At 43.3% G+C, this 72089-nt stretch overlaps 1 protein-coding gene across 1 annotated transcript; it reads left to right on the top strand.

Moving 5' to 3' along the window:
- The first annotated feature begins 18631 nt into the window (after window positions 1–18631).
- LOC148474993 (adenylate cyclase type 8-like) lies at window positions 18632–55897 on the top strand. The gene is made up of 9 exons (XM_088457894.1): window positions 18632–18715; window positions 24918–25007; window positions 26605–26777; window positions 34976–35057; window positions 42901–43059; window positions 48967–49113; window positions 51681–51773; window positions 53458–53572; window positions 55348–55897. The coding sequence occupies exons 1-9, from the start codon at window positions 18632–18634 to the stop codon at window positions 55833–55835; spliced, it is 1431 nt and encodes a 476-aa protein (XP_088314020.1). The 3' UTR covers window positions 55836–55897.
- Window positions 55898–72089: the final 16192 nt, after the last annotated feature.

Genomic DNA, 72089 nt, shown 5'->3' with positions numbered 1-72089 from the left:
AAGAAGAATATTTTTATTGTTTGTGTAGCACACTTTGAGGGTGTCACCACCCTTTAACAGACAGACGCACGCTTGTCGCTGCTGCTTTGAGGATGCAAGTGCGGCTACATCGCACACAAGTCACAAACACATTAAAAAAATAGTTTTTTATTTTTTGGAGCACTTCGTGAGTTACACCACCCTTTAACAGACAGACGCACGCTTGTCGCTGCTGCTTTAAGGATGCAGGTGCGGCTACAGCCCACACAATTCACAAAGACAGAAAAAAGAAGAAGAATATTTTTATTGTTTGTGTAGCACACTTTGAGGGTGTCACCACCCTTTAACAGACAGACGCACGCTTGTCGCTGCTGCTTTGAGGATGCAAGTGTGGCTACATCGCACACAAGTCACAAACACATTAAAAAAAAATTTTTGATTTTTTTGGAGCACTTTGAGAGTTACAACACCCTTTAACAGACAGACGCACGCTTCTCGCTGCTGCTTTGAGGATGCAGGTGCGGCTACAGCCCACACAATTCACAAAGACAGAAAAAAAAAGAACAATATTTTAATTGTTTGTGTAGCACACTTTGAGGGTGTCACCACCCTTTAACAGACAGACGCACGCTTGTCGCTGCTGCTTTAAGGATGCAGGTGCGGCTACAGCCCACACATTTCACAAAGACAGAAAAAAAAAGAACAATATTTTAATTGTTTGTGTAGCACACTTTGAGGGTGTCACCACCCTTTAACAGACAGACGCACGCTTGTCGCTGCTGCTTTGAGGATGCAGGTGGAATCTAGACGGGATTTGGAACCGAGGACACACTACCTCCATCAATTGTCTAAATCCCACTGCACTAATGTCGGATACCGGACGCACGTCTAACACCAACATAGCAGTCAAGGCCTCAATTATACGTTTTGCTTCAGGATGACTGCTGTCGTACTTCATCCTCATCGCTAGGGACTGTTGGAGGGTCAATTGTTTAGTAAAAGTAGTGATGTTCCTACTTCCTCTCTGGGATGATGAACAACTCCCAGCAGCAGCAACAGCACTAGTAGGAAGTGGTTCTTGATCTTTCCCTATTTTATTTTTATCAGAGAAAGTTTGGTCCTCCATTTATGTTATATTGATATATATACGTGCGGCTAAAGCGCACACAAACACAGAAAATATTTTTTTATTTTTGCTGGAGAGTAGTGCACTTTGTGGGTTACACCACCCTTTAAGAAATGAGCCAGCCGGCTCTTTACTTATGGGACATAGGCGCACGCTTGGCGCTGCTCCTTTGTTGATGCACGTGCAGCCACAGTGCACACAAGTCACAAACACAGAAAATATATATTTTTTTGGTTTGGAGTGTACTTTGGGGGTTACAGAACCCTTTAACGGTCAAGCCAGCCGGCCCTTTACTTATGACACAGGCGCACGCTTGGCACTACTTTGTTGATGCACGTGCGGCTACTGCGCACACAATTCACAAACACAGAAAATAATTTTTTTTTTGGTTTGGACTGGAGTGTACTTTCGGAGGTTACAGCACCCTTTAACGGTCAAGCCAGCCAGCCCTTTACTTATGACACAGGCGCACACTTGGCACTACTTTGTTGATGCACGTGCGGCTACTGCGCACACAATTCACAAACACAGAAAATAATTTTTTTTCAGTTTGGACTGGAGTGTACTTTGGGGGTTACAGCACCCTTTAACGGTCAAGCCAGCCGGCCCTTTACTTATGACACAGGCGCACGCTTGGCACTACTTTGTTGATGCACGTGCGGCTACTGCGCACACAATTCACAAACACAGAAAATAATTTTTTTTTTGGTGTGGACTGGAGTGTACTTTCGGGGGTTACAGCACCCTTTAACGGTCAAGCCAGCCGGCCCTTTACTTATGACACAGGCGCACGCTTGGCACTACTTTGTTGATGCACGTGCGGCTACTGCGCACACAATTCACAAACACAGAAAATAATTTTTTTTTTGGTTTGGACTGGAGTGTACTTTGGGGGTTACAGCACCCTTTAACGGTCAAGCCAGCTGGCCCTTTACTTATGACACAGGCGCACGCTTGGCACTACTTTGTTGATGCACATGCGGCTACTGCGCACACAATTCACAAACACAGAAAATAATTTATTTTTTGGTGTGGACTGGAGTGTACTTTCGGGGGTTACAGCACCCTTTAACGGTCAAGCCAGCCGGCCCTTTACTTATGACACAGGCGCACGCTTGGCACTACTTTGTTGATGCACGTGCGGCTACTGCGCACACAATTCACAAACACAGAAAATAATTTTTTTTTTGGTTTGGACTGGAGTGTACTTTGGGGGTTACAGCACCCTTTAACGGTCAAGCCAGCTGGCCCTTTACTTATGACACAGGCGCACGCTTGGCACTACTTTGTTGATGCACATGCGGCTACTGCGCACACAATTCACAAACACAGAAAATAATTTATTTTTTGGTTTGGACTGGAGTGTACTTTGGGGGTTACAGCACCCTTTAACGGTCAAGCCAGCCGGCCCTTTACTTATGACACAGGCGCACGCTTGGCACTACTTTGTTGATGCACCTGCGGCTACTGCGCACACAATTCACAAACACAGAAAATAATTTTTTTTTTGGTTTGGACTGGAGTGTACTTTCGGGGGTTACAGCACCCTTAACGGTCAAGCCAGCCGGCCCTTTACTTATGACACAGGCGCACGCTTGGCACTACTTTGTTGATGCACGTGCGGCTACTGCGCACACAATTCACAAACACAGAAAATAATTTTTTTTTTGGTTTGGACTGGAGTGTACTTTCGGGGGTTACAGCACCCTTAACGGTCAAGCCAGCCGGCCCTTTACTTATGACACAGGCGCACGCTTGGCACTACTTTGTTGATGCACGTGCGGCTACTGCGCACACAATTCACAAACACAGAAAATAATTTTTTTTTGGTTTGGACTGGAGTGTACTTTCGGGGGTTACAGCACCCTTTAACGGTCAAGCCAGCCGGCCCTTTACTTATGACACAGGCGCACGCTTGGCACTACTTTGTTGATGCACGTGCGGCTACTGCGCACACAATTCACAAACACAGAAAATAATTTTTTTTTTGGTTTGGACTGGAGTGTACTTTCGGGGGTTACAGCACCCTTAACGGTCAAGCCAGCCGGCCCTTTACTTATGACACAGGCGCACGCTTGGCACTACTTTGTTGATGCACGTGCGGCTACTGCGCACACAATTCACAAACACAGAAAATAATTTTTTTTTTGGTTTGGACTAGAGTGTACTTTCGGGGGTTACAGCACCCTTAACGGTCAAGCCAGCCGGCCCTTTACTTATGACACAGGCGCACGCTTGGCACTACTTTGTTGATGCGCGTGCGGCTACTGCGCACACAATTCACAAACACAGAAAATAATTTTTTTTTGGTTTGGACTGGAGTGTACTTTCGGGGGTTACAGCACCCTTTAACGGTCAAGCCAGCCGGCCCTTTACTTATGACACAGGCGCACGCTTGGCACTACTTTGTTGATGCACGTGCGGCTACTGCGCACACAATTCACAAACACAGAAAATAATTTTTTTTTTGGTTTGGACTGGAGTGTACTTTCGGGGGTTACAGCACCCTTAACGGTCAAGCCAGCCGGCCCTTTACTTATGACACAGGCGCACGCTTGGCACTACTTTGTTGATGCACGTGCGGCTACTGCGCACACAATTCACAAACACAGAAAATAATTTTTTTTTTGGTTTGGACTGGAGTGTACTTTCGGGGGTTACAGCACCCTTAACGGTCAAGCCAGCCGGCCCTTTACTTATGACACAGGCGCACGCTTGGCACTACTTTGTTGATGCACGTGCGGCTACTGCGCACACAATTCACAAACACAGAAAATAATTTTTTTTTTGGTTTGGACTGGAGTGTACTTTCGGGGGTTACAGCACCCTTAACGGTCAAGCCAGCTGGCCCTTTACTTATGACACAGGCGCACGCTTGGCACTACTTTGTTGATGCACGTGCGGCTACTGCGCACACAATTCACAAACACAGAAAATAATTTTTTTTTGGTTTGGACTGGAGTGTACTTTCGGAGGTTACAGCACCCTTTAACGGTCAAGCCAGCCGGCCCTTTACTTATGACACAGGCGCACGCTTGGCACTACTTTGTTGATGCACGTGCGGCTACTGCGCACACAATTCACAAACACAGAAAATAATTTTTTTTTGGTTTGGACTGGAGTGTACTTTCGGGGGTTACAGCACCCTTTAACGGTCAAGCCAGCCGGCCCTTTACTTATGACACAGGCGCACGCTTGGCACTACTTTGTTGATGCACGTGCGGCTACTGCGCACACAATTCACAAACACAGAAAATAATTTTTTTTTGGTTTGGACTGGAGTGTACTTTCGGGGGTTACAGCACCCTTTAACGGTCAAGCCAGCCGGCCCTTTACTTATGACACAGGCGCACGCTTGGCACTACTTTGTTGATGCACGTGCGGCTACTGCGCACACAATTCACAAACACAGAAAATAATTTTTTTTTAGGTTTGGACTGGAGTGTACTTTCGGGGGTTACAGCACCCTTAACGGTCAAGCCAGCCGGCCCTTTACTTATGACACAGGCGCACGCTTGGCACTACTTTGTGATGCACGTGCGGCTACTGCGCACACAATTCACAAACACAGAAAATAATTTTTTTTTTGGTTTGGACTGGAGTGTACTTTCGGGGGTTACAGCACCCTTAACGGTCAAGCCAGCCGGCCCTTTACTTATGACACAGGCGCACGCTTGGCACTACTTTGTTGATGCACGTGCGGCTACTGCGCACACAATTCACAAACACAGAAAATAATTTTTTTTTGGTTTGGACTGGAGTGTACTTTCGGAGGTTACAGCACCCTTTAACGGTCAAGCCAGCCGGCCCTTTACTTATGACACAGGCGCACGCTTGGCACTACTTTGTTGATGCACGTGCGGCTACTGCGCACACAATTCACAAACACAGAAAATAATTTTTTTTTGGTTTGGACTGGAGTGTACTTTCGGGGGTTACAGCACCCTTTAACGGTCAAGCCAGCCGGCCCTTTACTTATGACACAGGCGCACGCTTGGCACTACTTTGTTGATGCACGTGCGGCTACTGCGCACACAATTCACAAACACAGAAAATAATTTTTTTTTGGTTTGGACTGGAGTGTACTTTCGGGGGTTACAGCACCCTTTAACGGTCAAGCCAGCCGGCCCTTTACTTATGACACAGGCGCACGCTTGGCACTACTTTGTTGATGCACGTGCGGCTACTGCGCACACAATTCACAAACACAGAAAATAATTTTTTTTAGGTTTGGACTGGAGTGTACTTTCGGGGTTACAGCACCCTTAACGGTCAAGCCAGCCGGCCCTTTACTTATGACACAGGCGCACGCTTGGCACTACTTTGTTGATGCACGTGCGGCTACTGCGCACACAATTCACAAACACAGAAAATAATTTTTTTTTTGGTTTGGACTGGAGTGTACTTTCGGGGGTTACAGCACCCTTTAACGGTCAAGCCAGCCGGCCCTTTACTTATGACACAGGCGCACGCTTGGCACTACTTTGTTGATGCACGTGCGGCTACTGCGCACACAATTCACAAACACAGAAAATAATTTTTTTTTGGTTTGGACTGGAGTGTACTTTCGGGGGTTACAGCACCCTTTAACGGTCAAGCCAGCCGGCCCTTTACTTATGACACAGGCGCACGCTTGGCACTACTTTGTTGATGCACGTGCGGCTACTGCGCACACAATTCACAAACACAGAAAATAATTTTTTTTTGGTTTGGACTGGAGTGTACTTTCGGGGGTTACAGCACCCTTTAACGGTCAAGCCAGCCGGCCCTTTACTTATGACACAGGCGCACGCTTGGCACTACTTTGTTGATGCACGTGCGGCTACTGCGCACACAATTCACAAACACAGAAAATAATTTTTTTTTGGTTTGGACTGGAGTGTACTTTCGGGGGTTACAGCACCCTTTAACGGTCAAGCCAGCCGGCCCTTTACTTATGACACAGGCGCACTCTTGGCACTACTTTGTTGATGCACGTGCGGCTACTGCGCACACAATTCACAAACACAGAAAATAATTTTTTTTTAGGTTTGGACTGGAGTGTACTTTCGGGGGTTACAGCACCCTTAACGGTCAAGCCAGCCGGCCCTTTACTTATGACACAGGCGCACGCTTGGCACTACTTTGTTGATGCACGTGCGGCTACTGCGCACACAATTCACAAACACAGAAAATAATTTTTTTTTGGTTTGGACTGGAGTGTACTTTCGGAGGTTACAGCACCCTTTAACGGTCAAGCCAGCCGGCCCTTTACTTATGACACAGGCGCACGCTTGGCACTACTTTGTTGATGCACGTGCGGCTACTGCGCACACAATTCACAAACACAGAAAATAATTTTTTTTTAGGTTTGGACTGGAGTGTACTTTCGGGGGTTACAGCACCCTTAACGGTCAAGCCAGCCGGCCCTTTACTTATGACACAGGCGCACGCTTGGCACTACTTTGTTGATGCACGTGCGGCTACTGCGCACACAATTCACAAACACAGAAAATAATTTTTTTTTTGGTTTGGACTGGAGTGTACTTTCGGGGGTTACAGCACCCTTAACGGTCAAGCCAGCCGGCCCTTTACTTATGACACAGGCGCACGCTTGGCACTACTTTGTTGATGCACGTGCGGCTACTGCGCACACAATTCACAAACACAGAAAATAATTTTTTTTTAGGTTTGGACTGGAGTGTACTTTCAGGGGTTACAGCACCCTTAACGGTCAAGCCAGCCGGCCCTTTACTTATGACACAGGCGCACGCTTGGCACTACTTTGTTGATGCACGTGCTGCTACTGCGCACACAATTCACAAACACAGAAAATAATTTTTTTTGGGTTTGGACTGGAGTGTACTTTCGGGGGTTACAGCACCCTTTAACGGTCAAGCCAGCTGGCCCTTTACTTATGACACAGGCGCACGCTTGGCACTACTTTGTTGATGCACATGCGGCTACTGCGCACACAATTCACAAACACAGAAAATAATTTTTTTTTAGGTTTGGACTGGAGTGTACTTTCGGGGGTTACAGCACCCTTAACGGTCAAGCCAGCCGGCCCTTTACTTATGACACAGGCGCACGCTTGGCACTACTTTGTTGATGCACGTGCGGCTACTGCGCACACAATTCACAAACACAGAAAATAATTTTTTTTTTGGTTTGGACTGGAGTGTACTTTCGGTGGTTACAGCACCCTTAACGGTCAAGCCAGCCGGCCCTTTACTTATGACACAGGCGCACGCTTGGCACTACTTTGTTGATGCACGTGCGGCTACTGCGCACACAATTCACAAACACAGAAAATAATTTTTTTTTGGGTTTGGACTGGAGTGTACTTTCGGGGGTTACAGCACCCTTAACGGTCAAGCCAGCCGGCCCTTTACTTATGACACAGGCGCACGTTTGGCACTACTTTGTTGATGCACGTGCGGCTACTGCGCACACAATTCACAAACAAAGAAAATAATTTTTTTTTTGGTTTGGACTGGAGTGTACTTTCGGGGGTTACAGCACCCTTAACGGTCAAGCCAGCCGGCCCTTTACTTATGACACAGGCGCACGTTTGGCACTACTTTGTTGATGCACGTGCGGCTACTGCGCACACAATTCACAAACACAGAAAATAATTTTTTTTTTGGTTTGGACTGGAGTGTACTTTCGGGGGTTACAGCACCCTTAACGATCAAGCCAGCCGGCCCTTTACTTATGACACAGGCGCACGCTTGGCACTACTTTGTTGATGCACGTGCGGCTACTGCGCACACAATTCACAAACACAGAAAATAAATTTTTTTTGGTTTGGACTGGAGTGTACTTTCGGGGGTTACAGCACCCTTTAACGGTCAAGCCAGCCGGCCCTTTACTTATGACACAGGCGCACGCTTGGCACTACTTTGTTGATGCACGTGCGGCTACTGCGCACACAATTCACAAACACAGAAAATATATTATTTTTTTAGCACTTGGGGGGAGCACCCCTGATGGACAGAGCACCCCCTGGACAACACTACAGCACCCCTTTAGGACTGGGACACTGCACAGGACTTTGGAGTGGACACAGCCCCTATGGAGAACTGACTGCACAACACAGTCCAGCCAGCCCCTATGGACTTTGAAGTAGTGGACACAGCCCCTATTAACAACAGCAGCACAGCACAACACAGCCAGCCCCTATGGACTTTGAAGTAGTGGACAACAGCAGCACTACACTACACTACACTACACAGCACTAACTCCCACCCTCCCTCTTCACTGTCCACAGCCGAGTGAGAAAATGGCGCCGACGCGGGTACCTTATATAGGATCCAAAACCCGCGAGACTCGGAAGGCGGGATGATGACGTTTTGCCTCGATGTCAGATCCGAGTCAGGCGGGAAAAGTCGAGCCTGACTCGGATCGGACTCGGATCGGGGGGGCTCGGGGGGGTTCGGATTTCAGAAATCCGAACCCGCTCACCCCTAACTAATATGTAATAATATGTGATCCAACAAGTCAGTTTCTTTGTAGTTTCCTCTCCTGTGGTCTTTGCAAGTAGAAGTTTTAGAAAATGAAAACAGACTAGCATACTTTTATATGGCATTTTACTTTGTACAGTTTACAAAGCTGAGCTCTATAGACTAGGATTTTTTTTTAAGTACAGATATCTGAGAAGTGTGACTCCAGTCAGGTCACTGATCCTTCATGATTGCTCACAAACAGTTTCTTGTTCAGAGCTTATCTGTCAATGATCATGGTCCAGGGCAGGGGCGTAGTGGGATGGAAAACCAGCCCGGGACATTTCTGTAAGCAGCCCTGCTGTGAAAACGATCACAAGGGCTATTTTATGCACACCTGTGAAACGGCGTTCAAACGGTCTGACACTATTGCATTTTTTGGGGCTGCTCTGCACCTCGGACGTGAACCCCTTAATGTTAGGGACGCCGGTATAGAGGAGCCTTGACGCTGGCCCGGCGCTTAATCATATATTTGCAAATGTATGCAACCAATACCTCCTGAATTTCTATTATCATGTAGGATTCAAGTATTTTTGCTAATATTGCTGCAGTGTGCTGGAGGGAATCTTCTTTTTACTATTGCATTTTTCTCTGACCACCCCATTATCTCCCCAAAATGCTGGCCTGTCACTCACTTGGATGGATGTATCCTCTATGCAAACACAATGACATTGCAATTGCTGTGCATTCGCAGTGTGTTTGTGTATGCGCAATAGTAAACAAATGCTCGTTCTGCCTAAATATTGGCATTGCGTCCTCTGCTGAATCAGGCCCACTGACCAGGGGCATTTTATAAGAGGAGGAGGGCCCGTGTGCACCCTCCGTTTGTATCCCTCCTCTCTGTCTGCAGCTCAGCGGCACGGAGCGCTGTAGATTCTGGCTTCATGCCAGAATCTACAGCGCATGCGTGGGTCTCTGGGAAAATAGTGCCCGCACCTACCTTCCCGGGGACATGTTTTCTGCACATGCGCAGATCACTGGGAAAATGGCCACGGCATTTTCACAGTGAGTGTTTGCTGCTCTACAGCGCCGGTCCAGAGCAGCGCTTCGGGAATCGACGGAGAGGTAAGTATAATTACCTGTGGGTGCAGGGTGTGCGGTACATTTGAATGTAAAGTCAGACATATCAAGTCATGGTATGGAAACTTTTACATACTGTATACATGTTTAGGTATGCAGTCAGGAAGTCGGCGGACCTAATCCCGATAGCCGGCTTCCCGACTGCTTAATCCCGGTGAGGGTTAAATGACAGGCGTCTAAATCTAGACGCCTGTCATTTTACCGACGCCGGGAGACCGGACAGCCGCGGGGGGGGGGGATTTAGGGTTGGGTTTAGGGTTCCCGGGGGGGACTTAGGGTTAGGCAGCCCCCCCGGGAGGTTATGGTTAGGCTAAGGGAAGGGAGAGTTATGGTTAGGCACCCCCACGGGGACTTAGGTTTAGGCGGCGGGGTAGGGGGGGTTAGGTTTAGGCACTGGGGGGAAGGTTAGGGTTAGGCACCCCTAAGGGAGGGTTAGGGAGGAGGCACAGCCGCAGGCAATGAGAGGAGGCACAGCCGCAAGCAATGAGAGGAGGCACAGCTGCAGGCAATGAGAGGAGGCACAGCCGCAGGCAATCAGAGGAGGCAAAGCCGCAGGCAATGAGAGGAGGCACAGCCGCAGGCAATGAGCCAGCCGAGGAGCAGGAAGAGGAGGGCTGATGCAGCCCACTCTGAGCCCGGTGACAGGTTGGCTGCTCCCTGGGGAGGGACCAGCCAGTGTGAAGCAATCAATGTAGACAGGCCAGCGGCAGCCCCAGACCCCGTGTCCCGATATTTGTTATCCCCAGCCGGCCCCTCACTGCCATGGCTGCACTAGGTCATTTGTTTTATGTGCGGCCGCAGCTGTCAGCACCTTCAGTCAACGCGGCTTCTATCGCTGTGGCCACAATGATAAGAATTGGCCAGGCAAAGGGGGGAGTGGGAGCACGGCCACTGAGGCAACTATATATATTAGCTTAAATAGATGTTTTGCTTGATTTTCCAAATAGGTATCCTCCAAAATCTGTTCTGGTGAGAGTAGTGGTGATATATGAGTATTACTAACTGATCAAGGTGTATATGTGTATCATACAATCCATTTTTATTTTATTTGAAATGTCTCTTATTGTGACTTATTGCAGCAATATGTGATGATTGTTCTGGACATCGTCTTTATCAAGAAGCCCCAGCTGTATAGTTATAGCGCAAAGAGATAACAGTATGGATATAGCTTTTGCTATCTCTGTACTGCAGGGTTCTGACTGGGCTGTGCCACCGCCATTCTTGCTAACTCACCCTCATCAACTCTCCCTCATCAACTCTCCCTCATCAACTCACCCTCATCAACTCACCCTCATCAACTCACTCTCATCAACTCACCCTCATCAACTCACCCTCATCAACTCACTCTCATCAACTCTCCCTCATCAACTCACCCTCATCAACTCACTCTCATCAACTCACCCTCATCAACTCACTCTCATCAACTCACCCTCATCAACTCACTCTCATCAACTCACTCTCATCAACTCTCCCTCATCAACTCACCCTCATCAACTCACTCTCATCAACTCACTCTCATCAACTCTCCCTCATCAGCTCACCCTCATCAACTCACTCTCATCAACTCACCCTCATCAACTCACTCTCATCAACTCACCCTCATCAACTCACCCTCATCAACTCACTCTCATCAACTCACCCTCATCAGCTCACTCTCATCAACTCACCCTCATCAACTCACTCTCATCAACTCACTCTCATCAACTCTCCCTCATCAACTCACCCTCATCAACTCACCCTCATCAACTCACCCTCATCAACTCACTCTCATCAACTCTCCCTCATCAACTCACCCTCATCAACTCACCCTCATCAACTCACCCTCATCAACTCACTCTCATCAACTCACTCTCATCAACTCACCCTCATCAACTCACCCTCATCAACTCACCCTCATCAACTCACTCTCATCAACTCACCCTCATCAACTCACCCTCATCAACTCACTCTCATCAACTCACCCTCATCAACTCACTCTCATCATTTGAGAATATTTCAGTTGCAATAATGTCCCTTTATGTTTATATCACATTTAATGACTAGATTTGTTGAGTAACATTATAATAATAGTGTGGTCAACATTCAGCCAAAACCTTGACCCCCCCTTCTCTGCCAGCAGCCAAAGTATCCTCAATATAATCTGATGCGAGTCAAAGAAATCTATTTATAAATGCAGAATATGCAGTCTTTTTGGATCTGGTTTAGTATATCACGTTTTTCTTTTACAGCAAACTAACTCCATGCTTTACAAGTCTGCATAAATGACATTGAAAAAAGTTAAAAGAAAAAAAACGAAAAACAATAAAAAAAAAACAAGATTTATTGCCAGCGCCATTTTCCACCAAATGAAACAGGCAATTTTCTTTAAATAAGATCTGGGATTTTTTATTTTTTTTTATCACAAAGAAGCCAAATTATGTTGGCTCTTTCCACTCAGAAAACAAATTTGCAGCAGAGAATTAAATCTGGGCAGCTGCTATAAATATGAGAGCGGCTTGTCTGCAGCAGTATAAGGGGTCTATTTACTAAGCAGTGTTAGAAGACGGGGTGAAAAGTGATAAGGTGCCAGCCAATCAGCTCTTAACTGTCATTTTTCAAACACAGCCTGTGAGATGGCAGTTGGGAGCCGATTGGCTGCCACCTTATCACTTTCTTATCATTTTTCACTCTGGGGGTCTAGTTACTAAGCAGTGTTAGGAGACAGAGTGAAAAGTGATAAGGTGCCAGCCAATCAGCTCCCAACTGTCATTTTTCAAACACAGCCTGTGAGATGGCAGTTGGGAGCTGATTGGCTGGTACCTGATCACTTTTCACTCTGTTTCCTAACACTGCTTAGACCCCTCAGTGAGATAGAGGCATTTTATAAGCGAACATAGCACCTGACTCAAAGTTGAACGCTAATCTATGATCGGTGGTCTGCACATTGGTCACAGCCACATTGCACATGCGCTGCAAATTAATTGCGATTGTGCTCGCTGTAAGGATTCACTCGCAATTGATTGACAGGACGAGGCTGTTTTGTGGGTGGTTACAGGAAGTTCCGGGCAAAATGCCGGCGTGTCGTGGTCTTTTCCTGAGCGTGTACTAGCCAGCATCTGAGATTGCGCACACAGAGAACAAAGCTCCAGCGTCCCAGTTACCGCGGCCATTCGAAGTGACCATAGACTCACTTCGATGAGTCGATGTTTTCAGGATCTCCGTCCAATGCTGCGTTTGTGTACGCAGTTACGGGCAGCTGCGAGGGCTCCGGTGAGGGTCTCAATACAAAGTCCGCCGGATGATGCATTAACATATTTTAGCAATTGCTAAGCGGCAAAAATGCGCAAATGCGTTTGCATCAGCGCACAACTCTGTAGCAGGCCCTTACAGTAGATCCTCTGGAAGTTATCGCGAAGTTGATAAGTTGATAGGACATGGATAAACTGGGATATGATACAAGGGATGTACATATTTGTTTTTTTTTGGGGGGGGGAGGTTTGTATGCATGGAAAATTTGGCCTGCTTTTGCATGTACTGTAGCACTGAAGCTGTGGACAGCTTTACCGTCACACATTGAGGTCCTAAATGAGGCCCTACGTCTGGCCTAGGACTTCCCGAAAATATATTCTCATGGCTATGACATCATTTTTATTTTTTAAAGTGTAATCTTTTTTATTTTATTTTTTTGCTGTAGGTATTTGCCGTTCTATAATGGTGGTCTATTCACTTTCACTCTATTCTCTTTTAGAAAAGTTTAGATTTGTCTTAGAACTCTTATTGTAACTAATATTATGGATTTAGCACCATAATTTCATAAGTACCTGACAGCCGATTTATAAATAGTGTCACATTTATCTCTGCAGTTCTTGTACAGTATATTGCATGCAAGGACTGTGGTATTCTTTCTTAGCTTGCAGCGAGCAATGCTTAATCGTGATGTTTACAGTTTACACGCATGAGCTCACATCACACAAGAGGAGTCTTGACAAGGGGGGGGGGTTTGATTCCAGTTTTAAATCGTTTACGTTATGGACATTACCGTATGTTTTGTTGCGTTATTGTGCTAAAGGTCAAAAGACCGAAATGTTGGGTTACACAAAAGAAAATATTTTTACAGCACAGATATATAATTTGTTTAGTATATTAGCTTAACGATTTACTTGACCTCTAAACATACCATCATAGAGTATGATATGTCGACTAGTGATGAAATATCGACATGCAATAATGTTGACATATAATCCCTGGTGGGCAGTCAGGAGAGTATTTCTGCACTAAGCCTAAGCCTAACACCCTCTCTGGTGCCTAACCATAACCCCCCCTTTCCCCCCGAAGCCTAACCCTAACCTCCCACGGCAGCCTAACGCTAACTTTCCAGACTGCAACCTAACCCTAGTGTGGACATTCTACCTGTTGACATGTTGACTGCCACCATAACTGTCAACATTATTATTGTCGACCTTTTGACTAGATCCAGGAGTAATACTGTAATGCACGATTCCGTAATAGCCAGCACTTGAATCTGCGTGTAAGATTTATTTTGTCTGCGATGTTCTGGAGCGTCCAATGGCCATTTTAGCGACATTCCAATTTTCAACGTTTAACGATGTGCCTATTTCACAGGAAATAAAGGTTTTTATTCCTAGTGTCCATGAGGGAATTTGCTTCTTTTTTTTTTCATCTCGTGACCACGAGATCTTTCTGTAGAAGAGCAGGATAATGATGTTTTTGTTTTATGGTCACCGGTAGAAAAATCATCTCCTCTTCCATGATACTGTCCCTGGTTATTTCTACACAGTTAGTGCTGCTCAGGTATTTACTCTGCTCCCGAAATGTTACTAGCTAATCCCAGAATACATGCACCCGAAATATACTGTATGTACTTTATGCCAGGTCAGGATGCAGGTACACAGCACATATGGAGCGTAGTTTCTTACATACAGGGTAATGTAGCCATAGGCAGGGCTGTACACAGACTATGCATGCACTTAGCGAAGCACAATTTGGGGGTAGCATGGAAATGGGTTTATATGATCATTTGTTAATTTTGCGTGTCATGTTAGTTAACAGTTACTCATTGTTCCAAGTACAAATAATTGAGCAGAGGGATTTGGATAGTTGGGAAAAACCCATACTCACCTACTTTTGAAAAAGCATGTCAAGGGGGAGCGTTAACTCCCCCCTCCGGCGCTACCCACTAGAGACAGCAGCGCATCAGCCTAGTGCTGATGCGCTGTGTCTCTGTCCCGGCCGGCTCCACTGAGCATGCGCGGGATCTCGCAAGTATCGTGAGATCCGCGCGTGGAGCCCTGGAGCCGGCAGCCGCAGCAGCAGGGACAGCGCTGTCCCTGCTGTGGAGATAGGGCAGCGCCAGGTTGTAGCTGTCGATAACGACAGCTACAGCCGGATGAACAGTTATGCGTTATGACCGTTCGTACATAGCCCAGGCTGTTGGCGCTGCTATCTTGTAGATAGCAGCGCCGATAATGACAGGGGCGCATAGCGCCTCTGTCAATTACTGCCCAGACCCCCGATCATACATCGAGGAGAAGCGGTATCAGCGCACATAACGTGCGCTGATACCGTTTCTGGGCTTCATACATCTCCCCCATTGTGCCTTATTATTACTAATTCAGGGCATTGATACTAATGATCCCATTTGAATGTATATATCTCTTATTTTATATATATATATATAATATATATATATGTATATAACAGCTTCATAATGGGGGTAAGGTGCAATCAGGGAGATTGCTGGACTCTTCAGGGAGTCAGGGAGATTGCTACTATTTCTGGGAGTCTCCCTGACAATCAGGGTGAGTTGGCAAGTATGGCAAAACTGTGTGGGGTGCCAAGTGCTAAATTAGGACATATTCCCCTGCAGCAACCAAGACAGCTCCAACTGTAAATACCAAATGTATGTGTGCACAAAACTAGTAGGGCCTGGCCTAAGGGGGGTGACAGAGTTATTCTCCTGGCCAGGCACAGATTACAAAGTTTTGTAGAGGCCTTTACGCAGTGCCTGGGTGTCACAGAAACATATGGTGTAGAGGGCCAGTAATGTGGGTTCTGTGAGACTTTTAGGATGATGAAGAGTCTAACAGGTATTCTCTCTATTACATCTAGTGCTACAGTGTTTGTTTGCTCAAAACAAGTGGTAATATCATGTCTAGCATGGTAAAAAGAAAGAACGATTAAGGTTGACAGCTATTAAAATGACATATTATTACATTATTACATTTCCCAATAATGTTGAAACTGTTAACTAACTTTGGCCCTCATTCAGAGCCGTTCGCTATTTGCGGTCGTTCGTTTAAAAACAAGGGGTGGCTATTCAAATGATCCGTACGCACATTGCAGTCTGTTCACACCTCTAAGTCTGAACGAGCGAGCAAAACATACGCTCGTTTATTTGTTAAAAACGCCCCCTGGCCGCTCGCACCATACGTCATGTCCGCTATTTATTAGATTAATCGAGTACATCGACCAGCGTATGAACTGCTCGCTATTCTTGTGGTTGGTGTTTGCTACCACAAATTTGCGAGCAGTTCTGGCTATAAAATAACCCAGTGACGTGGTCAATGACGCTGCTGTTTTAAATATACACACCCATAAAACGCCCGTTTTGACCTTTAAGCACGCCTGCGTTCGGATATCCACTCCCCATTTTCTAGCACCTTCCCCTGTTACCACCCACATACGCCTCATTCTGTCACTCAAAATAGCAGGCACTCGCTATATAGCGTACAAACGATTTTCGGCCGCACTGACTGGTTCGCGCATGCGTACTAAAAACCGTACGCATGCGCAGATGTGCAAACATCGCTCGGAACGAGCGTACTGCCGCTAACGAGCGGCTCTGAATGAGGGCCTTTGTTTTTTATTAGTTACTTACTGTAACTACTTTTGTGCCCTAAACTTGCGGTTGCCTCATCATACTGTAGTTCCATCCTTACCCTGGAGGGTCACTGGATGAAGCCACGCTTGACGCAGTCAGTAGGCGGAACTCGGGTTTTTGTGCCAGTTGCTATTTGATACAAAAACAGACTTTCCCTCTTATAAAATCACAGAATTGTATTCAATATTATGTATACCATTACTGGTTTGGTTTCATTCAATCATTTTTTGTCGAGTTTTACTAGATCATTTTTGTCAGCTAAAGTTTCATTGCGAGTAGAGATAAGCGAATCGGCGGCAATTGCAGTCTGCTAATTGATTCATCACTGGCTATATGCAAGTTAATGAATTTGGCTGGCAATTCGTTTAACACTGTAAATCGGATTTAACCCATGTGATCTGGCAAACAATTAGCATTGTCTCGATCAGCAGGTTGTTTGATCAAATAGTGAATCTGATTTTTTTTTTTTAATCTAAGGCCATGGCAACAAAACATGTTCTTACAGTATGAAGAGTTACCTGACCAACTGTTATTCTAGCAAGTATTACTGAGACATTGGTCCTCGGCTATAAAATATTAATTACCTGCTCTTTAGTAACCAGTTTTACTGTTTTGCAGCCTTTTCTCCCCCATCCAGTACTTTATTACTACAATACTCTGCTACATAGCGGTATCACACTGTAAATTTAATATGCTTCCAACTTGACAGATATTAGAGGGAAATATTAGGTTATGTACCAAGTGCTTTTCAAAATGTGATTTTACTTTAGTTCTTTCCAAGAAAATAAATCCATATATATTGCTTTTTGATAAGGTTATACACTTCTCTGCACAGTGGTTTAATCACAGGAGTTACTGTGCAGACACAAGCAGCAAATCTATCACTTTCTGACACTATGGTGTCTGTGAGAGCTGTTTGTGATCGGGATGGAGTCCTGTCAATATGTTGTTTTTTTTTTAATGAACACTTGAAAAGTAATTTACGAAGCTACAGAAATGTCATTATGCCAGAGGCTTATTATTGTGCTATCGTGTCTGTTGTATGGATAAGCTCTGTGCTTGGTGCGTCAAGTTGGCAAGAACGGTGCAGCTGGGAAGATAGATAGGCAGCTGGACCTTCTCTGATAGGAGTTGTGCCTGGGATGTGCCCGCTAATATGCAAAATTTGGGTTTTGCGTGTTGATTGCATATTTAGATGAGCTTCCGGGGGCGGAAAGTGAGCATTTAGCTGGGGCGTATATCTGGAGCTTTATACTGAGTCACACGCAGCTCTGCCAAAATTCAGTGCGCCAGCCATGAACGGAAATTAATGCGATTAACCGCATGGAGTTCTGTGAATGCACTGTACCCAGCAGCTAGATCAGCTGTGATCACTATTATCAGCACTAACACCTATTCCATACTGAGCACAAGAGAAGCAACTGAAATAGACATCCGCTCAGCATACGCAAGACTCAGAATATGGCGTAAGTCTGGCTACATAAGTACCACCAGCAAATGGTTCTCTAACGTGCATAAGTCCAGTTGCCACCCACTGATTATTATTATCATTTATTTATATGGCTCCACAAGTGTTCCGCAGCGCCTTACACACTACATAAACAAATAGGTGACCAGTGACTTACAGTACAGTACAATACAGTGCAGGACAAGGACATGGATACTATACATTGCTACATTAGCAACCATAACACCCACAAAGGCAGCACAGCATAAGCAACCAAGTGTTAGGTGCCCTAGCGGGGAGTAAGAATTAGATGAAAGTAAAGGAGGGAGAAGACAAGAGGGCAGAGGGCCCTGCTCGTAAGAGCTTACATTCTAAAAGGGAGGGGCAGACAAACAGGTGAGACACAGATAGGGTAGACGGGGAGGAAGGAACATGTAGCAGCAAGTTGGGATGAGAGCTGGAAGGCTTTAATGAAGTAGTGGGTCTTGAGAGCCCGTTTTAATGATTGTAGAGAGGTGGAGAGTCTGATGGGGAGAGGGAGAGAGTTCCAAAGGTGGGGAGCAGTGCGGGCAAAATCTTGGAGGCGGGAGTTGGAGGAAGTAACCTACTCTGTTTGTCCATGAGCGAGCCTGGGAATGGGACCTAGGCCACTCATTTCATCCATATACTTGTTATCTGAAACGCCATACAAGAGAACTTTACAAGGTCGTAAATTTATGGTACAGTATATAGGAGCAGATATATTAAGCTTTTGAAAGTGATCTTGGAGAGTGATAAACTACCAGCCTCTCAGCTTTCTAACTGCCATGTTGCAGGCTGTGTTTGAAAAATGACAGGAGTAGATTGGTTGGTTAATTTATCACTCTCCAATTTATCACTTTCTAGAGTTTAAAACATCTGCCCCCATGGTCCAGAGTGCCAGTATATAATATACCCTGGGGTCCTCTCTCTCTCTCTTCTGCTGTAGACGATGTGGCCAACCAGGCACCTTCTTTCTTACTTGGTGGTTATGTCTCAAAATCATTCCACTTTAGTCTGTGGTTGTATCTCTTACTACCATTACTGGACACTCGCTTCCTCTCCACCCAGCATATGTATATTACTCTGCCTCCCAATCCCCTACTTCTCCAAACACGCTGCTAAATTGATTATCTACATTGCCTGTGCAGCAATATATCAAATTGCGCGAAATTGGAAAAATCCTGACTCCCCTAATACACAAGAGGTGTCTTGAATGGAATATATCACTGGGCTCTTTAACAACACTGTTGCTATGTACCATGCAGTCTGGGCGCCTTGGTTCTCTCACTTTACCGTACCATTACCAGGTACCCACATACTCTGCTCCAGCCTGGCTCGCCCCTCCCCCCCCATCATCCCTCTTTTCCTCCTCCCATACACCTCTCTTTACCCCCCCTATCTACAATATTTATCTGTTCTCATCACCTCACGCCAACCCCTCTCCCTCTAGTTCCTTAATTTCCGCTCTACGTACTTAAAGTTGATTGGTGCTCTGTTGTCTTCGCTCAAGCTTGCCAACAACAATATTTACTATTACTGGACATGTATATCCTTAATCTTTGTCCAGTCTTATATATAATATGCTGCTGATTTTCAAACTAAAGAGATCTAAAAAAAAGTTCCAGTAGCCAATTACAATTTGAGATGTTGACATTGCATTTAGTGTTATTAATTAGCGTCAATATGCTTACAGAGAGGAAATGTGTGGTAATTCCTGAAGCACACTAACTGTGTGGTTCAAAAGGCTTTCGTGCACCTAGATCTTGCACACCGCAAATATAATATGGTGCAAACAAACTCACTGCTCTCGGCAGATGCTACTGCCCGCTAGGTGGGTTCTTAGAAGGAAGGTGGAAACGTTCACTTACTGCACAATTTAGAATCATTTATGGCTTAAATTAATCATGAAAATGAGGGGACATTGGCATCCTAAATTGGTGCTTCCTTGCTGACATAATAAACCTCATTAAAAGTTAATAATGAGACTTGACTGCCAGCTATTAAGATTGAATTTATTGTACCAAGTCACCTCCTGTCCTCCCAAAACGCACCGCGGTCATTCCTATAATCTTACTACCAGAATGAAATCTCGTTTTGGCACTACTCGGCAAAACGAGGCACACCAGTGTATTCTTCCCAAATTTCAGTTGTCACAATACAGGACAGTGTTGCACACCCTGTTTGCAGTGCCATGCCCGCAAGATGGGGGCATGGTCATGTCTTGTTGGGTGCATGCCACGTTCCTCCCTCTTCAGAAGCTCTGAGTTGTCCCCAGCTCCCTCACCTAAAAACACAATCTCAATCCATCCACTGGACGACAGCTGTTGCAGGTGGTGCGATGGCTATTGAACCATAGTTGAGCAGAGTATGAAGACAGGACATGTGCATGATAAGAACACCAGAGTGGGGGTCTATACAAATCACAATGCTACCCCTAAATTACTGTATGCTGTCCAGCCATTTGGTTGCACCTGATTTTCTAACCTAATCAATATTAACATACCAGACCAAGGGGAGTTTTAGGGTTAGGGTGAAGATTAGGGTTCGAAAACAAGAAAACATTTTTTGAACATTTTTGTGTCAACCATGTTTGTGTTGAGCTTTTTACCATGTTCACCTTTGGTACCTGTCGACCTACATCCATATCGCTCTTTTGTGTCGACCTTTTGTGTCAACCTTTTTGTCCCTGTTGACCTTTGAACTGTCAACCAATTGATGTCGACCTATACAGTGTTGACTTTTTAAGTGACGATCTATTATACCCAACCCGTTGTGATGGTGATATTGGTGACAATGAACAATTTGGAACTAAAGTTGCACCATATGACAATTTTACAGTCAGCGTCCGTTAATGAAAAAAATTTCAAAGCAGTCTCAGCTAGAACCAGAAACTGTCACTGAAGATAATTTTAGCCACCCAAAAAGTACAGCAGGATGCATCATAGAGCACTCTCCCTAAACATGCTCTTTGGCAAATATAGATATGATGCCTTTCCAGTTGGTTGAATATACATCATTTCATTAAATGTGACTTGTAGAGAACCAAGGTGGCAAATACTTAATCACTGGCATCTTCCAGGAAGAGCTATACTAGACCCACTTTATATACTGATATTTTCACCAACATAGAGTGGTTGTTCTCTAAATCTGTTTATGTCCTGGCCTCCATTAATCACAAAATGGGGCACTGGTTGTCCTCCAGTCAGATAAGGCCTAAAAGGAAAAGATCACAGATTCCCATTATGCTGTGGATTTCCTGACTTCTTGTTGCTCCCATGCCACAATGTCATGTGCTTTGTAATCAAGGTGCAGCTACACAAATTAAAGGCTCTTGGTAGTGCCAAAGCTGATGTTTTTAGCTGTACATCGGTTGTTTTGTGGTTTTTTGTAAAAGATAACATACCATGTTTTAAGAAAAACTTTACCATGCAGGATGAATTATGGCACTAACCAATAACTATTGATCATGAAGGCAAAAGCACAGCAATAAAAAATATGTACTGTATAAAGCGCTATGACAACTATATTTCATTTATATAGCGTACTTAGTGAGCAAAATAAAACCCGCTGGCACAGTAAATTCCTGCCTTGGTGATAATGCAATTATATTTTTGGAATCAGCAATAAAATAACTTTTTACGATGGAGAGCAGCTTAAGAGAAAAGACTACAGTACACATGGTGACCTATTTATTAATGGGAGCTAACCTTTATCTCATAAAAATTGTGTTTTTGCCAGAATTAGGGCTACTCAAAACGTCCAAGTGTAGCCATTTACACTTGCCGGTGAAGATGATTGGCCTTGGTATTCTAAACTAATAGGAAGGACAACTAATGTCTCTAGCCTGAGAAGTTCTCAAAATCTAATGTTGGTATCTAGGGACAGGGGTACGCCACAGGGGGGTGTAAAATCCACTGAGGGTGCATTTTTCACAACCCCTGAGGTTCCCTATGTCTAGTGCCGGTCCACCTCCAGTAAACCTGTTAGAGGCGCGTGAGACACCCAATCCCTATGCGAAACAGAGTGCACGAACATGCAGTACCTCCCCAACTCCCCATTGGTCAGAGCAATGCAGTTACAATCATAACAGCAGGTCCGAGCCCTCAAAAAGAAGCTTTTCAGCAAAATTCGGGGAGGTTGGAAGGTCTGGTGTAGGTATCTATCTGAGCCACCAGCAAACCTCAACTGGGATGTGACATTTATTAGGCTTTATTCACATGTTAGTTGTTGACAAAGAGGGAAGGGCGGTACTGATTATCCATGATCAGGCTTGTTGGAGGGGCCCGGCGGGGGCCTCGGTCAGTTGCTGAGAGGGACATAGCTGTGCGTGGGGCCGCGCATAGTATTTTTTTACATTTTATTTTGAGGGGGCACGGCTATGCCACCCAGGTTTGGTAATGTCCAACTCCTTCCCCAGTACCTGGACCCTTGTAAGCTCTCGACAGCCCTGGCTGTTCATGTGCTTCTGTACTGATAAATGGCGTTAAATTGCATCGTTAGTGCAGGTCGCATAGAGAGATAGATAGATAGATATGAGATAGATAGATAGATATGAGTAAGATAGATAGATATGAGATAGATAGATAGATAGATAGATATGAGATAGATAGATAGATAGATAGATAGATAGATAGATAGATATGAGATAGATAGATAGATAGATAGATACGAAATAGATAGATAGATATGAGATATATAGATAGATATGAGATAGATAGATATGAGATAGATAGATATTAGCTAGATAGATATATAGATATATAGATATGAGATAGATAGATAGATAGATATTAGATAGATAGATAGATAGATAGATAGATATGAGATAGATAGATATAAGATAGATAGATATGAGATAGATAGATATGAGATAGATAGATAGATAGATAGATATGAGATAGATAGATATAAGATAGATAGATATTAGATAGATAGATAGATATTAGCTAGATAGATAGATAGATAGATAGATATGAGATAGATAGATAGATAGATAGATATATATGAGATAGATAGATAGATATGAGATAGATGGAGAGATAGATAATGAGATAGATAGATAGATAGATAGATATGAGATAGATAGATAGATATGAGATAGATAGATAGATATGAGATAGATAGATATTAGCTAGATAGATATATAGATATGAGATAGATAGGTAGATATGAGATAGATATTAGATAGATAGATAGATAGATATAAGATAGATAGATATGAGATAGATAGATAGATAGATAGATATGAGATAGATAGATAGATAGATAGATATGAGATAGATAGATATGAGATAGATAGATAGATATGAGATAGATGGAGAGATAGATAGATATGAGATAGATAGATAGATAGATAGATAGATAGATAGATATGAGATAGATAGATAGATATAAGATAGATAGATATTAGATAGATAGATATTAGCTAGATAGATAGATAGATATATATGAGATAGATAGATAGATATGAGATAGATGGAGAGATAGATAATGAGATAGATAGATAGATAGATATGAGATAGATAGATAGATATGAGATAGATAGATAGATATGAGTAAGATAGATAGATATGAGATAGATAGATAGATATGAGATAGATAGATAGATAGATATGAGATAGATAGATAGATAGATACGAAATAGATAGATAGATATGAGATATATAGATAGATATGAGATAGATAGATAGATAGATATGAGATAGATAGATATTAGCTAGATATATAGATATATAGATATGAGATAGATAGATAGATATGAGATAGATATTAGATAGATAGATAGATATGAGATATAAGATAGATAGATATGAGATAGATAGATATGAGATAGATAGATAGATAGATATGAGATAGATAGATATAAGATAGATAGATATTAGATAGATAGATAGATAGATAGATATTAGCTAGATAGATAGATAGATATGAGATAGATAGATAGATATATATGAGATAGATAGATAGATATGAGATAGATAATGAGATAGATAGATAGATATGAGATAGATAGATAGATATGAGATAGATAGATAGATATGAGATAGATAGATATTAGATAGATAGATAGATATTAGCTAGATAGATATATAGATATGAGATAGATAGATAGATATGAGATAGATATTAGATAGATAGATAGATAGATATGAGATAGATAGATAGATAGATATGAGATAGATGGAGAGATAGATAATGAGATAGATAGATAGATAGATAGATATGAGATAGATATGAGATAGATATGAGATAGATGGAGAGATAGATAGATAGATATGAGATAGATAGATAGATAGATAGATATTAGATAGATAGATAGATATGAGATAGATAGATAGATAGATATATATGAGATAGATAGATAGATAGATAGATAGATATGAGATAGATGGAGAGATAGATAATGAGATAGATAGATAGATAGATATGAGATAGATAGATAGATATGAGATAGATATGAGATAGATAGATAGATATGAGATAGATAGATATTAGATAGATAGATATTAGCTAGATAGATATATAGATATGAGATAGATAGATAGATATGAGATAGATATTAGATAGATAGATAGATAGATAGATATGAGATAGATAGATATAAGATAGATAGATATGAGATAGATAGATAGATATGAGATAGATAGATAGATAGATAGATAGATAGATAGATAGATAGATAGATAGATATGAGATAGATAGATATTAGATAGATATGCGATAGATAGATAGATAGATATGAGATAGATATGAGATAGATGGAGAGATAGATAGATAGATAGATAGATAGATAGATAGATAGATAGATAGATAGATAGATAGATAGATAGATAGATAGAGTAGATGTGTTTATACTGTGTAACTCATGTATGCTTTTCTTTGTTATTTATCTCTTTTCAGCTTTGGTGTGATTTCGACAAATCAATTACCTCAAAAAATCAGACTTTCAATTCCTCAGCGTCCGTCACAGACATTTGCTTTTATCCTGAGGTAATAACATATCTTGTGCTGGACTTGCTGTTAATGGAGGCTTATTACCACACTTACAGTGCTCTATACAGAAACAAAATAAATCTTGTGATAAATATTTCAAACAAAAATGAGTCAGATAACAATTGCGCCAGCGACAGATAAGTGCTATTCTATTTTTTTCTTTTTCCTTTCGCAATATTGCTGGCCCGCCATCGGTATCCCTTGATCCTCGTAGGCTTTCAGCACCAGGGTAATCTTCCATAGAAATGGATGTGAAGGTGTCACAATGTATCGAGTGAGGTTCCAGAAATAATTCTGACTTCAGTCAGAGACAAAGAGGCGGCACAAGGGAGACACAAATTATCCGCATACTCTGCACAGAGAGCGAATGTTTGCTCTAATAACATGTTATTGTCACCGAGTCTATCAGTGCATGAGGGAGAATGAGCAGCAATGTGGAAAATAAGCTTATTTAAATCCACTTGAACCTTGCAACATAGCCAAGTACATTTATCGTGGCTTGTTTATCCTGCTGCCTTATTCTTGGAGAAGTACATCATTATATGCACAGACATTTATTTTTTCTAAAAAAAGTGGGAAACGGATATAACATAGAGGTCATATATACATGTGTTCAGCCATTTGTTTGCCCCTGATTTTCTAACCTAATCAATATTAACATGCCAGACCAAGGGGAGTTTTAGGGTTAGGGTGAAGTTTAGGGTTAGAAAAACAAAAATAAGTGTTGCCCATTTTTGTGTTGACCTTTTTACCCTGTTCACCTTTTGTACCTGTCGAGCTACATCCATGTTGACCTTTTGTACTTGTCAACCTTTTTGTCCCTGTTGACCTTTTAACTGTCAACCAACTGATGTCGACCTATACGGTGTCCACTTTTTAAGTGTCGATCTATAATACCCAACCCGTTGTGATGGTGATATTGGTGACAATGAACAATTTGGAACTTAAGTTGCGCCATATGACAATTTTACAGTCAGCGTCCGTTAATGAAAAAATTCCAAAGCAGTCTCAGCTAGAACCTCATTGAAGATACTTTTAGCCACCCAAAAAGTACAGCAGGATGCATCATAGAGCACTCTCCCTAAACATGCTCTTTGACAACTATAGATATGATGCCTTTCCAGTTGGTTGAATATACATCATTTCATTAAATGTGACTTGTAGAGAACCAAAGTGGCAAATGCTTAATCACTGGCATCTTCCAGGAAGAGCTATACTAGACCCACTTTATACTGTATACTGATATTTTCACCAACATAGGTCCATATTGAATTAGCGGCGAAAATGGATGCGATTTTCGCAAAAAATTGTCGAAAACGGCAAACAAGCGAACATGGAGAAAAAAAACTGGAGAAAAGTTTTCACCAGACCAGGAGAAAAAAAAAAGCAAAATGTGGGGGATTTCTTTCAGAACCCTTTGATAAATTATCTCCCCAAAAAATTGTAAATTGTGTACTTTGGCGAGAGACGACCGCATAAATTTCACTGTTTATGTACATTATTCAAACATTTAACAGTCATGTAACAATACTGCTTTACCTGTCCACTGTGTAAGAGACCTAACCACTGTGTTTTAACATTTTCTTTTGCTTAGTACTTTGTTTTCACCGGTGTCCTCGCGATGGTGACCTGCGCCGTGTTTCTGCGCCTCAACTCTGTCCTGAAGCTGGCAGTGCTGCTCATTATGATAGCAATATATTCCCTACTGACAGAAACAATATATACGTCTCTCTTTCTACGATATGACAATTCTCATCACAATGGGAAGTAAGTGCCACACGTTGATTTACGCTCAGTTTGTTAGATATTCGCTGTAATAATCCGTCATCTCCTTTGTCATTACTTTTGGATGATTCAGTCATATCATACGTCTCTTTAAAATGTCATTGATAGCACTTCCGTTACCCAGGCAATCCCCGTGCTATGATTATTGATGAGAAAGAGTTTTCTTTTACTCGGTGCTATATAGTAGCCATTAAATCTGTTCACTTCTGTACATAGTAAGTACTAGCTCATTTACATGGTAACATTATATAGGTGATGCAGAGCTGCTCTCTCATCGGCTGCTACTCACACTGCTGGCAAAGAACACAGAGGTCTATGTACTAAGGGGAGAGATAAAGTGGGCGGAGATAACGTACCAACCAATCAGCTCCTAACTGTCATTTTTCAAACACTGTAAAGTGACAGTTAGGACCTGAATGGTTGGTACTTTATCTCTCCCCACTTAGGGGGTCATTCAGACCCGGTCGCAAGCGTTGATAGCTCGCAACTGGGTCGATGTTTCCCCACTGGGCATGCGCACGTTGGAGCCGACTCCGACGTGCGCATGCGCGAGACCCGGCTAGTGGCGGGCGCTCCGTCGCTAGGGGTCTCGTACCAAAGGGGGCGAGCTGTCGATGGTGAGTGACAGCTCGCCCCATTTGGGAGGCGGGCAGGGGGCGTGGCCGGCCAAACGGTTTGGGGGCGGCCCCACTGACATCAGCAGTGATGTCAGCGGGGAGCTTCCTGCTCGATCAGAGCAGGAAGCTCCCTGGGGCTTGCGAGTGCCGAGACCCAACCTTAGGGTCTCGTCGCAAGCCCCGATGGTCGCGATGGTCTTGACCATCGCGACCATTACCCTGGTCGGTCGCTAGAGCTGTGGGTGGTAACCCACAGCTTAGCGATCGACCAAGAGGCGACACTACAAGATGCAAGCAGCCGCCCTCATTCAGAGCGAACGCTTGCATCTAACGACCGCCTCTGAATGAGGTCCTTAATCTCTCTCCAAGTGTTAGTACATAGACTCCTAAATGCGTGTTTTTGCCCATATGCCAAGTTGCACGCATCTATGTGAGCAGAGCCATTGCAGAGCGATATTGTGGCCTGGGTCAGCCCCACCCCCTACACATGTGACATCATGACATCACAAAGAGGGGGCCGGGCCTAGAGACAGACCTTTGTGTACGCACAACTCAGCATAGATGTCAATTCCATCTTCATTCCCCCTTTACCCTCTCACTAAACTTATCCTATGTACAAATGCCACATTGCCACCCATTTATGCCCATTCTGCCACAAGTGGAGATGCGACTGGTCTACTTAGGACTCTGCATCAACCCAAAATGTGTTCACTCCGCTACTGGACCTGCACAGAGGGAGATGTTTCAGTCCTTGGAGAGAGATAAAGTACCGACCAATCAGCTCATAACTGACATGGTACAGGCTGTGTTTTAAAAATGACCGCTAGGAGCTGATTGGTTGGTCCTTTATCACTCTCCAAAGCTTGATACATCTCCCCCACAGTGCTAAAGCTCAACATGCGCAAATCTGCATCAACCCCAATGTGTGAAAATTAAATACTTATCCACAATATAGTAACAGAATGCTGGAAAGCATTGTTAATATATTTTAGCTATACACATTTAAAGCTTATCTGACATTCTGTAGCCTGACTGCTTTCATTATTGCCACAGCTTTGTTTCAGCAAACTGGAAACATCTGAAAAGAATCTATAAGGGCCTGATTCAGACCCACTCGCGAGCGGCTGTCCGCTCGCAAGTGGGTCGATGGTGTGCACTGCGCATGTGCACGACGGAGGGAGCTCCGTCGTGCGCATGCGCGAGACGCGACGAGCGAAGGACTTTCCTTCGCTCGTTGTGTCTGATCAAAGGGGGCGTGCTGTCGATGTTGATTGACAGCACGCCCCCTTTGGTGGGCGTGCCGGGGGCGTGCCTCCCAGACGGGGGTGTTCCCAAGGGAACGCCTACCGTCAGAAGCCGGCCCCACTGACATCACTAGTGATGTCAGTGGGAGTGATTTTGGCTGTGATAGAGCCAAAATCACTCCGGGCCTTGCGGTTGAGAAACTCAACCGCAGGCTCCGGCTCGCAGTGGCGATGGTCGCGATGGTCAAGACCATCGCGACTATCAACCTGCACGCTCGTATAGGGTGTGGGTGGTGACCCACAGCTATATGAGCGTCCAGGAGGACGCTCCATAATTATGGAGGTGGGCCCTGATTCAGAGCGAGCGCTCTGGTCAGAGCGTCTGGCTCTGAATCAGGGCCTAAGTTCTGACAGTGCACAAACCATAAGACAGTGGGATGAGACATACTGTGGCTATGACCTTTACGTGGTTTAGGGTCGGCAGCAGAGGCTGCCGACAGACTTCTGTACAAAATTAAACATGGACGATCAGAAGCAGAAGCAGTTGGTAAACCGATAGTAGCCATAAGAATGGTCAGGAACTAGCCTTGTGCTTAATTAGATAGGTCATGCCTTCTCAGCTGCAGGTAATCCGTGGTCATTCTGGACCTCACACTTTTTGCCAAATACGGTGTAATGGTTAGCATTACTGCCTCACAGCACTGAGGTCGTGGGTTCCATTCCCTCTACGGCCCTAACTGTGTGGAGTTTGTATATTCTCCCTGTGCTTGCGTGGGTTTCCTCCGGGTGCTCCGGTTTCCTCCCACACTCCAAAAATATACTGGTAGGCTGGCTCCAAACAAAAATGAGCCCTAGTGTCTATGTGTATACATGTGTTAGGGAACACTGGGCAGGGACTGATATGTCCAAAAGTCTCTTTAAAGCACTGCGGAATATGCGTGCGCTATATAAATAACTGGTAGTAATAATAATGCAGCTGCCATTAGCCTGTTACTGTACATACCCCCTTACTGGTGACCTCTAGGTTCTTCCAATTGGCGTCAACGGAAAGTGTGCCTTCAACTATATACCAAGAAGGGGGCATGCACATCAGAAGCCATAACCCAGGATCTCCCTACTTATCATACTTATTCTACTCACCCAAATAACATCAAATCTGACCAACAGTTGCCATGTGCAGATACAGAAATACAGGCTGGGGATGAAGAATAGTACAGTTTAATATTTATTGTAGAATGTCTGCCAATTTTTAACAGAAAAATCACACTATATATATATAAAAAGATGACATATTCCCACCATGACCTCTAAGTGCTGTAAGGCAGTAGTGGTAACCACCACACCATGCATGTTCCCTAATGATGAGACATTTTGAAAAAGCGTTGTACCACAGCCAAGATAACTATGAAGACTTTGGTCTTTGGAGGGTGGAAAAATCGGTAGTACACTCAATAGATTTTTGTGTCTATACTTTGACTGACACAGGAAGAGGAAGAAAAGGACCAATCAGGACTTGGTTAGGATCTTCAAACTTGACACATCCAGGCAGGCAGGCAGGATGGCCCTACTGCCATATTTAATGGCTTGCTGTGATAGTTGGTCCTGTATATGCTGGAATTATGACACACAATACACTTTGTATGACGCAAAGATGGATAAGTCCTAATTATAACCTCTTCATGGACTGGCCACACTCACTGTAAAATCAAGCATTTGGAAACCCCCCTCAAGAATTCCTGCATTTGCCACTGTACAAGATACATTAATTTCTGACCATGCCCCGGTATCCTTAGATTTATGGCACACCTTTCTCTCTCAAACGGACCGTCTTTGGCGCTTCCCAGACTATTTGGCCAAATCCGAGGATTTCAAACAAATAATTTTAAAAACAGAAAGACATCGCACAGCCAAAAAGGCACAGTGACCACCTTATACTTGCCATTTTGAGTATTGAAATTGTTTTGAAATAGATCAGATGCTATGCACCATGTAAATCTAAGTAATGAGTTTCCGTATGGCTTCCATGATTTTGATCAAAGAGTTTCAAGGTCAGTGTCATATTGCCCTGATTGTAATGGGTATGTTGTTATGACCCCTGGGTTTAAACAGGTGAATTTGTAGAGAAAGCTCTTACCGTTTCTCCCAAATTTTCCTGGACTTGGCTTTAGTTTCTACAGTCAACAATGGAAATACGCTGCCTATGGAGCCTGTGGTACCCGCAGATAAATCAGTGGTCATTCCATGGGATGGGGGGTTGGATATCTGAGATACTTATTGAAATGAGTAGAATATATATTTTTTTAGTTAAGTACCAAATCATAAAAAATTCCAATTAATAAAATGTTTAAGTTAAGGGGAACACTCATGTACCATGTAGACCTTCCAGGTATGACATGTCCATTAATGGTCGCCATGTCAAACGGCAAATCAAAAGGAACTAAAGGAAGCGAACACTTTTGAACTAGATTTGTTAAATAAGTTTACCAGCATCCCCCATGGCCCAGATGGCCATAGCGATAAAAGATATTCCAGAATGTGAGATAAAAACCAGAAAAGTCATTTTAGAAGAGACAGAACTGATCTGAGAGATGTCAACTATAACTTGGAGGGTCTCTCTAGTAGCTACAGTATACTGATTTTGGAGAACACTGGCTGACACATTGGCCTTACTGCCAGAGATAGGCATAGGCCTGCAATGGAGAGAGGAAATCGTCCACCTGCATGGGTTCCTGCACAACCAGAAGTTTATGAACATTTTGTGCCAACTGAGAGAACAGCTGTTTTCAGGTGCATTCTCTTTTTTTATTATTGGCAATGTCATCAGTGAATGATGGAATATGTAATCTCGTCCTATATTTCACCGAGAGAGTTTGCCAGGAGGTGGCTGCCAATTCTTCACTGTCCTAGCCAAGCTCCAACGCCAGTGTTCGGAAACGGATGATGGTACACAGACAGAACAGACTTGCTGAGGCAGAGGACACCCAGCCAGGCGTGTCATAGACTTTCCGAAAGGCAGTAGCGTCACATAGAAAAGTATCATTTGTTTTCTCAAACATGAACCTTACCAGAGAGGAGGGACATAATCATATTCAACCTTGGTACAACCTGAGATGAAGGTAGTAAGCTGGAGCTGAATTGCAGGAGCTGGCACGGTAGATGTAACACTTGGCACTGCGGAACCAGCAGAAGCAATGCTAATAGTCCTCGGAGAAATGGAATGATATTGTCCTATTTCACCTCCTGTCTCAGCACTCATTCCGACAGGTCCTTAATAGCCAAAGGGGTCTATTTACTAAGCAGTGTTAGGAGACAGAGTGAAAAGTGATAAGGTGCCAGCCAATCAGCTCCTAACTGTCATCTCACAGGCTGTGTTTGAAAAATGACAGTTGGGAGCTGATTGGCTGGCACCTTATCACTCCTAACACTGCTTTGTAAATAGACCCCAAAGTCAGTAAAGGAACCATGGTCTGAGCAAACTGTCACATTCTGTGGCTAGTGTAGATGTGAGTGTTGCCCCACTGTGCTGCCATCAGCTGACGATGGCTCCCCTGGTGCACAGGGTCTAATGAGTGATTGGTCCTTATTAGGAGCTCCAGCAAGAGGAGATTGGCTTTGCTTTAAGACACCTCAGGCGGCAGCTGACAGTGCACAAAGCAAATAGAAATGGGGTGAGATACAGATGTATTCAAAGTTCAAACGCATGCCAGGGCTCAGGGTGACATAATACAATCTGAGGACCAGGGTTTGGAGAAGAAAGGAATACTCAGAGACAGAATAGCCAGAAGCAGCAAGCAGACAGCTGGAGGTCAGGAACAGGGTATCCGATAAGCACACAGACCGCAGTATGCAAAATAACTTAAAGTGATGCTCGGGCATGCCAATGTGCACTGAGAAGACATCCAACACCAGCACCTACCCTACTGATGCCAGTGAGGAGCAATGGTGAAGAAGCTAATAGGAATGTCTATAGACAGACATGATCAGCACTTAGCACCTCCTCCTAAACTCGTAGGGGGTTCATTTAGCCATGCACGTATGTCTTTTTTTTTTTTCCATGTCTGTTGCATTTCATACTGCACATGGGTACATACTGTATGACGTATGAAAACGTCTGTGTCAAGTTTTTAGCATATTATTAACTTGCAACTCATGAGGACTGTAGAGGTGGTATGATGGGATGGTGCAGGCAAGACATACCTCCCAACATATCATGGAAGGTGTGGGCATGATCCACGCCCAAACAATGGTAGTGGATCATGCCTCCATTTCCGTCACTCTGGTGGTTCGCCCAGCACTCCTTCAGCTGCAGTGCTGCCACCAGTTCCTCCGCACGCATCTAATCACCCGCTGCTCCTCCAGCCCCACCACAGAGCACTGTGGCCCACATATGGGACGAGAGGACAGTGCCCGAAAACCATGACTGTCCCACCAAAAGCAGGACAGTTGAGGTTATGGGCAAGTGTAGACTGAGAGCAGTAAAAGTCACATACATACAGATGTGTCTTCCTACATCTATCCTCAATACCCATGCAGCGCGATATGCCTGGCATGAGTGAGCTGCCAGATCCCGTGCTGCTCTGCTAGCATCGGCAGGGTTGCGTAAAATTGGATTTTTTAAAAATAAAAATAAAAACTGTATTTATTTGGTGTAAATCAGATTTTTGGGATTTAAATAGGATTTTTTTATTAACATTTCTTTTTAAGTAAACGTTTTACATTTTTAAACGTTTAGTTAACGAAAAAAAATGTAATAAAAAAACCTGTTTAAATCAAATAAATCAATTTTTTTATTTTTTTTCTAAATCCAATTTTATACAACCCTGACTATTGCGCCGGGCGTCTTTTTTTTTGCCGAAAATGCATCTTAGTCTGTATACGAAGCTCGCCAAGTTCCATTGTGCTTCGTGTACAGAATTAGTCGCAACCAGATAGACAAGTGTCGCTTATCAAATTAATTAGTGCAAACTCGTGGTGCGCCTTAGTCACATGGCATTGCGACTAAGATGCATTTTTAGGTGAAAGAGATGCTGGTCGCTAGCAGAGGCACACGAGACCTGGCGGCTAACTCACATCTTGTGCCGCTTGGCGTATTGGGGCTAGGTGTATGAGGACACATCTATATGTTTTGCGGGTGTTAGTGGTCTGCTGCAAATATATAGCAGAGTGATAATGACTCTCTGCTGCAGTATGTAGCCAATTCTGATTGACCTCCAGCTGATATGCATTAGAATTGCGCCTATGGGCCTGATCCAGAAATGGACGCTAATTTCGCATGGAAAACACAGCTGCAAATATATACTAATAGTTCCAAAGCTTACCGGAGCATAAGGATGCTCACCGCTGCCTTCTCATGTGAGTAACAACATCGCTTACCTGCGTAAATATCAGTAACACCGACGCACATCAAGCAGCCATCTTACCCTTGCGGCAGGCCTAACCAGCCGCAGACTCGGGAGCTCTCCTGACACGCTGAGGGCTCTCATGCTGCGTAGGAGATCGCAAGGGCAAATTTATGCGCTCCCATGTAACGGCGTTGAAACGGTCAGACACGCCTGCATTTTATTAATTACCCCGTTACCTCCCTCAAACGCTGACTACCTGTCACTCACTTTACAAATGGATCCTCAATCCGTGCAGAATCGCAAGACAATCGCAGCGCGGCTTATTCGCAACGGCAAGCAATCGCTCGATCTGCTTAACAATCGCATTTCTGAATGGCGATTTTAATTATATATATATATATATAACATTATCAGTTGACTACTGACAAAGCCTAGCACACCGCCTACTCTTCCGACAGGTGTACGTGCTCACGCTTGGCGTGCACCGGGCATAAGTACTGTACTATCCTTTTGCAGTTAGCATTGCAAGATATGCCCGACCCTACAATACAAACACGACCGCGTATCATTTTGCGTGCGTATTTTCCCGCATGCATCAAAGGCACATATGCGTCCGCCTGTTTAGTATTTCCACTGTGTGCATCTCACTCGGTTTATGTTAGTCATTTGATAAAATGGCTATAAAAATATAGTCTAATCCATTTGAACGAATCTAGGAGAATATTGTAATTGACCACATTTGAGTATATCAGAGGAAATTCGCACCTGTTTCTCCTTGGACGTGGGCAATGTGGTTTCATGCAAATTCTCTGTTTGTGAAATGGTGAGTAAGTAATAGAGAATAAACAGTCTCAGCAGCCACCCACACACTGAATCCTAAGTGCCGCATTACACACTGGCCTCCAGTTCCTGCACTGACTACAAGCTGCATGGTTAGACTGATAGAATATCAGCTCTGCCGTTTTATCTCTCTCCAGCACAGACTTCCTGGGGACAAAAGAAGCTTCTCTGCTGCTAATGGCTATGTTTCTCCTGGCTGTGTTCTATCACGGACAGCAGGTAAGGAAGGCACTTCCATTTGCACCGGCTCTTTGGCATTTTATTATGAAATTGCTTTAAAAATGTCACCGCTGCTCAGGTGATTGAACTGTCCTCTTCCGGAACACTTGTAATAGGTTTACAATCCAAAGACAATACAAGGACAAGAGTATTACATGTCAACTAAATTCATGGACAGAGCGCTAAATAATAAAGTCGAAACAACACTCGGCCAGGGCCAGATTAACAATGGGGCGGATGGAGCTACAGCTCCAGGTCTCCAAATAAAAATAGGCCCATCAACATGACAGAATGATTACCAGCTACCTAACCGGCCATAAATTTTAAGTATTTAAATAGTTTTTCTAGTCCCCCATCCCCCCCAAAAAAACTAAATTATGCAATTGTTCTATTTCTATGTAGTTAGGGAGACATTGTGGTCATAGTTTAGGGGGTGTATACACCAAGGTGACTCTGACCACAGCCACACAGCACCTTTCACAGCTCTTCCCCTTCTCAGTATAGGCCCTTGAAAATTTTCAGCTCCAGGCCCATGTGGGCCTTAATCCGGCCCTGCACTCGGCCGACTGTTCTCCTTGCACAGTGACGGACTGCATTTGTGATTGATAAAGGAACAATATAATCTACCATATGTGTATAGTATTACCGCAGGCATATAATATTCTGCATAATACTCAGGCATATTTGTCCATATATTACTATGATTGGGTTCTTCCATATGACTTGTTCATCTTGTTCTACAGATGTGTCCTCGTACACTCATCCTTTTTGCGCCATTTGGCACGAGAAGCTTACACGACTTACACGCTCCGCCATGGGTAGCAATTCCCGGACTTTCATGCTTTTATCCCAAAGTTACTTATAGGACACTAGGCACTAGTATTCGTCTTTTTGTCCCAAAGGAATTGGTATAAAGCTGTAGATTCAGCACAACGATGTGTGGCGTATTGGACCCCCACTTTTTACCTTTTTACACAGGTTAGCATCCGCGCCGCACACAGCTGCTGCACGCAACGTCAGCGCCAGTGTACAGGATACCCGTGCATTGTACCTTTGTCACATGAGCGGTGCAACTGATTCTCATTTATTGTAAAAACAGGACGGGATACATAGCATGGCTTAGTTGCAAAGTCCTTGGCACGCCAAATTCGCCTATTTGCCGTGATTTGAGTGCATGTGTACGTGGACACATATGTAACCCCACCCCGACACAACAAACACTCACAAATGAATGCTCCCTAGGTCCACTTTACTCCATCCTTTTCTGGTTCCATCTCTCACTAGTCTCTCCCTGGGGGAGATGTACTAAGCATTGGAGGGAGATAAAGTACCAACCTATCAGTTTGTAACTGTCATGTTTGAAAAATGACAGTTAGGAGCTGATTGGTTGGTACTTTGGAATCTATTCACTAAACCTTGGGGAGAGATAAAATGGAGAAAGATAAGTCTCAGCCAATCAGCTCCTTACTATCAGTTTGAAAAATGACAGTTAGGAGCTGATTGGCTGGGACTTATCTTTCTCCATGTTATCTCCATCCAAGGCTTCGTAAATAGATCCCTGTATCTCTCACCACTTGATCTCTCTCCAATAGTACATCTACCCCCTCTCTTTAACACATAGCTACATTCTCCCTATCCTATCTCTGCTTTCCCAGCCCTTCCTCTAACTTACTAGCCTACCAGTCACAGTGGCTCCCCTGATCTCTGCAGCCACACCTCCACTTAGCACCTCCTTTCTCTACTCCGCCTTGTAACCCTTGCCACACCCACCGCCTTGCTCTCCGCAGCTCAAAAGTCATTAGATTTAAGGGGAGGTTGTGATGTCACTTCCTTCTCTCCATAATGCAGTAAGTTAAACATAGTGCAACACAAGCAATATACTGTGACGGATGCACAGAGAGGGGGTGAGGTGGGCAGATAAAATGCTAGCGGCAGACAAGAGACATTGGTGGCTATTATTATTGGTGGTGGGATATGAAAGGGACCTCACTCATACTATTATTACTTAGCCTTTAGCTAGAGCTCTCATGCAACAGGACTAAGGGCTACTCTATGTACTAAGCCACGGAGAGAGATAAAGTGGACAGAGATAAAGTACCAACTAATCAACTCCTGTCACTTTTCAAACACAGCCTGTAAAGTGAGAGTTAGGAGCTGATTGGTTGGTACTTTATCTCCATCCACTTTATCTCTCCAAAGATTAGTACATAGACCCCTAAGTTATTACAGGAAGCATCATGGTGCAAACCTGGGGCAGTTGCAGGTTGTGCATATCTCAATGTTTTGCAAACTATGGCAGGTGAGGGTTCAGCTTGAACTATTCTTTTTGGGGTGGGGTTGTTTGAAGAGTGAATAACATTGGGTTTGAATTTTTCACCCAGTTCAATGGGATGGGTAAGGAATGCCGGCACCCAGGATCCCGGCGGTCAAAATCCAGACGCTGGCATCCCAACAGGGTTAGGATACCGACACCAGTCGGTCGGTATCCTAACCCCAACCCTCCCCCCCTAGTGCCTAAACCTAAACCTCCCTCCTAGTGCCTAAACCTAACCTCCCCCTCTCCACACCCTAAACCTAACCCTCCCCCTCTCCCTAACCCTCCCTCCCGGTGCCTAAACCTAACCTCTCCCTCCCCGCACCCTGAACCTAACCCTTCCCCCTAGTGCCTAACCCTAACCATCCCCCTAGTGTCTAACCCTAACCTCTCCCTCCCCGCACCCTAAACCTAACCCCCCCTAGTGCCTAAACCTAACCTCTCCCTCCCTAAACCTAACCCTCCCCTCTAGTGCCTAAACCTAACGCTCCCCCTAGTGCCTAAACCTAATCTCCCCCTCCCCGCCAGCTAAACCTAACCCTCCCTCCCGGTACCTACAGTAAACTACCCACCCTTGTACCTAAACCTAACCTCCCCCTCCACGCACCCTAAACTTAACCCTCCCCCCTAGTGCCTAAACCTAACCTCCCCCTCCCCGCACCCTAAACCTAACCCTCCCTCCCAGTAAATAAACTACCCACCCTAGTGCCTAAACCTAACCTCCCCCTCCCCTCACCCTAAACCTAATCCTCCCCCCTAGTGCCTAAACCTAACCTCCCCCTCCCCTCACCCTAAACCTAACCCTTCCCTCTTGGTGGTCTAGATGATACCTTCCAGATCTGCCCACTGTGTTACTAGACAAAAGCAAAACCTAGATTATTTCATATGCAAAGTAATGGTATATCGTCATACACACAATTATTATTATAACTGCTCTTATTCACCCTTACTGCACAGGGGGAAGCAGCCTAACCTCACAGGGTGATCTGTTAAAGCTCACTTTGGATAGCACAAAATTTAGCTTATCTTATGCAGAGGTTTAAGTCATATAAAATCAAGTGATAAACTCAATCAACAAATCAAATTGAAGACAAAATTATTACCCTATGTATGAGCAGATTGCAGCTATCTGGGTCTAACTTAAACTAAATAATAATAACCCATAAAAAATAAATCTACGGCACATATTTTATTTACTAGGTTGGATTCTTAGCTGGAAGGGGTTTTTTTCTCTCTCTCTAGATTTAATACAACATTAAGGTTTTTTTTCCCTCTTCTTTTGTTTTGCTATTTTGTTTTTATTTACTCAAATTGATCTATTTGCTTTATCAGATGAATCTCACATAGGGGGAGATGTACTAAACCTTGGAGAGAGGTATAGTGGAGAGAAATAGCGTCCCAACCAATCAGTTCCTGTCATTTTACAGACTGGTCTGAAAAATTACAGTTAGGAGCTGATTAGTTGTCACATGACACTTAGGAGCTGATTGGTTGGTACTTTATCTCTCTTTGAGGATTAGTACATCTACCCCATCACTCTGGTGCAGCCACCCCAAGCTTTAGCTGTTAAGGGGAATAGGTCTCGTATATGAAACGTCATATATTATATACCGTAGCTGGGCAAAGCGTGCACCACAATATCTATGTTGACATCACTATAGTACCGGTAATTAGAAATACAGCACATAAACCAACAACAACTAATTTACCCAATTCATGTACATTCATTTCATAATAATCAAATATGAATCATCATCAAAACACAGAGAGGGGTATTCAATATGAAAGGTTAACTTCCCTGGCGAAGTTAATGTTTCATATGGGAGTTTTTTTCTGCGTAAAGGTATGGTGCGCTCTCCCGCTTATCTCCGTATTCAATATCAAATTAACGAAAACGGGAAACTCCGAAGTTGGATTTGCGTAAAGTTATGAATTTTTCCTTAAAATAATTGTAAGACCCCCCTAAAGTTGTAAAAACATGGGGGAACACTATGGGTACCCCCGTTTTAGCCTTTAATTGAAAGTCGGGGATTTAAATAGCCGCAGCAGGTGTTTTTTTTCCGACATTGAAGAAGTGATGCAGAAGAGCACTTAGGTTATTTTTTTCGTTTTTTTAAGTGGTCCCATCAAAATTGGGGTACATGAAAATGGGTACTAGCATATTTTTATGTCCCTAAAGTAAGTATTTAAAAATTCTGCATTTGTGCACCTGCCGCTATAAATCTATTCTAGAAAACACCTGCCGCATACTTGCAGAATAGCCCTGAACCTATTTCCCTATTGTTTAACAATTTTTTCCCATTTTTTTTTTTTGCACCCCAATTTTTAAATTAATTTTTTGGGGTGTCCCTATTTTTTTTTTAAACTTTTTTTGACACAGTTCTTTTGTAAATGTCAATCTCAGGGGTGCAGGCTATTTTTTTTAAGCCTGCACCCCTAAACCCCAATTCTGCACTTTTTTTCGACACCTATTCAATGGTGAAAAGTTATCACCGTTTTTTATCAAAGACTTTTCAAAACTGCGATAAGTCTTTGAAATTGAATAAGGTGTAAAACTAAAACAAGTGATATTAACGCAAAAACGTTAAAAAGTGCGATATTAACGCAAAAAACGATGTTATCGCTCCCATATTGAATACCCCTAATAATGACTGATTCTGACTCGCACGTTGTAGCACCCGTGTGTGTGTCTGTTGCCGACATTGCTTCTGCGACTTTATGCAAATACCGCTGCAAACCCTTCCCCTTGTGTACAAGGCTGCGAACGGAATGTGCCCATAGCGTCTTTAGATGCTCAAATACCACTCACTGTGTCTTTATTCACTACCATCTGTCGCACCTTTGATACGTGCGCCAACCCTATGTTGGATGAAGCAGAGCCATAACTAGACTTTTTTTTTGCCCTGTGCCAGAGAGAGCATTGGTGCTGTGGCTCCCAATTTTTAACTAGGGACATAAGATTGTGCACCTGAAAAAGGGCCATGGCCTCATGGGGAAGGGCCAGGGTAGAGATAGGGGAGGCCAGGAGATGCTGGGGATAAAAGAAGAGGAAGCTAAAAGTGAGAATGATAATAAAGCGGAAAATTTACAGGCCCAAACAGCGTCCCCTGCCCTGCGGTGCCCTGTGCCATGGCAGTCCAGCCAGCGGGGCGGCTAGTTTTGGGCTGCGCAGCGTGACCTCTGTTATCATGTCACGCTGCGCACTGCACACAGCCGGGAGCAGGCGGAGCCAGGCAACATTCAAAAAAAGCATTTTTGGCCAATCCTGAAATCCTGCGATTGGAAGCCTCCGTGTTGGGATTCAATCCCGGTCAATTTGGGGCCATAATCCCCGCTGATCCCAATCCCTGGATTGGCCACCCTAGTCACAGCCCAGCGACTCTAGTACACTGTGAGCGCCTTTTCGCTGCGCCTGCAAAATGACAAACACGCAAAATTGTACCGGGCATTTCGCACTGCTTGCCGTACGAACAACTAGTAAATGAGGACACATTTGTAAATGAAAGAGCCGAGTTACATAATTTTACGCATCATATTAACATGTGATAGATTTCCTTTTGATAAGTTGGTGTATCGTGCTCTGGTTATAAACAAGTCTATTCATAGGATTTTATTTCCTAGAGAAAAACAGCCTAAAATAATAAAAAGTAAAACAATAACAAAAGAGGCAAGAGAATAAAAAGCCGCCTCTTCTGCTGTGACTGGAAATAGTTGTTCAGAGATCCGCTGAGGAATCGTTAATTGCATCTGAGCTAAATATAGCGTCCGCTGGCAAGTATCACGGAAATTCATTCAGATAGATCAGGGAATCGAGGTAGAAACAAGAGTCATGTATCTAGCAATGGTCCACTACGACAGAGCAGTGTAACCTTATTATTTCATACAAGAAGAAACGTGTCTTCAGTCTTTAGATGAACGAGGAATCATTCAAAAAGTACTTCTAGACCAGAGAGAAAAAAATCAAAAATATCTTTTTAGCTCTCTCCCACTCCCAGACAAATAGCGAAAGATAATATAATCTACAAGATAATTGACCAAGCCAAAGAAAAGGTCAAAGTGTCAAAGTTCAAAATTATTTTTTGTGGAGTAATTATCGACTATCCATTAAAATAACTGCCCACAATTCAAAAGTTATGCTCAAATCTGCAAACGTTTTCTTCAATAGAGTGTAGTACTCTCTGTAGGCAAAACATTATACTATGCTGGTGTGCACTGCATGAGCCTGTAGTAAGCTATTTGTTATTGTCATTACTAATATTACTTTTATTGCACTCATACAGTTTCTATAGGGCAAGTAGAAAGTATGATACTAGACCCAGTTTAGATACACATTATAGCTAAGTACATTCCACAAACTCTAGAGTGGACTGAAGTTTTTGAATGAACTCTGTTCTAATGCAAATGAAAAATGTCCCCTACCTTCACCGAGGAGTAAGACTACTTACGTAAATGAGTGGGCCTAGGTCAAAGATCAGAGTGGTGCTCATACCCATTTGCAAAAATATGGTGTAACCTACACCGGTATTCGGACAAAGCCATTTGGCTTGCACTTAGTTAAGGTTAATACTCGGGATAGATGCAGATTAGGATTTTTATTTGACCCAGGAGACTTTAGGATTATCAGGGTTAAATGTATATATATATATATATATATATATATATATATTAATGAGGAGACCTCTTTCAAACAAGTAGACTCTGGCCTTTCTAGGGCATTGGATCCATGATAGAGATTAATTAAGATTAATAGTCGGCACCCTGTCCGGGTGGACCAGCGGGAAAATTCCTTTTTTGCCTAATTATTAAAATGACCTTGCTTTGTAAACTATATGACCATCGGAGTGTCTGGCACTCTAATCGGTCTGTCAGGCAGAACTCCTGCTATCGTCCTGCTGAGTGTCAGCTTGGTAGACCAGTGAAGAGTGTGGTAGACCAGTGAAGAGCGTTGGAAGTGGTGATGAGAAGCAGGGGGATCGGCAGAGACAGAGATCAGGCCAGTGATGACTAGCATACTGGCCACAATCCTCACCAGAGGCTTTCCCAGTGGAATGCAGAGATCTTTGTTTGTTTTTGAATTGGCCTCTGCTAATGTCTACTTGATCTTCAGGATAGGACCGAAACTACTCCTACTAAACTCTCCAGCAATTTCTCATCCACTCTGCAATCATTTTTGTGGATCTGTACATAGAACACACAATAGTCTTGTTCAGTTGTTTGGCTCTTTGCCTAATGGACGCTGCCCCATTCTTGGCTATTATTATCTTACATTTCGAGGCACTCCTATGTCGAAGAGTCTTACTTCCTCTTCATTATCACTATAATCTGCCATTATCCAGAACACTCCACGTTACCATATATACTTTATCAATTAAGATATCCTACTAGTATTGGTTTTATTTTAAACGTATCTGTAGGGCAACCAGAAAAGTGAAAATAATGTATCACTAATAGGTTGCTCTGTATTATACTAGATTCACATTATAGTCAATTATTATTATAGAAAGATGTAATGCTTGTATTGATTTACAGCTAGAGTACACCGCAAGACTTGATTTTTTGTGGCGGGTTCAGGCCAAAGAAGAAATCAACGAAATGACGGAACTGAGGGAACACAATGAGAATATGCTGAGAAACATTCTCCCAAGTCACGTGGCGCGCCACTTTCTGGAGAAGGACCGAGATAATGAGGTAATTGTTTTGGAGTGATTTGTGCATTTATAGATAGTGACTATGGTGTTTATGCATTAAGCAGTGACAAGCTTGGAGATGTGGATCAGTGGAGAAGTTGCCCATAGCAACCAATCAACTCCTACCTATTATTTTATAGAATGTACTTGATAAATGTTACTTCAAAGCTGATTGGTTGCTATGGGCAACTTCTCCACTGGTCTACGCTTTTCACTGCTTGATACATAAAACCCTGTAAGGGTTATTTATAAACCTAAGGACATGCAAACCACCAACGCTTCTTTATACGGGCACGTGCTAATTCTTGCTTGTATAGTGCATAGATGGAGGTGGAATTTTATATATTCCACTATTTCCTTTTTTATATATTCCACCTTTTTGTTAGCGTCTTTGCAAAAGTGGTGAACAATGGCATAAAGCTGTAGTTTTGGGTGAAAATAGCCAGTCACAGCGCAGCACCGAGTATTTAGGAAGGTCCAGAGCCTTCATTCCTTTGCCAGTGCAAAGTGTTTCTCAGCTGCGGCTGAGAGTACCTGTGCCTTACCTGCCTGCCTGTGGGTTACACTACTAGTCTGAACCTTGCCTGCTCGAACCTGCTGGACTTACCCTGTACCCTCCATATACTTCCTTACCTGTCTGAGTACCTGAACCTGCTGTTTCCCTGCACCTTGCTTCGTTTCACTCCCAGCTGGACTTCACTACCTCTGTCTGCATCAGTTACAGCTCACCAAACCTGCATTCACTTACAGCTCATCATACCTGCATTCTGTTACAGCTCATCATACCTGCATTCTGTTTTAGCTCACCATACTTATACTAGACTCTTCCTGCCTGTCACTATCTGGACATTTGTTCATTAATCCTCACTACAGTTATCAAGTGCCCTTTAGTGCTATACCTGGACTTCTTGTTTGCCATTCCCATGTCTTCTCAGTCACTTATTAAAAACCCCACTTTTTCATTTAAGTCTGCTCCTGTTTCTGCTTCTATCACCACCCTGGGTCCACAACAAATTCAGAACCTCACAGTGTTTTTGTCAGTGCAAGAATAGAATGGAGAAGACTAACGGAGGTTGGCCTAAAAGGTAGGGTTCCCCGAAAAAAGCCATTGCTGAATAAAAAGCAGTGGCAGAAATGAATACAGTGGGCAAAAGAACACATTGCATGGACAGAAGGTCAGTGGAAACAAGTGATATGGAGTGACGAAACTAAGATATCGATATTTGGTAGTGATGGGAGAAAATGTGTGAGACGTCGCATCGGGGAAGAGGTGCATCCAGATTGCATTCAAGCGACAACAAAGAATCCTACAAGTGTTATGATTTGGGCATGTATGACAGCAGATGCTGTAGGCCGCCGTTATGTCATAGATGGCACACTGACCAGCAGAAAGTACATTGACACCATCCTACAACCAAAACTTCTACCTTCTATCAGGGATCTTTTTCCAGATAATGCCCATTTTTTTCCCATCAGGATTCAGCTCCCTGCCACACTGCACGGACATGCAAAAAGGGGTTCACGGAGAATGACATACAGGTGCTGGGATGGCCAGGAAACAGCCCAGACCTGAACCCCATAGAACATTTGTGGTACTGTTTGAAAAAACTGGTACATCTGAGGCGTCCATCCAATAAAAGACAATTAATTGAGGCTATAATGGTCTCATGGCACCACATAAAAAAGAAGGAAGAGCTCCAAACATTGGTTGGCTCAATGACACATCGCTGTGCTGCTGTCTTGAAAAATAAAGGATACCCAACGAAATACTGATATAGACAGTAACATCATAAGTACACAGGGATTTTCACCCTAAGTGTAGTTTTCACTGCATAACTTCCCTTGTAATGCAAATATTTGACATCTGTTTATTGTGTTGAATTCAGCATTAAATTTACATTCATTTGATATATGAATCATTGCACTGCATGAAGTGTAACAGTTTTTATAAGCATTCGAAGCTTAAAAACATTCAAATTTCAAAAAGTGTCCGCAATTTTGGCCACCACTGTATATGCACCTGCAATCCCAAAAACACTTAGCCCCTCCTTACAGCAAGTCTATTTCCCTAGTTTTTATAGTTGTCCCCCCACTTTTTACTTTTTCGCCCCCAAAACAAAAGTACTTTTTTGGGGTGTTCTGAGGTAATTTTTTTATTTTTTTGGGCTGACTTGTCCTTTGGGGGGCTGTCTCAAGGGTTCTGAGTCGTTTCCCCACGTTTGCACCCCAAAATATTGATTTTGCACTTTTTTTCATCTGCTATTCATAGGAGAAACTCTTCCGCCTATTACATTGCATTGAGTTTCCGCTTAGGCGAAATCGTCCTGGAATTGAATATGGAGATACTTTGAAAACAGGCGGAAAGTCCGAATCTGCGGAAATTTTTCTCCAAACAGCACTTTTCGCCTCTGATTGAAACCGGCCCATAATGACACATAAAAGCATTTGCTCTGTGGTTTTTATACCGTTGCAGTTTGGAAATAACCCAATATGTCATAGAGAATTGATTTTAAATGGTGCATGGTGCAGTAAAGATTGATTTATTAGTAGAGGTAGGCAGCCATTGCCCTCCATCTGTTAGCTACATGTTCTAGCAGACAATTTGCATGTGTTCCAGCAGGCTACACATATATGTTCCAGTAGGGTACATCTAGATTGTTTCAGTAGGCTGTATGTCCACATTCCAGCAGGCTATACATACACAGCAGAGTACTTGTATATGTTTCTGCGGGTTACACATAAATGTCCCAGCAGGCTAAATGTACACGTTCCAGTAGATTATTTGCATGTGTTCCAGCAGGCTACACATATATGTTCCAGTAGGCTATATGTCCACATTTCAGCAGGCTACACGCACCCGTTTCAACAGGCTACATGTATGTGTTCCAGCACGCTACATGTACAATTTATGTTCCAGCTTGCTGCTGTACATATAAAAGTTCCAGCACTCTTAAGACATTTCAAAACCGCAACATGGACCAGTCATATATTTAAAATGATATTAGAACTCATTAATTAAAACACTTAGTAATTGTTCAGATACTGTATGCACGGGGTGGTCTTCTTTCCTCAGCAGCCTTAACCTCTAAGACGGTTGTGTCAAGTTCAATTATAAAAAAAACGAATTCAAAGATGTACGCAAACCCGATGGTCTTTAGCACAGCCTATTATTTTAATTCTCTACAGACCATTGATAAGGGATCATCAAATCAGTTCAGCTGATTTGGAAATTTGGGCAAATTGTAGAGATTTTCATGTGGCAAATTATTTTGAGCATCGATCCCGATTCAGCCAAAATACAGGGAATAAATAACGCCCACTGGAGAATTAGTCCAATCACGGTGCAATAGAGTATAGAGGAGCCAATCAGCAAGCATCAACAAATGACATACAGTACACTTGTAGTTCACTGCGGCAAGGGGGATGGGTATATAGATTTTGCTTTAAAAAATAAAGTTACAGTACAGTTGCCCTTTTGGATTAAGCCTTCCAGCTCTATAATAAACCCTACAAAGTTGTTCCTTTGCCATTACATAAATTCCGATTAAAAAAAAAAATCTTCAATAGAAAGCACAAAATATATGTTAATTTACAATTCTGCAGTTGCCATTATCTCCTGTAAGGCAGGTACCAGGGGCGACAATCACATTGCATTTACATCAGAGAGATGGCATTTGCAGGTGTTAAATTGCAGCTTTTTATTGTGTTTAAGCATAGGCAAGGCAATTATTTTGCAAAAGGCCGTAACCAGATACAAATATATTATCAGGTTATGTGTTTATTCAAGTGTCTAGTAGATATTTATAACGATAAAAAGCCACTTCATTAACATACCTGCACAATGATGACTATAATTACAGGCTACTCTGGTTTATCAAATGCATGAAGAATATTGTAAACGTGACTCCTTAGATCTCTGTCCGATTTTCCGCGCTGGTTACTTGTCAGTTTGCTCGCACAGCCCCAGTCGTCCTCTTTGCAATTATTTTTCCTGCGGATACATGATGCTTTTGGATCTGAGTAGCTGGCGGAATAGTGATAAGTGAGAACTAAGGCAAAATAATATCATTTATATTACAGCGGCAAACTTTATAGGGGAGTCTCCCCTGTTCCTTATAGTATTTGTATATCCATATTCTGCATAATTTAATATTTTTTTCAGAATGATGGTGTCCTATGTAGGGATGGGTACTCATTACTCCTCCATGCCCTGGAATGTACGTTCTCTGAAATATCCCTTGAAAGTGGTCAATGCAGCTGATTGCACCACAAAATGAGGGCACGCATCGCGCCATGCATTTCCCCGTGCCTGCATACACTACGGTACGCTATGGCGTGCACTGCGATCACACATGCATTCCTATGGAGGCCCAGTCGCGTACGAAGTGCGCATAACCATTTGCGGGTGCGCGTCTCGCACCAGCGGCAAGAATATAACTGGGCATGTCTGTATGTGAGGGTATGTAGCTATGAGGCCAGCGGACGCATGACTGCCGGTCTCAATACCGACAGTGTAATCCCGGCAAGGGATCTAACATAGGCGTCAACATACCGACGCCTATGTTAATCCAGAAGCCGGAACTCCGGAAGGATGCCGGACCGTTCGTCCTATGCCGGGGGTAAGTATCCACGTAGCCAGGGATGAGGGTTTAGGTTTAGGGACCCCCCAGGGTGACTTATGGTTAGGCACTCCCCCCGGTAGGGTTAGGGTTAGGCTAGGTGATTGGGAGGGTTAGGTTTAGACACTAAGGGGGGAGGTTAGGGTTAGGCACCCCTAAAGGTGGGTTAGGGTTATGGTGGGGAAACGGTTAGGAATAGTAAACTTATCTCTGCTGTCGGGATCTCCTCCATCGGGCTGCCGGCGTCGGTATTTGAACCGTCGGGCTCACATCTGGCTGTCAAACATGCTGATTCCGTATGTGAGACCTTTTTTCTGGTTTATATGGTCTATTATATATATATACATATATATGTAAAAATAACTGTTATTTCCTCATTGAAGCAATAGTTAATTGAGAAATTAGTCCTCTTTTAGGGATAATTGCAGTACTGTATCCTTTTTAAACAAATTATGTGGCTGATTCATATTTAGAAGTAAAGCTGAAACAAAATACTGTGTTACATTACACCTTGGTAAAAACCATGCAGCACTGCAGGTGGGGCAGGTATATAATGTGCAGAGGGATTTAGATTTGGGAGGGATGTTTCCAAAATGAAATCTAAATTGCATGGTAAAAATAAAGCTGTCCAGTATCTATGGGCTACATGTAAAAGCAGCCAATATTACCGTGCATGCAAAACTAATGTATGTATTTGCCCCCCTTTGCAGTGCAATGTGTCATGTACAGATGCAAAGTTGCTCCTTGTTTTGTTTTGCTCCAAACTCAAAACCAGCTCCAGTATGTTTTACAGCCCCATTATGTTTTACAGCTCCAGTATGGTTTACAGCTCCAGTATGTTTTACAGCTCCAGTATGTTTTACAGCTCAAGTGTGTTTTACAGCTTCAGTGCGTTTTACAGCTCCAGTATGTTTTACAGTCTCAGTATGGTTTACAGCTCCAGTATGGTTTACAGCCCCATTATGTTTTACAGCTCCAGTATGGTTTACAGCTCCAGTATGTTTTACAGCTCCAGTATGTTTTACAGCTCAAGTGTGTTTTACAGCTTCAGTGTGTTTTACAGCTCCAGTATGTTTTACAGTCTCAGTATGGTTTACAGCTCCAGTATGGTTTACAGCTCCAGTGTGTTTTACAGCTCCAGTGTGTTTTACAGTTCCAGTGTGTTTTACAGCTCCAGTGTGTTTTACAGCTCCAGTATGTTACAGCTCCAGTGTGTTTTACAGCTCCAGTATGTTTTACAGCTCCAGTAGATGGAAATAAATTTCACTGCCATTTTATTTTTTTTCTAGGAGCTGTATTCTCAGTCCTACGACGCCGTGGGTGTAATGTTCGCTTCCATCCCGGGATTTGCTGATTTCTATTCCCAAACAGAAATGAATAACCAGGGTGTTGAGTGTCTACGTTTGCTCAATGAGATCATTGCTGACTTTGATGAGGTAAATATCACTTTCCGGGAGGGACAGACGGACTTCACAGCATATTGTATCCAACCATCCATTGGTATCACCCAGCCGCTCCCCTGGCAATGTCACCATTTGCTGTCGCTGCACACAATGTGGCTCATTTTCAGTACTCCTCCTGTGTCTGAACCTGGCTTGGAACGTGTTACACTTTACAGCACGTGTTTTTTTTTACTTTAAACTTTTTGGAATAATAGGTACAACTACAAATATCTAATGGTTCCAGAACCATAAAAAGCAAAAGACTGCAGGTTAAAAACTTTTAAACAGGTGAATGAAATCTGGGGTGAATTATAATATCAATTCCTTATAATCAGTGTGGAAATTTTGGTCAATTACAGCCCCAGGATTGGGAGGTGCCCAGTAATGGAGGGTTATTCTCCACAGAGCACTGTGCTCTGCTCTCAGGCGCACATGTGGGGACCATAGCCTGCCCAATGAAGCCCCAAAGGGCATATGTCAGCCCATGCAAGACCTCTGGAAGGATGGTGAAGACAAGACTTGATTCTGCAGCTTGACTAGAACATCATCACACAGTGACTGTAGTATGGTTTCCCTTCTACAGCTGTCTTAGGAATTATTAGAGTAGTCCAATACTGAGCACACCCTATAATACCTCTCTGAGATACAGCCATAGATGTAAAATATCCTTGCTTACCCAGGCATAACACACCGGTTCCCCACAGTCAAGGCAATGACATCTCCCTGAGATAGTCTGTGGACACTCATTTGGAGGTCACGCCTCACTTGAGGTCATACTTAGACTCGCTTAGACCACACCCATAAACCACCCAGCTACCCACACCCCTGTTGGACTATCCAAATAGCTCAGACACTCCTCTATGGCCATAGAATATCAGGACTATTCATTGCAAAGAAACTTATCAGTAGGAAGTATGACCTCAAGTGACTAATAGTTGCCCAGGTCCCAATACTAGAGGAAGTGACCATGTGACTTTTTATTATTGTAAATGGCAAAAATAAAATAAGTCACTTATAATTTTGTGAGTATAACCAAAACCCTAAAAATATTGATAGAAAATGCTAAACTTTATTTAATTTAATGTAAAGAGAGATCTGCTCTATAAAAAAAAATGTTTTATTGTAATATCAAAACACAAAAGAAGTTTAAATACAAAAACAACTTGTTTGTTTTTGGGCTGCAGGAGGAAGCTCATACAAAAACAGGCAGACCATAGCAACTCCCACCCGAACAGCAAAGCAGCAATGCTGCTAACCTTTGTGCCACCATGCAGAGATAATTTAAGAAGGATTTCTTCAATGCATCAATATATCCTTATTGGTCTCCTCAGAGAAGACATTTAAAACTGATTCTGAGATATGTTATTATATTACATAGACAGCCAGGGCTGTACTAGACGTGTGTTTAGATTTCAGATTTTGGTGCCATCTGTGCCATATTTGGATGACAACTGCCTGAAACATTTTAAGAACTGCAGCAGATGGCTGCCGAGTAACTAGAGGAGATAGAAATATAATTGCCTTTGAGCAAATGGATTTTATTCTATGCACAATATTATGCTCTTTAATTTCAAGACAACAAGTCCCATAAATAGTGTAAGACACATTCCAAGAAGCCAGGTAGTTAATCAGGTGATTGAAGTTTAAATAGGTACAGTACATGGGCACATCTATAATGGGTGCATCTAACGGGCCCCTAGGTCCAGGGGGGGCCACACTGCACACCCTGCACCCATTCGAATACTTGCTGTCGGCAACGTAGATTTCACCGGGAGCATGACGCAAGCAGCATGTTTCCAAGATCTGCGCCACATATATCATAACATAGCGCAGGCGATGTCTTACCCGAAGTCTACTGAGGAAATTCATCGGCGACAAAGGGGCGGGGCCTGTATGAAGGCTGCACACTGGCCCTCCCCTTTCTTGATCCGTACATTATACTGTACACGTATATGGTTTCTAACATCAAGTGATAGTACGATCCTTTGCAGTTCATTGTTTTCTTCTGCCTTTTTGATGCATTATGGTTGAAATATCATTATTATTAATAATAGTAAACTTTATTTGTAGGGCGCCACGCGTGGTGCGCAGCGCCATACAGAGGGCAAACCAATAAGACAGTACAGGGTAAAACAGTACAGTACAATACAGTGGATAAGTAATAATTAGCACTACAAATCTCAGCACAGCCACTGATGCAGGGGGTGTAATGGAAATATTCAGCGTAAGCTGAAACCTGTAGCCATTGGCATGGGCGCATAAAACGGGTCTAGGTTGTAGGGGTGGAGGCCAGGGGTAGAGCCCAAGCAGGAGGTGTAGAGAGTGTAGCTGATGTGTAAGAGAAGTAGGTATTGGGAACAGGTGGGCGGAGGGCCCTGCTCATGGACCTTACAGTCTAAATACAGCACATAAGTACACTAGCTACTTAAAGGCACCAAAATAATCATCCACATGGTAATATTTCTTCCGTCTAGCTGGGTACCTAACCAATAGGAGGTTATAGGGTAGGGTGTGATCCAATCACATGACGCAACAGCATTCTAATTCCAGTTCTCTTTCAGTTATTAGATGAAGAGAGATTCCAAGATATAGAAAAGATAAAAACCATCGGAAGTACGTACATGGCCGTTTCAGGATTATCCCCGGAGAAACAGGTAATTATCATTGTTGCAAGAATGGGACGTAGGGATGTTAGCACTAAATGTATTTACTAATGATCAGTATATAAAATTAAATGACTTTTTCAACCTTCTTTAAAAAAATAGAGGTCGCTAAAAACTGTCCGAATGACAATAGTAGACTATACTAAGAAAGACCACATAGGTGATTTTTGACCACTTAATTCTAACACCACAGTCTCCCCCTCCTCATTATAATGTTACCACTAGTAGTTTCATGGATCGTTATGTTGGACTATGACAATTATGTTATTAGTTAGCGCTGTTCTTTGGCTGTTTCTATTCTTTGGTTCTTGGATGCTCTTTGGTGGCTACGGTTACTCCGCTGCTTACCGTCACCCCGACAGTCACAATTTTTCGTGGTCAAAACTTATGGGTGGAAACAACTTAGGGCATTGCCTTGGTAGATTATGAGCCTGATTTTTGAGTCTCGACACAGATAATTTTACGGACGCAAATAGCGAGTTTTAGAGCACTGCGCATGCACAGAAGTGAATTTGCGCATCTCCGGCCGATTCTGAGTTGGACATCATCTCTGGGTGGCATCGCTGCAGGCGTACGCAAGAGATCTGTTTCCTGGGAGTTTGGCAGGCATGTAGCTACACTTCCGTTCTATTCTGTCTCTACACTTCCGAGCAGGAAAGCCCGATACTGACGGATCTCTTGAACCCAGCTAAAGGCATTTGCATGTGCCGATACTAATTGTTGTGGCTTTTGATCGGAAAAGCAGTGGGAGGAGCAGCTTGCCTCCTGGAGCCGCACGGATGCCCGCACTAGCCCTACGTATACGTGCACTAGTTTTAGTTTATAAGACTGGCTTCTGCGCCTTTCAGCAAATGCAGCCACTTTGCGTCAAAATCAGGCCTTGTGAACGCATCCTAATGTGCCGGAACTTTCTATTTGGGAAATTTAGGAGGCTTGGTATTGGAAGACCCCTAGAACCCCAACTCATATCAAGCTGTAAAATAGCCTATTACAGATCCCACCTAGATTGATTACATGACCCCTCGCCATATTGTTAATCGTTTAGTTAATTGGCGTAGCGTAAACCATCACTTTACAGCTACCAAGCAAACATCTTATTCTTCTTATAATCTCCCCCTCATTTATTGCCATTTCCTGAGCAAAGTTTTCATAACTGGGAGCAATGATGTCATCCACACACAAAAGAGGTATTTCTGCAATAATACACTTAGTCAATAAGCCCTTAATGTGTTCCCAATTCCTGAAACCCCCCCCTTCCCAAGTCTTCTGCAATACTGTGCATAATGTGAGCTCACACTGATAAACCCTCCACAGGATTTAGGGCTCCATTTGTCAGTCCCACTCTGCTCTCGGAGGTCACGTACACTCATACTACTGTACAGTGTGGGGATTTGCAAGCTTTATATCATTCTGTAAAGCATAAAAGGCAAGTATTGCAGCTGGTCCATTAATCACCCTGTGCCCATAAGGCTGTGCCTACGGCGATTTAATGAGACCTAAGACTACGGCGGATGACTAATAACTTTAAATGGTTTGTTGTGTTGAAGAAAATCTAAAAAAACAGCAATAAATCTGAAACCAAAGTGCATGGTTTAGCAACAACAACGGAAAAAATAACGTCAAATCCTTGTGATCTGCGGTATATGTAATGTGCCTTTTGTTGTGTCTCATTTAGCAGTGTGAGGACAAATGGGGACACTTGTGTGCAGTGGCAGACTTCTCCATAGCTCTGAAGGAAAGCATCCAGGAGATCAACAAGCATTCCTTCAACAACTTTGAGCTGCGCATCGGTAAGCACTAAGGCCTTTTTCCATTAATCCAAACATGCTAACATGCAAAGCTAAAAGCCGACCTAAAGACATTCATGGCTACTGAAAGAGAACCAGATCGAAGGGGTACTTTGCTCAACCCATTCAATACATCTATGAAAACTGTAGAGGTCCCCCAGTATGTTAGGCGTTCTCCGCTGCTGACACTGTAACGTAGGTTATGTTTTGATATGTCGACATTCTGAATGTCAACAATAAGAATATTGACTGGTTCTGACTGTCGACAGTCAGAATGTCGACACGGACATTGTGTTGACTTGTAGCATATGGACATGCAGAAATGTCTACATGGTCATTATGCCGTCATGTTCATTATGTCAACATTGTGCATGTCGACAGACAAAATGTTGACACACTGTTTTTCACTATTGTAACCTTACTCTAAATCTAGAGCTAAAATTCTTTGTCGACAGTTCGACTGTCGGCATGCACAATGTTGACACAATGAACATGTTGACATGACGCCCTTGCTGACATTCTGACTCTCGATAATTCAGAACACGTCGACATTCTGACTGGATACCGTAACAGAACTTTCTTCTAGGATGCGGGTCTGTAAGTAAAATTGGAGTAATCGAAAGCCGATCAGCACAGATGACTGGATGGCTACAGAGTCTTGTGCCAAGGACCTTTAAATAACTCTGTATTTACAAAATTCTACTGGCCACAGTCTATGAGAGTGGGGGAGAGCATATGGTCACAAGTACCGTATGATGCTCCTGTGGTTCTAACTGAGGGGGGGTCAATGCAGAGATGATACTTTTGCCCTTAGCCGCTAGCCTTGGATCACAGTTATACAAATCAATTGTTATTCAGCTTAACAAATGTAACATTATTGATGGTTTTAGGAGATGGTAGCTGAGTAAATGGAGAGATTTCTCCAGATGGGTCATACTAGCAGATATAGCTAAATGAATGGAACACAGTATACATTCAGCAAAAATATATACTGTATAAATGGATTTAATGAACGGCCAACTGTTTTGTGTCTTGTTACACGGGACCTCTACATGTTGAATTATATGGGTTTCACCAGCATGGAAAGCAGTGTGGAGGTTAATCCTAGGTGTGACCATCCAAGTCCTTACTCCTCTGCCACCATCAGAGTTACATAAACACAAATCCAGGATCTCCCCCAGGTCAGACACCTTCTACAGGTCCCTAAATATAGCACTGACCAGGAGGGTACAATGGCTACAAACCTTCACCCACCCGTAGGAACACAGCAGGGTGGGGCCTATAACAAGCCACAATCATGCAAGTGACAACCAAACAGCCTCCATGTAGGATCATAGAAAAGCAGAATTAATATCAGAAAATACTTGGTTGGTCCATGTAATCTTTTCTATGTTCCTCCCTTTGCAAAATATTTTTTGGTATACTTTAAGCCAGCACCTTATTGAGCGCAGCAGCGCCCTTTGCTGGCACCCTCTACCCCCGGCGTACGTGACATCACAACACTAGCGCCGGGAACAGGATGCCTCGTGCCTATCTATGTAACTAGGTGCCTCCCCTCGGCCTTGCACTCTTGCACACCCCTTGTTACGGCCCTGATTTAAGATCGCCTCTGTAATCCGTCAACATGTCCAATCTACTCGATTTCCTTGATAAAAGGGGGGCTAGAAAGGTATATTACTTTTGGTTGTTAACTTGTTATACGTTTCATTAATTTCCCTGACCGTTACACTTTTTGTTTGTTGTTCCTTTTTATAGCAGAATGTTTTTTGCCTTTCTAGGTATAAGTCACGGATCTGTTGTCGCTGGTGTCATCGGTGCAAAAAAGCCACAATATGATATTTGGGGGAAAACCGTTAATCTGGCGAGCAGAATGGACAGCACGGGCGTGAGCGGCAGGATACAAGTGCCTGAAGATACATATCATGTCCTAAAGGATCGCGGCTTTGCGTTTGAGTATCGCGGAGAGATCTACGTGAAGGGCATCAGCGAGCAGGAAGGAAAGATCAAAACATATTTTCTTCTAGGAAGAGTTCAGCCAAATCCACTAATATCGCAGCCAAAAATAATAACTGGACAATATTCATTAGCAGCCGTTGTTCTAGGACTTGTACAGTCTCTTAACCGACAGAAACAGAAGCAAATCCTTAATGAGAATAACAATTCCGCCATCATGAAAGGACATTATAATCGCAGGACACTACTCGCATCCAGCGGGTCAGAGGTCGTCGCGCAGACAGAGGGAACTGATAAACCCGAATTGCCATAAAATACACATTTTTTTCTTTGAATTCATTTTTTTGTATTTCTTTTATATATAAATACACAAATAAAAACGTATAATTTTTTTACAAACCGTATATCATCACTTCTTCCGATAGTTTGTGTAGTGCTACGTAGTCCGTCAAATTACAATGTTTAGTAAAGCTATACAGGACTGGATGAGGCATATTATAATATATCAGAGAAAATATATTCGTTTTCATTATGTCTTGCAATGACGGTGTCCTGATGGGATTGTATACAGGTCAAATATCTGAGAATGTGTTGCTTCAACATCACTGGCCCCGCCCCTGTCTATGAATCCACCAATCTGCACTGTGTATTTCCGAACGGCAAGTCTGCCAAGCTGTCAGTCACCATGTGTTTGCCATTCCTCCCTAACGTGGAACCGTGCATTATATTCAGGGTCACGATCAAATTACACGATTCTTCTGCCACCACGCAAGTTTTTTTCGTCTGGAGTCTTGCGTTCTCTGACCAAATAATTAATAAATCATCTTCACTTACACACAGGTATATAGCATGGGCCTCACAGGCTCGCAAGTTCAATAAAAATCACGGAGAAGTATGCTAGATTAAATGTGTTTAATCCAAAAAATATATTCAAGGCTTAGTTACAAAAAATATTGATAAAATGACACACAGATGCAAATAATTTCTAAAAATAAACATAAATAATTCAGAGTTCTAAGACAACTTACAACAAAGTTCTTAGCACTGCCGTTTCACCTATAAGAAGTTCCTGGCGCATTCACAGCACTTTGTCTGCTCCCCAATGAATGAACATTGAATGCTGGATGGCATTTCTTTTTATAGATCTCAAATTCTTTGTTTTTACTTAAACAGGTTCTCCCTATCAGGTCAGCAGGGTTTGAGATCAATAGAGGGCCCCTGTGATTTCCAATAGAGGGTTACCTGGCCAAGCTAACAGGGTCCTTGCTATAAAGACGTGTGACTATATAACTCCCTCTTCAACTCCCCCCTTCCTGGGTCAAAGTAAACATAATAGTCCTTATCTCATCTTCTATACCACAACATAAATGCATACAGTACAGGATCCTTAAGTAGTGGATCTTGCTTTAAAAAGAGGTCTGGTCTTGGGATGTACAATCCAGGACACTCCGACTGCAGGGGTCATAAAAGGGAGTGGGCTAGTTCTCCACACATGACCTCACACTATTCATTCTTTTTGTTATCTGAGAGCCATTACATTACATTTACAATTCACAATTTACCTTTTGCTAATCTTAAAATGGCCACACATCTAAAGATTATCTGTCCAACCAGCCAAATAGTTGATTGGTTGGAATGAAAATCTGGTAAGGAGTAAAATCAGCAATTTGCTCCCAAACACTGGAAAATGGACCAAAACTGTTGTTTGAACAAATAGTTTAGATCAAACATTTAACAAACTTGTCTGAACGACCATTTTCATCTGTTTTCTGGCATTTAGGAGCAAATTGCTGATCATCAGTTACTCCCATACGTTACCAGATTTTCATTCCAACCAATCAACAAGTTGGCTGGTTGGATGTAAATTGGTCTAGTGTGTGGCCAGCTTAAGTCCTTCCTCACATGCACACAGAATAGCAGTTGACATACCATATTTATACATATAAAATGATAGAACATCATACAGAATAGACTTTGACATGGTATGCATTTTGAGAATATCATAATTTGGCTGGGCCTATTCGCTACATCCGGGTATAATTTATAATTTCTCCCGGAGCTGTGTTAGATGTTGATGGCAGCCTCCTCCTGTCACCAGGGCTGAAAACCATACACATTGTAAAATAAAAAAAAAAGTGGGCACGAAGAGTGCAATACAGTTATAACCAGGGATCAGCATTATTGGTAGTGCACATGCATCAAACAAATAAAATGAGCTTATCATAGTACATGTGTTGTGCAGAAAACCACGACTCCAAAGCAGCTGAGGAGATCTCCAAGCAAGGTGTAATGGGAGAAGTGAAGGGGGCCATGAAAAAAACCCTTGTGAGACACTTCAATTTACAGTAACATCTTCCCCACGATGGTCCTAATACCTCACCACTAATCCCTGCTTCCTCCCTCCTCTTCCTGTTACGTCTCATCACCACAATCTGCATCACACTAAACTCCCTCCACGTTCACCACCTGCAGCATCTCTTCCCATCTCAGGAGCCTGTCCCATCACTACACTCTCTTCATCTCTGTCCTCCCAATCAATCTTACCTCCATGCTACAGCAACCCTGATAATCTCATTTACATCTCTCCCACAAACTCTGTCCCTCTCTCCCTGTGGCGTAACTAGGGTATTTGGAGCCCAGAGCAAATGTGAAAATGGAGCCCACCACATCCTATGTGCGCACACCGGCAAAAAAATGGGCATGGTCACAATGGGCGTGGTCACTTAAAAATGGGGCATGTCAACATGACACACACCCCTTTCTCATCACTCTGAACATTCCTTTCCATATGCACCTTAACCCCTGTAGTGCCCCTTATACAGTACCCCAGTGTGCAATATCCCCAGTAGTGGTTTCTCTTATGCAGGGCCTAGTAGTGCCCCTTATACAGTACACCCAGTAGTGGTCTTCCTTATGCAGCCCCCTATTAGTTCCCCTTATAAAGTTCCCCCAGTAGTGGTCCCCCTTATGCAGCCCCCCATTAGTTCCCCTTACAAAGTTCCACCAGTAGTGGTCACCCTTATGCAGCCCCCCATTAGTTCCCTTTATATAGTGCCCCCAGTAGTACTCCCCCCATGCAGCGCCCCCAGTAGTGGTTCCCCCTATGCAGTGCCCTTTATATAGTGCCCCCAGTAGTAGTCCCCCTATGCAGTGCCCCCAGTAATGATCCCCCTATCCAGTACCCCTTATACAATGCCCCCTTTAGTGGTCCAGGTCCTCCCTATGTAGCGCCCCCAGTAGTCCCCCCAGTGCAGTGCCCCTAGTTGTAAGATCCTTATATAGTGCCCCCAGTAGTAGCCCCCCCAGTATTTGTCCCCAGTAGAGGTCCCCCCTCCCGATGCAGTGCCCCAGTCCCCCCCTGTAGTGCCCCCAGTAGAGGTCCCCCTTCCGAAGCAGTGCCCCCAGTAGTAGTCCCCCCCTCCCTCCGATGCAGTGCAGACAAATACATGTAAAATACAGAAAATCTTACCTGTATCCACGCTCCAGCTACTGCCCCTGCCGCCGTCCGCACATCAGTCCTCCCAGGCTGGCGCGCTCTGCATTATGGGAGAGATGTCATGACATCTCTCCCATTACCCACTGCAGGAGCCAGAAGGCGGAGCTCATGAGTGAGCTCCAGCCCGGCTCTTGCAGTGGGCGCAGCAGCCAATGAGAGTCTGTCTGACTCTCATTGGCTGCTGGTTAACACACACATCACCGCTGCGCGGCGGCGATGTGTGTGCAGCAGCAGCAGCCAATGAGAGTCTGTCTGACTCATTGGCTGCTGGTTAACACATCGCCGCCGCGCTGGCGGCGATGTGTGTGTAAAAATGCACCAGCCTGAGCCCGCCTCCCACCCTCCACCTGGCGCTATTGGTTAAGCACTCAGGGGGGGAAGGGGCTCGGCTGTGCAACACAGGACGGAGCTGGGGTCAGGGAAGCCTAGCGCCGATCCTGTGTAAATGTGTAGTGCCAACCACTGCAGTCAGCACTACACTGGCTAACTACCGTGTTTCCCTGATAATAAGACCTACCCCGAAAATAAGCCCTACCCCTACTTTTGAAACCCGGTCCAAAATAAGCCCTACCCCAAAAATAAGCCCTACCTAAATCCCCATTTTGTCCGGTCCTACACTAAAATGCCCCCAGCTACGCCCCCCCGCATGAAATGGATGCCGCCAGGGGGGAAAGGAGGCCCGGCCGCCGCTGGTCCCTTACTAAATGATAGAGCTGGAGGTCGTGGCCCAGCCTGCTCGGGCCGGTCCTCCACCAGCTTACAGTGAGATACAGTAGTCAGACTCCAAAACAAGCTTTCAATAAAGCTTGTTTTGGAGTCAGCGTGCGTGACGTCATGACGTCACGGCGCGACTCTGAATGGCGAGGTCGACGTCGGAGGAGCCGCGGATCAAGAGCTGTGGACCGTGGAGGAAGTTAAAGGTAAGTGGGGAAATGGTTGGGCATTCAGACTGCATTCAACAGGGAGGGAGAGATAAAAAAAAAATGTTAATTAAAATAAGCACTACCCGGAGAATAAGCCCTATGGGTATTTTTTGACAAAAAAGTGTCTTATTATCGGGGAAACATGGTAGGACAGGCTGGTACCGGTCCTACGGCACCCAGGACACATGCCCTGCTCGACCCCCCTTAGATATGCCACTGCTCTCTCCTGTGCCTTCTGGAATGCCAAATCTGTCTGTAACAAACTGGTCCCCACCCATGACCTTTTCATCTCCAACTGCCTAAATCTCCTAGCCATCACTGAAAGCTGGATTTCCCCCTCTGACACCACTTCACCTGCAGCTCTCTCCTCTGGGGGCCTCACATTTATACCATACCCCCCAGCCTGGGGATTGCCATGGTGGTGGTGTCGGGGTACTTCTAACCTCCGGCGACTCCTACCAATTTATAATCTCAGAACTGTCCCTTTCATTCTCTACAGTCGAGCTTCATGCCATTTGCCTCTTCCAACTTGTTCAGTTTCAAATAGCTGTCATTTATTGTCCTCCCTGACCCTACTATAGCTCCACGTTCCATAACAACCTTGCTTCCTGGCTCCCTCACCTCCTCTCTTTAGAACTTCCCTCCCTCATCTTAGGTGACTTCAGTATCCATATCGATATCCCCACAGAATCCTCTGCCTCTAAACTCCTTGTCCTTACATCATCATTTGGTCTCTCCTAATAGATCTCCTCACCCTCCCATGTGAGTGGACTCACCATTGCGGTATTCTGATTACACCAATCCCCCATCACCATCTCTCTCTTTTAACTTATCCCTCTCTTCTTTTCCACCACTGCCTCCCAAGGCTACAATTACTAAGCGTAACATTGAGGTTATTAACAGCGTATCCTTATCCTTCCTTCTCGACTCATTTCTCTCCCCCATTCTATCTCCTGCCCTGACCAGTGCCATTTCCCTATACAATGTCTCCCTTCTCCTCTCCACTCTGTTGCCTATGGCGGTCACTACTCACTGCTGTTTTCTGCCTTTGCATGTTAACTGGATAAAGTGAGAGTTTACATACGGAACACAGATCAGGAATCCATGGAAATATATGTAAATGAACTATTAATATCATGTATTGGAATCGGTATGAGGTACCGACTGCCGGTATCCTGGCGGTCAGAATCCCGACGCTGGGATCCCGACAGGGTTAACATACTGACACTTGTTGGTCGGCATGCTAACACTCTCCCTACCCTAACCCTCCCTCTTTGGTGCCTAAACCTAACCTCCCCCTAGTTCCTGTACCTAACCTCCCCCTCCCTGCACCCTAAACCTAACCCTCCCCCCTTAGTGCCTAACCCTCCTGGTGCTTGGGGGGGTTGCAAACAGGACCATTCTACAAAATGGAGGTGTAACGCCCCCATTTTCTAGGCATGACCAGACGGAAACTTACTGGCCCGGGCTGAGCAGTTCCACCGGCTATTCTGGGTAAGCCTCTGATGACCGATGGATGCAAACATCGCAATCGATGGTCGCGATGGTGTTCCGATGCTGGGTCTTAGAATGCATCACTATTACACCAGACGACTCCTACTGCGTTAGCATATTAGTTCTACGGTATTACAAAGGCACTACCTTGCAGCCACGCAATACTGTATTACTCTGGATCATGCCATTTGTGTGCGACTCAGAATCTGTTCCTGATTGTTTGCCCCAATCATATAGCCCTAGTTGCAATGAGGCCTTGATATACACAGAGGTTTTGGCAGCACAAAGTGACACAGAGAATTACACTTTATTAATCTAATCCTTGTATTCCGGATGGATAAAACATAAGAACAACACCCTGTGTCTTCCGATATATATTTACTTCTCTTGAAAACAAGACTGACAGAGTGCAGCCATTTGCAGTCCCCATTAGCCCGAATCTGTGGTAAACTTTGCCTGTTGCTTGTCTAAGAGCAGTGTGACAGAAGCATCGACCAGCCAGCGACCCACCGTGAATGAGCGACACTCAGTGAAGTAAAGCTGAGAGCTATTACCATCAAATATTGCAAGGCTGACACATATTTTGGATCCATGCTGTTTTGAAGTAAAGCAATACAACTGAAAACCTGAGGAGCATTTAGGAATGTCCTCAGATAAAGAAAATACAAAAAGAAACAAGAATAAAGTTTGTTATACTACAAATCCTTCTTATCAGTAGTGTAGCGTCTCATCTTAATAGATGATAATTGCATCATTGCCCACAAACATTGATGTCTATGCTAATACAGTATGTGTACATTGGAATTAGTATAATATTGATGTTAGCTTTATCAAACCAAGATGACCAGTTCACTTTATGTTACATATTGATGTTTAAATGCAGCATCAGACCTGACATGAAGTGAAACGCATGTAAACTTAATCCTGTTCTATGCGTCAGTAACCATCTGGGTATGTGCTCACACCTGCATGTCTTTGCATTGCAGTGTTTTTGTTGGGGGGACGTTGTTTGCCACATTTTAGTCCCCAGACATATATATATATATATATTATATGTCTCAATGCAATTGCACTCAAATTCAAGTGTGGATGCATTGGGTATGGACGTAATTCACTGGAGCCTATAGGTGACTTCGGTGATAAATTGAATAGCACTCGCCTTTATATACCTTGCTTCAATTGGTGTTTTGTCTTTTAAGGCAACTGTGGGAGTACGATTCTTCAGATAAACTACTGTGTACACTGCTTCCGACCAAAATTGCTGGTTTAGACCTCAACCTCTCATCATTCATCTGACTCTCTCCACTGATGTACGATTTGCATGTTCACTTACACCTTTTAATTCTGGCATGTACGAGATGGTCAATTGATACTCAATTCCCTGCTTCTTTAGGAAGAATTCCACATCTTTATTTAGATATTCTCTTCCATTGACAGAAGTTAAGATCTTTAGCCAGTGACCAGTTTTATTTACCACCAATCTCTTCTTCATTACGTCAGACTTCTCTTTGATAAAGGATATTTGTGTCATGCTTGTGTAATCATCGATGAGCATTATAAAGTATCTATATCCACTTAACTTCCATCAGACCACACACATCTGTATGCAGCAAATTCAATGGCACCTCAGCTCTACTTGCTGATTTTGGAAATTATTGACAGCTGTGCTTTGCTATTATACAGCTTTCACTTAGGGGTTTCTACTCTATATTAGTCACTGATATGTAACCATTCCATCTAGTAATTTCTGGACACTGTCATATCCAAGGTGTCATAATCTTCTGTGCTAGAGATCCATAAACTGTGAGTCAGAAGTCATCATTGCATAACACTGTTTAGTAAAAAAGGACAAATAATTGACAGCACTGGGTACCTGTTGCTATCAAAATTCCTTTTCCGTTCCATACAATGCACTTTCCTGGGGATGCGAGGAGAAATCCAACCAAAGTGCCGGGCGTGCAGCTGCTTTTCTGCTTAGCGTGGCACTAACAGCCGCACGACCGGCTCTTTGGTCAGAGAATGCCGGTTACCAAGGGTTTTAAGGCGCGATAACCGGCATTCTCCAACCACACAGTGCAGTGTATTGAATAGCTGCGAGAGCTCCCTCCCGTGGCTATTCAACATCGCATTGAGTTGAATTCCCCCCTATGAACTCTTTGTTCTAGAACAGTGATGGCTATGAGATGTGTTCCCATATATTATACATAAAGCACATCTTGTATTTCTGTGTCCTTGGTTTTAGTCCCTAATTTCAAGTGGGTAGCGACTGTCACAACTTTTGTAGCTGTAAGCACTTTATTCCCAATTCCTTTAATTTCATTTTGTGGTTACCCACTCTTCATTGCAGCTGAAATACCTGGTAATTGTGAATTATGAGTTTGAAAATTTCCTTGAAGGGCCTACTTTTTGATACCAAAGCTGGCTCATCTATGCTGTGTCACTTTTTGTTCTGCATAGCACTGACATTCTTCTGCTTACATTCAAATGCATTGTGACCTATTTTGGAACAAATATAACACTTGAATTTTCTGGACTTTTCACTCTTAGGGGGGGAATTCAATTAGCCGTTGTAAATTACCGTGCGCTAATTGATCCTCAGGGCTATACAATTAGCCTCAAAGCGCGGCCTTCTGCAGCACATCACAGTTTTTTTTGTGGGACCTCAGAAGGCTCTGATAAAAAATCCCAGATAATTAGCCTGTTTTCTGTAATCTGTCTGTGAAAACATACTGGTCCGTGAACTTATCAATGATTCTACATGTATTCACCCGAAAACAGATTTTTCAGGTGCAAATAACTCTGATTGAATTGCCCAAAGCTAAAAAAATGGGGAAAAGTCCAGTTTTTTTGTGCCTGAAAAATTATCAGGGCTAATTGGTTTCCCCCCTTTGTCCTGTATGTAATGCAGTATTTTCAGAATTTAACTCAGCTGCCACACATTTCTGAAACTGAAGCAGTTTAGTTCTGAATACAGTATCTCTGTAGTTAACTTGGCTGTGTTTGCTTCCAAAGCTACTACTAGAAAGTCACACTCAAGCGTTACATTTTGCAGTATTGCAATGGCAATCTCTTCATTATGTACTTGGACTCCTAAAGACGTTTACCACTGGGATATGGACTTCACTATAGTCATTCATACTGGTGCATTCACATAACTTAGTATTATATAATACATGCCTCAGATCATTTCTTCTCATTAGATCCTATCCTCATAGTGCTGTCCACATGTCTTTTTCTGACATTTTCTCAAGTATGATAGAATATGCATGTTGTTCAACACTTAAGCAATTTGTACCCATGGCTCTCTCTACATCATCAGGGCTCAGACTGTCACTTGGATCAACTTCTTTCTGCACTTTTTAATTTAATGAACCCCATCATGGGTGTAGCTCCTATGTGTATCTTATGCAGCTTCAGTGCTTTGCTTAACTCTCTGCAGTGACACACTGTGCTGGAATTTTTGGGGTTTATGTGTATTGTCATTTAAATCCCATTCACTAATTATATTACCAATGGGCTGAAAACCATCACATTGAGCCCTGTGTGCTGCATACTATTCCAAATGAATAGGAATTTACTGTATATGTCCTCCCAATTGAATCCTACATTGTAGAGTCAAACAAGTAGCTTTCCAGCTGTTGTTGTACTGTAAGACCAAGTGCAGACTGACAGGACATGCTGAGAAGTGAAGTTCCACAACAGTATGCAAGCCAATGGCAATCTAAGCAAGCCTTGAACCCTATTTCTTCTGCTCCTTATCTACTGTAAAAACTATTCCACATTCCCAATTCACTTTTATTGTCTAAATAATACTATAGAGGGTAAATTTACTAAAGTGAAAGTTTTTAGAAGTGAGTTTTAGAAAAAGATGTTGGCCATAGCAACCAGATTCTACTTAACATTTAACTAGCACCTTCTAGAAGATTATAGCTAGAATCTGATTGGTTGCTATGGGCAACATCTCTTCTAAAACTCACTTCTAAAAACTCTCACTTTAGTAAATTTAACCCTAGATCTGTATTGAAAAATTCTTCAATCAACCCTAAAATGTGTAAACATAATTCATGTACTTGCAGCATACATGCCTACCCTCCCGGAATTCGCAGGAGGCTCACGATTTCTTGAGTAACTCCCCGCACCCACGGAAGGGTAGGCACTTCTCCCACACTCTGCCCACTTCCTAGTGAAGTAGGCAGAATAGGGAGACTATAAGCGGCGATCGTCGGGTCCGGGAATTGGGGGCGGGGCATAATGACGGGATTCTATGAGAATCGCTTCATTTTGGCCCTGCCCCCTAATTAAAATATGCAACATTGCATTGAATTCCTGCAAAGGGCAGGGCTTAATGATTCGATTACGGTTGGGCCCGTCCCCAACTCCGTCCACCTGTTTCTCCTCACTGGGCTTCTCCCGGGGAGGAGAAATACATTGTCGGCAAGTATGACTTGCAGTGTCGGCGAATCACATTGAAACGCTGGACAGTTTTTATTTGGAAAAAATCTGCAGAGAAATAATTGTGAATTATGAGTTTGAAAATTCCTTTAAGAGCCTACTTTTTGTTAACAAAGAGTCTGGAACATATCCGTATAAGGGTTATATGTAATGCAGACATATTTGTTGACTTTATAAGCACTTGAATTATTTTGCAAGTCACTGTAACTCCTTCCATAGCTAGAGCCCTGATTGTATATAAAGGAAGTTTTAATAATCAATGCTATCAAAGTTGCTATGAAACAATGCTGAAGTGAAAACTAGATCCAGTCACATTATCGACAGGTATTCAATTAGATGCGAAAAGCCGAGATCTGCAAAAAAGTATTGCCGATTGCCACTTTTCCCCTGTCGTAAAAGTGTCGCCGTATTCAATTCCATCCGCTTTTTGCGTACGTGAAAACGCAATGCAATGTGGCAGGCGAAAAAGATTCGTCTGTGAATAGGTGGGGAAAAGAAGTGCAAAATCGCTATTTCGGGGTGCAAAAGTGGGGAAACCACTGCACCCTTGGAACAGCCCCCCAAAGGATAACTGCGTAAAAAAAAAAAACTAAAAAAAAGTGGGGAACACCCCAAAAAAGCACTTTGAAAAAGGGGACGAAAAAGTGCAAAGTGGGGGTACAAACAAAAAGTAGCGGAATAGACTTTTGCAGGGTCTGCAAGTATGGGTGAGGTGTTTTTTGGTTTGCAGGTGCTTGCTTCAGGTGCGGTTTTTAGGATTTTTAAAACTTTACTTTAGAGACTTTAATCCATGCTTGCACCCATTTTCAAGTATCCCAAATTTGACAGGAGTACTTAATTTCACCAAACAAAACTGCTTAAAGCTATTCTTCACCACTTGTGCAAAGCCGCTAATTAGAAGAAATTGACACACCTTAAGCACCCCAAATTGCTTTATTAGGGCTATTCGGGGTCATGAACATTGATCCCCAATGTTAGTGCATCTTTTAGGGGGTGTCAGTCTGATTTCCCCAATTCTGACAGAACTTTTCACCTGTTTTGCAGTTGCCGGGTTGCGTTTTCGTGTGTTTTGGAATTGAATACGGCGAATAGCGGGGGCGTGCATGATATGTTTCCGTGACTGAAATACGCGATGTAGGCGAAAAGTCCGGCATGCGAAAAAGTGCGAGACTAATTGAATATGGGCCCATGTTGGCATCCTCATAATGTTGATATTTTCACAATGTCACCATCTGAAATGTCACCATGTGAAATGTGGATATTCTCAGAATGCCTGCAGTTAGGGTTAGGCTGCAGGGAGAGGTTAGGGTTATGCTGCGGGGATTGGGTTAGGGATAGGGGGAGAATACTTGACCAAACAGACGTTCTGTCAGACGTCTGTGACGGAAGTGATGGTCACATGACCCCCGGGACCCGGAAGCAGCGCTGGAGCTGCTGCATCCGTTGGGACTAGGTAAGTGAGCGCTGGACCACCAGGTACATTAGATTGGCATTCTATCATAATGACAAGTCATGCGTGTAGATGCTCGGCACAGTAAGGGGCATGGCGCGTGACTGCGCGATAGCATCATCGCGGCCGCACACCCGCTACACAATGGCAAGGATACCGTCACTGTTCAGCAGGGGGTGGGACCATGATGACACAATTCAGGGCGAATGGCGTCATCTGCTTCCCCCAGACTGCCCACTTGTACTGTAAAAGTAAACCTAACACACCACACCCGTGAGAACATATACTGCAATAAACTGAAGCTTAAAAGTAATGAAAATAAATAAAGACATTTTACGCTGCAAATCAATGATCAAGTTTTAGACCCGATAATTGAAATCTCTTATTACCATTAATTGCTGCAATAAGAAAGTAAGATTTGCCAAATGTATTAAAACTCACGTACAGGGACAGGGGCACTTCTCCTTCAGGACCCCGCCGAGGGGTGACACCAACGTGCCGCACTGTAGCATTACATGCAGTACTCGGCTCCTGACACAGTGAGAGAGCCGGCACTGCACACAGAGTGGTCCCCGGGGGCAGTCCGCACATCCAGGACCCCCGGAGTGACTGAAATTGGTGTTAGGGCCGCAAGGCCATGCCCCTTGTCCGCAAGACCACATTCCTTTTTTGTTGGCACGCAGCTGCACCACGCTCCCTAGAAGCCTCCCCGCACCAAGTGTCACCACGGGGAGTTACGCCACTACTGCCCCCTCCCAAAGGGGGCAGCCAGAATATTGTCATGTATGCTAGCAGCTCCCATACAAACCTAGGGGGCTTCTTCTGCAGCTAGAATAGAGGGACATATTTGCTGCGGTCACTCCATGTTATATTTGGGGGATGCTTAATATTTGTGGGTGCCACACCCGAAAATGGGCGTTTTCAGGGGATTTCTCACAAATATTATTTGATAAATAAGCCCCTTGACCCCTTGCAGGGAGAATTTAACATCACACAAGTGCAGAGCACACTATCCTTAGTCTACTGTACTTTCTAAGAGGATGTCTTTTATTTTTATTACCAACTTTTCTCTTTGTACTGTAGTATTTTCATTTATTTATTATTTTTTATACTGTGCACCAATCCAGCACCAAAAGATTCAGAATGCTTTATACATAAATATATATTGTTTTAAATAATAGAGTATATATTGTAGTTTTCTCTATCTCTGAGCTGATGCTTGTTTTTTAAAATGATGAAACAATGTCTCATTTTGACCCAAGGAAAGAAGGGCTATAAATTCTCTCCTCCTAAAAGTTATTGTCACCTAGATCCCAATGTGCTGGTTTGTCTTTTATTTACACGTCAAAAGATTTCTCTGTGGTGAAGAATTCGGTCGGGTAAAAGTTTTATACCACAGGGTAAAAAGGTCTGTTGCTGGGGAACGCTGTGACCCGCTCATACAAGTATGCAGAAACTTTTTGTGTAGTGTTATAGGGAAACTTTGGTAGTACAAGCGGCATTGTTCTAGAGTCAGATGCCGCACACACAAAAACAGCCCACCCACACAGAGATTATTTGCGCTGATACAAAGGTTTTCCAAAGCAAAATATGCATATCCTAAGTGAGAAACTGACTTGTGAGTCTCAATAGTTAGAGCCATTGCCAATAACCATTTGTTTGCAGCAAGATGTTCTACTATCAAGGAATAAATGTTTCATATTTGTGGGTAAGGTACATCACTGATGCTATCCCCTGTCCATTATATGCTTATCTGAGGAAGGGGGTATTTGGTGACGGTCTGCATTGAACATGAAACATCTCTATGAATTAGTAAAGCTGGCTACACACTGGGTGATATATATCGCCTGTTCTATGGAATGGGCGATATATCGTGAGTACATCGGCGGGCATGTTCCCCAGATACGTCTGTGAACAACGTCCGTCACAGACATATCGCATCTCCAGATATATCAGCGCATCCAGCTGTGTGTACGTACAGTCAACCGATCGCCTGTATACTTGCTGCAGGGACCGCCAGTGACCGACAGCTGAACCGGCTCAAATGCCCGCCCAGTGGGGATGTCAGGGAACACACATTGAGGTGCCAATCGGTAAGTCTGTGTAGCTCACCTGATCGGCTGCTGTGTCAGCGGATCATTCTGAATAGTGGGTGCCCAGCTGAAGGCAACCAAGAAACATGGCTCCTATAATTATCTAGGATTTGGTGGCTAATGTCAGCAATTCAAAGCTATGCCTTCCCTCCCACCCATCGCTAACCATTTCCAAGATTTCTGTCAAAGAGCATGCATTGCCAATCTTATACTTTTTTCAATCTACCTGGCATGCTGTTTACCATACAGAGACAGCATGTCCTGTAGGCGGGTTTGCAATATCTTGGGTGTGGTGCGACTTGTTGAAATTCAGATGGTTGACATTCAGAATGTCGACAACAGAATATCATGTTGACATGATCATGAGGTTGACAATCAATATGTAGACATGTATTAAGGTCGCCACGGTTAAAATGTCAACACATTCAGAATGCTGACGTCTTACAGGTCAACACAAAACTGTCGACATATATTTTCTAATTTAAGTCTAACCTTAACCATAAAACTAAGGAGCTCATTCAGACCCGCTCGCTAGATGCGGCCGCTCGCTCCTAGCGTATGGAAATTGGGCTAAGTGACAACAAGGCAGCCGCTCGCAGGGCAAGTCATAAGCACTCCCACTTTATTTTGGCGAACGATCACTTTTTGTTTGTAGACACCCACCAGCCTGTCTAAAGACGCCCACTTGCGTACGTCATCTCCAGGAAGTGCATGAGACCATTGGTACATCGACCACCATCGGTTGCGATCGCATATATATATAGCAAGTGACGTGTCCTATGACGCTGGCTGTTTATTATGCACGCCTCTGAAACAGCGTTTAAAAATGTAGGCACGCCTGCATCCGCAACTCCGCTCCCCCGTTACTACTGCCCTGCCCCTGTTACCACCCACAAACGGCCTCTCCTGTAACTCATTCCTCTGGGCTGTCTTTGCAGAGCGAGCGAGTGTATCCCGATCGCTCATACTAGTTTGCGCACTCGCACTGCGAACTATACGTATGCGCACATTTGCAAACATCGCCAGCAACGAGCGATCGCTTGCTAGCGAGCAGGTTTGAATCAGGTCCTAAGCAGAACCGAGCCTGCACATCCCTAATCCTAACCCTACAAATCAACAACAAAATATGTTGTCATTGTGAACGTGTCGACATTTTAACCATGTACACCATTAATTCATGTCTACATAGTGATTGTCAACCTAATGACCATCTCAGCATTCTATATGTTGACCTTCTGAATGTCGGCAAGTCAACCGGATGCCCCCTGCCTTCATCACAAAGGCTGCAGAAAAGAGGCAGCCGCTACAAGGGCATATTTCTGAAGTGGGTGCAAGGAATTATTTTTTATGTTTACAATTAAGGGCACACATTTACTAACAGACAATTTTTGATTTGGTTTTTTAAGTGTTAGTAAATGTGTGAAGATTTAGCCCCGGAAACACAACATCAGTGTTGTGTGATTTTGATCGATTTTAAAACACTCAAAATCGATTAAAAATTAACTTTAGTAAACATACCCTATAGTCTATCTCAGTTTTTACCTGTGTATTATAAAAAAAATCCTAAAAACATGACCCGTTGGGGTGGCATGAGGGATTTGGAAACAAAAAATTCTCACCAGTGAAATTAAACTTAAATTGATACCACATTAAGGGTTTTACAATGGGTGTGGGGTGTGCGGTGCACAAGGGCCCCTGAGTCCATGTAAATGTACCTTGCACCAGCAAGTGGGTCCCTTCTCCTCCGTGGCGCCATCTTTCCAGTGATATCTTCAGGAAGATACGCGCAGTGCAGTGAAAAATGTCCACTATTTATTATTATTATTATTATTATTATTATTATTTATCCATATTCCTTCCAGCGGGTAAATTAATCATATAATAATTGCTGATAGCCATACTTCTCACTACACTGGAATTCACACAAAATATAGGGACTCTTTATAAAACATGTTTAAAATAATATTTGGTTGCTGCCGTTTCAGCAATACGCTTCAATGTGTTTTTTATTTTCTCCCTCCAGGCAAATTCTATTAGCTGTGTTTTTCATTGAATTACCCTTATGTGCAAAAGTGAAGCAATGTATTCTTTAGGCTGCAAATGGTATAGTGGAATCCTGTTAGATTTGGGTTACATGAATTGAAGTTATAAACAGTGTATATTATAGAGCTGTAGAAGCACTCGGGTAATGTCATTATGTGAGTCTTGTAAATACAGCCTGCCAGTGTGTGTTTGTGCATGTAATTGACATTTGACACAACATTTTATAAAAGTTTATCAAGATGATATGAAATGTAAATATTGAGAACTAATGCAACGATATAAAAAAATAAGCAAATTACATATTAACGGTTGATAATAATAAGAAATACATTTGTTTTTCAAAATGATTCATGAATTCATACCAGAAAATTAGTGGTGATGATAATAATAATAATAATAATAATAATAATAGTAATAATAATAATAATACTAATAATAATACATCAATTCAAATGTGCTTAAAAATTAAAGAAACTAATAAAACATACAGTAGTGTACTGGGGATATTATAAAAATAATAATAATAATAATAATAATACATTCAAATGTGTTTAGAAATTAAAGAAACTAATAAAACATACAGTAGTGTACTGGGGATATAATAATAATACTAATA

Source organism: Taudactylus pleione, unplaced genomic scaffold, assembly GCF_031769625.1.
Source record: "Taudactylus pleione unplaced genomic scaffold, aTauple2 ptg000791l, whole genome shotgun sequence".
Lineage (NCBI taxonomy): Eukaryota > Metazoa > Chordata > Amphibia > Anura > Myobatrachidae > Taudactylus > Taudactylus pleione.
The sequence above is the reverse complement of the archived record's forward strand: the minus strand, read 5'-3'. Positions and strand labels throughout refer to the sequence as shown.

Coding starts and splice junctions, on each gene's coding strand:
- LOC148474993 (XM_088457894.1), top strand. CDS start 18,632: ATGGGACCTAGGCCACTCATTTCATCCATATACTTGTTATCTGAAACG. Junction 26,778..34,975: donor AATTCTCATCACAATGGGAA/GTAAGTGCCACA, acceptor ATCTCTCTCCAG/CACAGACTTCCTGGGGACAA. Junction 51,774..53,457: donor GATTATCCCCGGAGAAACAG/GTAATTATCATT, acceptor TGTCTCATTTAG/CAGTGTGAGGACAAATGGGG.